Source organism: Lucilia sericata, unplaced genomic scaffold (genome assembly GCF_015586225.1).
Source record: "Lucilia sericata isolate MDLA Ls3-8-SP2 unplaced genomic scaffold, ASM1558622v1 Contig000070F_arrow, whole genome shotgun sequence".
Lineage (NCBI taxonomy): Eukaryota > Metazoa > Arthropoda > Insecta > Diptera > Calliphoridae > Lucilia > Lucilia sericata.
The window spans coordinates 441412-513500 of NW_023994104.1; the positions used below are offsets into that span (position 1 = coordinate 441412).

General features: G+C 31.7%; 4 protein-coding genes across 4 annotated transcripts; 2 read left to right on the top strand and 2 right to left on the bottom strand.

Moving 5' to 3' along the window:
- Positions 1-25455: 25455 nt before the first annotated feature.
- LOC119616395 (general odorant-binding protein 56h-like) lies at positions 25456-26054 on the bottom strand. The gene is made up of 2 exons (XM_037972753.1): positions 25957-26054; positions 25456-25896 (listed from the first exon to the last, which is right to left on the bottom strand). Exons 1-2 carry the CDS (start codon positions 26008-26010, stop codon positions 25549-25551), a joined length of 402 nt encoding a protein of 133 aa, XP_037828681.1. The 5' UTR covers positions 26011-26054; the 3' UTR covers positions 25456-25548.
- A 2088-nt stretch (positions 26055-28142) lies between these two features.
- LOC119616386 (general odorant-binding protein 56h-like) lies at positions 28143-28850 on the top strand. Its single transcript, XM_037972744.1, has 2 exons — positions 28143-28247; positions 28309-28850. The coding sequence occupies exons 1-2, from the start codon at positions 28194-28196 to the stop codon at positions 28654-28656; spliced, it is 402 nt and encodes a 133-aa protein (XP_037828672.1). The 5' UTR covers positions 28143-28193; the 3' UTR covers positions 28657-28850.
- Positions 28851-28973: 123 nt separating this feature from the next.
- Positions 28974-29507, top strand: LOC119616385 (general odorant-binding protein 56h-like). The gene is made up of 2 exons (XM_037972743.1): positions 28974-29053; positions 29120-29507. Exons 1-2 carry the CDS (start codon positions 29000-29002, stop codon positions 29465-29467), a joined length of 402 nt encoding a protein of 133 aa, XP_037828671.1. The 5' UTR covers positions 28974-28999; the 3' UTR covers positions 29468-29507.
- Positions 29508-32075: 2568 nt separating this feature from the next.
- LOC119616383 (general odorant-binding protein 56h-like) lies at positions 32076-32692 on the bottom strand. The gene is made up of 2 exons (XM_037972741.1): positions 32568-32692; positions 32076-32505 (listed from the first exon to the last, which is right to left on the bottom strand). The coding sequence occupies exons 1-2, from the start codon at positions 32619-32621 to the stop codon at positions 32155-32157; spliced, it is 405 nt and encodes a 134-aa protein (XP_037828669.1). The 5' UTR covers positions 32622-32692; the 3' UTR covers positions 32076-32154.
- Between the last annotated feature and the right edge of the window lie 39397 nt (positions 32693-72089).

Sequence of the window (72089 nt, forward strand, 5' to 3'; positions counted from 1 at the left end):
TTTCCTATAGAAAACTTATCTTGAACAAGACAACTTTTCCTATAGAAAACTTGTCTTGAACAAGACAACTTTTCCTATAGAGAACTTGCCTTGAACAAAACAACTTTTTCTATAGAAAACTTGTCTTGAACAAGACAACTTTTCCTATAGAAATCTTGTCTTGAACAAGACAAATTTTCCTATAGAAAACTTGTCTTGAACAAAACTACTTTTCCTATAGAAAACTTGTCTTGAACAAGCAACTTTTCCTACAGAAACTTGTCTTGAACAAAACAACTTTTCCTATAGAAAACTTGTCTTGAACAAGACAACTTTTTCTATAGGAAAACTTGTCTTGAACAAAACAACTTTTTCTTTATAAAACTTGTCTTGAACAAAACAACTTTTTCTTTATAAAACTTGTCTTGAACAAGACCACTTTTCCTATAAAAAACTTTGCTTGAAGAAGACAACTTTTCCTATAGAAAACTTGTCTTGAACAAGACAACTTTTCCTATAGAAAACTTGTCTTGAACAAGACAACTTTTCATATAGAAAACTTGTCTTGAACAAGACAACTTTTCCTATAGAAAACTTGTCTTGAACAAGACAACTTTTCCTATAGATAACTTGTCATGAACAAGACAACTTTTCCTATAGATAACTTGTCTTGAACAAGACAACTTTTCCTATAGAAAACTTGTCTTGAACAAGACAACTTTTCCTATAGAAAACTTGTCTTGAACAAGACAACTTTTCCTATAGAAAACTTGTCTTCAACAAGACAACTTTTCCTATAGAAAACTTGTCTTGAACATGACAACATTTTCTATAGAAAACTTGTCTTGAACAAGGCAACTTTTTCTATAGAAAACTTGTCTTGAACAAGGCAACTTTTTCTATAGAAAACTTGTCTTGAACAAGACAACTTTTTCTATAGAAAACTTGTCTTGAACAAGACAACTTTTCCTATAGAAAACTTGTAATGAACAAGACAACTTTTCCTATAGATAACTTGTCTTGAACAAGACAACTTTTCCTATAGAAAACTTGTCTTGAACAAGACAACTTTTCCTATAGAAAACTTGTCTTGAACAAGACAACTTTTCCTATAGAAAACTTGTCTTGAACATGACAACATTTTCTATAGAAAACTTGTCTTGAACAAGGCAACTTTTTCTATAGAAAACTTGTCTTGAACAAGACAACTTTTTCTATAGAAAACTTGTCTTGAACAAGACAACTTTTCCTATAGAAAACTTGTCTTGAACAAGACAACTTTTCCTATAGAAAACTTGTCTTGAACAAGACAACTTTTCCTATAGAAAACTTGTCTTGAACAAGACAACATTTTCTATGGAAAACATGTCTTGAACAAGACAACATTTTCTATGGAAAACATGTCTTGAACAAGACAACTTTTTCTATAGAAAACTTGTCTTGAACAAGACAACTTTTTCTATAGAAAAGTTGTCTTGAACAAGTCAACTTTTTCTATAGAAAAGTTGTCTTGAACAAGTTAACTGTTTCTATAGAAAAGTTGTCTTGAAGAAGTTAACTGTTTCTATAGAAAAGTTGTCTTGATCAAGTTAACTTTTTCTATAGAAAAGTTGTCTTGAACAAGTCAACTTTTTCTATAGAAAAGTTGTCTTGAACAAGTCAACTTTTTCTATAGAAAAGTTGTCTTGAACAAGTCAACTTTTTCTATAGAAAAGTTGTCTTGAACAAGTCAACTTTTTCTATAGAAAAGTTGTCTTGAACAAGTCAACTTTTTCTATAGAAAAGTTGTCTTGAACAAGTCAACTTTTTCTATAGAAAAGTTGTCTTGAACAAGTCAACTTTTTCTATAGAAAAGTTGTCTTGAACCAAACAACTTTTCCTATGGGGAACTTGTCTTGAACCAGACAACTTTTCCTTTAGAAAACTTGTCTTGAAGAAGACAACTATTCCTAGAGAAAACTTGTCTTGAACAAGTCAACTTTTTCTATAGAAAAATTGTCTTCGTCCTAACTCTACTTCCGAAATCATCATTAAGAATAAAAGAAAAAGTCACCAAGGAATTTATGGCCTCATCATCATGTCATAAGTATTTTGTTGTGGTATTTTGAAGAACTTATCATATGCGTTCTGCAAAACTAAGTTTTTAGTTTCATTTGTGGCTTGCGAATTTGTTTCTACATTTGCCACTCATCAACTACATTGCTGCAACATTATTATCTTCATGGTTGCTGTCATTATCATCATTATTATCATAATTATTAACTAAAGCTGTTTATCTGTTTTGTCTAAAGGTGATACTCGTTTTGCTCCAAATGTGTGGTTGTTGATGAGAAAAGTACTTGTTTATTATGAAAAAAAAAACTACTTAAAGTAGTAAACAAAGTGGTTTTGCAATTGTGGTTTAAAAGTTTATCCTCATCATTCGTGGCAGGAAAAAAAAGAGAAGATGATAAAATTGAATTATGACAGCAACAACTGACACAATTCAATTTTGAGTTTAGTTTTACTTTTAAGATAAATTTAAATAGATGATATAGTTTTAGTAGGAAAATGTTGAAAACTTTCAAATAGTTTTAGAATTAAGGATTCTTTTGTATTTATTATTTAGCTTTATGATCTGGTTTTTTATAATTATGGCTTATTTTAGAGAAATTTCCAGCAGGAATTTTAAATAATATTATATCAAGAGGTGTACAAATTACAGTTTTAACCGAGCCCTGTACTTTGATAACAATGTTGCAACCAAATTGTTAAAACATGATAAAGCAGTTTGTAGTATATGGTTTTTTGTCTGCTCCAACAATCTTTTCTACAGCCAAATAAATTTGAAACTCAATAACGTTGTTGTTTTTTATCCATTAATGTTATTGAGTGTGTTATAATATTGATGATACTTTCACACCATCTCTAGTTAAACACAACTCTTTACAGATACTCGAAACAGTATCTGTGTATCTTTGTAATAAGTATTATCCAAAAAAACAAAGAAAAACCTTCATATGAGAAACAAAAAGATAAATGAGGCAATCATGCCACATACTTAAATCATCATACTACAAACAACATTTTCTTACAACAACAAAAACGCACACACTTCAAGTGTTTGTTGCCGTGGCTGTTGTAATGACCGCTGGGTATCTATTACAAGCTGTAAGTACTATACATTTCATTTTCAAGCACAATATAGTATTTCAAGTCCAAAGAAAGAAAAAAAAAATACAATTTAATGGAAAAACAATAAAAGGGTTCATCATGTGCATCATTTTTTTTAACACATCATTACCTAGATAATGTTTAAAAAATTTCAATTTAAATCAAAAATATCCAAAAATTTTAAAAACCTTTCACAGAAAGAGGTTTATAACTGCCTGCAGTTATAAGGCGTAAAAACTTCAAACGATTTTTTTCTTTTATTTTCATTTTAGACAATGAAAAACCTTTAATTAATTGTTAAAAGTACCAAGTACTTTCAGCTACTGATGTGGAGTTTATTTCTTTTTTTTTTCCATACTTTCTATGTAAAATGACAAAAAGAAAAAGCAGTTTTAAATTATTTTCTTTGTTATAAATTTCCCCCCAAAACAAATTTTAGAGTTATCAATTATTTCTTCAACATCGTTAGTAATTTAAAACCTATAACCTTAAGTAATAGAAAACACATTAAGATTAAATTGAAGAAACAGTTTTTTTGGAGTTTATTTTCAATTAAAAATGAGAAATAGGTTCAAGGTTAGCAGTTGCCCAAAGAGAAAAAGTTATTTTGTAGAAAAACACGTCTCAAGCGACAAAACTTTTCTGTATAAAAAGCTGTCTAAAGGGAAACGAGTTTTCTATAGAAAAGGCGTCTAAAGAGAGACAATTTTTCTGTGGAAAAGGTAATCTAAAAAGAGACAACTCTTCTGTAGAAGAAGTAGCTTCAAAAGAGACAACTTTTCTATAGAAAAAGTAGCTTCAAAAGAGACAAATTTTCTATAGAAGAAGTGGCATAAATTTTCTATAAAAAAGCTAATCTATAGAGAGACAACTTTTCTATAGAAAAGGTAGTCTAAAGAGAGACAACTTTTCTATAGAAAAGGTAGTCTAAAGAGAGACAACTTTTCTGTAGAAAAGGTAGTTTAAAGAGAGACAACTTTTCTATAGAAAAGGTAGTCTAAAGAGAGACAACTCTTCTATAGAAAAGGTTGCCTAAAGAGAGACTACTTTTCTATAGAAAAGCTTGCCTAAAGAAAAACAACTTTTCTACAGGAAAGGTAGTCAAAAGAGGGACAAATTTTCTATAAAAAAGGTTGCCTAAAGAGAGACAACTTTTCTACAGGAAAGGTAGTCAAAAGAGACACAAATTTTCTATAATAAAGGTTGCCTAAAGAGAGACAACTTTTCTATAGAAAAGGTAGTCTAAAGAGAGACAAATTTTCTATGGAAAAGGTTGCCTAAAGAGAAACAACTTTTCTATAGAAAGGATAATCTAAAGAGAGACAACTTTTCTACAGAAAAGGTAGTCTAAAGAGAGAAAACTTTTCTATAGAAAAGGTAGTCTAAAGAGAGACAACTTTTCTATAGAAAAGGTAGAATAAAGCGAGACAATTTTTCTTTAGAATTTCTATAGAAAAAGGAGGCTAAAGAGAGTCAACATTTCCATAGAAAAAGTAGTCTAAAGAGAGACAAATTTTCTATAGAAAGGGTTGCCTAAAGAGAGACAACTTTTCTATAGAAAAGGTAGTCTAAAGAGAGAAAACTTTTCTATAGAAGAGGTAGTCTAACGAGAGACAACTTTTCTATAGAAAAGGTAGTGTAAAGAAATACAACTTTCCAATGAAAAAGGTAGTCTAAAGGCAGACAATTTTTCTATAGAAAAAGGAGGCAAAAGAGAGACAACTTTTCTACAGGATAAGAGATAACTTTTCTATGGGAAAAGATAGTGTAAAAAGAGATAACTTTCTATAGAAAAGGTGGTCTAAAGAGATGCAGCTTTTCTATAGAAAAGGTAGTCTAAGAAGAGTCAAGTTTTCTTTAGAAAAGGTAGTCTAAAGAGAGACAAATTTTCTATAGGAAAGGTTGCCTAAAGAGACAACTTTTCTATAGGATAAGGTGGTCTAAAGAGGGATAACTTTTCTATGGGAAAATATAGTGTAAAGGGAGAAAACTTTCTATCGAAAAGATGGTCTAAAGAGGGACACATTTTCTATAGCAATGTTTGTCTAAAGAGATACAACTTCTCTCGGAGACTTGCTTAGATAAAGATATGTAACTTTAAATACACGTTTTTTTCCACAAAAGTTGCCTTTTAAAAGTTATATTTTCTTTATGAAAATGATTATAAAAATTTAGGAAACTTTTTAATGGGAATCTGTTATACAATTTTACTTCCCATATCAAGTTATTGTTAGAATAATTCTATTATATTTTACTTGCATTTATTATACCATTATTATTTCCTACATATGTTCATCTTTTTCAAATATTTTATCAGATATAAAGTGAGAAACTTTAAACGCCTTCTTTTCATATTTGTCTTAATCTACCGCTGTCCTCATATTAAATGGTAGTAGTTAAAGTTAAAGATTAAAGAATTCTTATTATTAACTCAAGCTAAACAACATCTTCTTTTGTATATATAAAATACATATATATGTAAGATCTTTCCTTTTCAGTGTCTTTTAGTTTGTTCATTTTATTAGCCAACCGAAACCATTTGTTAACAACTCTTTTACAGAATATGAAATTATTGTGATAATACTTTGGACCTTAAAGCTGTAAAGCTTTAAAATGTTAAATAAGCTGAAAAAAATGTATATGATATTAACATGGATTTGAAGTTTTTGTGCTGAAATTATCAAAATTCCGTGCCATTTAAATCACACGTACGGAAAGGGATTCTTTTTTTTAAGATTAGGTCATCAAGAGGGGAACAGGAAAAGTAATAATAAAAGAAACAGGCGGCATTTACAAGCAGCCAGCCAACACACCAAACCATTCCAACCAGCAATTCAGTAAAATTTAAAAAAACTGTGGTTTAGTGCCGGCATTAGTTTGTAGCTTTAACACCATGTTCTAGTATTGTTGTTGCTGTTGTTGCCTGAGACATTTATACTTGATATTGCACTCGTATTTTAGCTGGCTTTTGCTGCATGGGCTTTCATAATCCTTATAGATGTAAAAAGATTTTAGCCCATAGTTGTGTTAAGTTAAAAGCATTGTAAAACTGCTATCAAAACACGAACATCTCTTTTTGGTGTGGAATGAAAAAATTCTCTTTTTGCTACATCATATATTTTGCAAAAGATCTAAAAATATTATTACGAGATATTGAGTAAGTGTAGACATGTTATGATATATAATGAAATAATGTGATTATTAGTTAATATGACTAATTTAAAGGACATATACATATGGAAAAAACTTAAATTTTTGAGATAACAATAAGATATAAAACGGTTATATTTTTAAAAATCCTGGTTATCCTGGAATCCTGATTATAAATTATATATTGGATTTAGTTATAATTTACCTTTCAACCACAAGATTTAAAAATTTTGACTAAAAATTTGATTTAAAAATTTTTCACAAATAAAACCATAATTTAATATTTAAATAATTGCTGTATATAAAAAATAACAACTAAATTTGTGTCTGTTGAATAAATTTCCTTTTTTATATAAATTTATATTCCAATTGATTGCATGTTTTTTTTCTGCTTTTGTTACCTTATTTCTGTTTGCCTTTTGTATCCTTTTAAAATCAATGTCAATTGCATATTGAACTAAAAAAAAGCAAACGAACAAAAAAATCAAAAACATAATTTTGTTATTTAATCGATATTTCTAGTGAATGACAAAAAATATGAAAAACATGCCAGAATGCTTGTTGGCCTTTAGGCCAGAAACAAAAAAACAAGAGAAAAACATTTCAAAAACATTTGTCTATTTTCACATACAAAACAACCAACAAAATACAAAATTGTTAAATAATATTATATGTATACAAAATTATACATAAATTTAATAACAATTTAAAGATAAAATACTTTATTAGAGAATTAAACAAAAAATGTCAACAAAAATTGCATTAAAATATCGATTAAAATATTTCTGTAAAAATGTGAATCTCTCAAGGCAACTTTTCTATATGAAGTTTTCATATAGAAAACTTGTATTGAATAAGACAACATTTCCTTTCGAAAACTAGTCTTGAACAAGACCACGTCTCCTACAGAAAACTAATAATGAACAAGACAACTTTTCCTCTAGAAAACTAGTATTGAACAAGATAACTCTTCCTATAAAAAACTTGTCTTGAACAAGACAACTTTTCCTATAGAAAACTTGTCCTGAACAAGACAACTTTTCCTATAGAAAACTTGTCTTGATCAAGACATCTTTTCCTATAGAAAACTTGCCTTGATCAAGACAACTTTTCCTATAGAAAACTTGTCTTGATCAAGACAACTTTTCCTATAGAAAACTTGTCTTGAACAAGACAATTTTTTCTGTAGAAAACTAATCTTGATCAAGACAACTTTTTCTGTAGAAAACTAGTCTTGATCAAGACAACTTCTTCTATAGAAAACTAGTCTTGATCAAGACAACTTTTTCTATAGAAAACTAGTCTTGATCAAGACAACTTTTTCTATAGAAAACTAGTCTTGATCAAGACAACTTTTTCTATAGAAAGCTAGTCTTGATCAAGACAACTTTTTCTATAGAAAATTAGTCTTGATCAAGACAACTTTTCCTGCGGAAAACTTGTCTTGAACAAGACAACTTTTTCTATAGAAAACTTGTCTTGAACAAGACAACTTTTTCTATAGAAAACTTGTCTTGAACAAGACAACTTTTTCTATAGAAAACTTGTCTTGAACAAGAGAACTTTTTCTATAGAAAACTTGTCTATAGAAAACTAGTCTTGATCAAGACAACTTTTTCTATAGAAAATTAGTCTTGATCAAGACAACTTTTCCTGCGAAAAACTTGTCTTGCACAAGACAACTTTTTCTATAGAAAACTTGTCTTGAACAAGACAACTTTTTCTATAGAAAACTTGTCTTGAACAAGACAACTTTTTCTATAGAAAACTTGTCTTGAACAAGACAACTTTTTCTATAGAAAACTTGTCTTGAACAAGACAACTTTTCCTACAGAAAACTTGTCTTGAACAAGACAACTTTTCCTACAGAAAACTTGTCTTGAACAAGACAACTTTTTCTATAGAAAACTAGTCTTGATTAAGACAACTTTTTCTATAGAAAACTAGTCTATAGAGAACTTGTCTTGAACAAGACAACTTTTTCTATAGAAAACTTGTCTTGAACAAGACAACTTTTCCTACAGAAAACTTGTCTTGAACAAGTTTTCTGTAGGAACAAGACAACTTTTCCTACAGAAAACTTGTCTTGAACAAGACAACTTTTCCTACAGAAAACTTGTCTTGAACAAGACAACTTTTTCTATAGAAAACTAGTCTTGATCAAGACAACTTTTTCTGTAGAAAACTAGTCTTGATCAAGGCAACTTTTTCTATAGAAAACTTGTCTTGATCAAGACAACTTTTTCTATAGAAAACTAGTCTTGATCAAGACAACTTTTTCTATAGAAAACTAGTCTTGATCAAGACAACTTTTTCTATAGAAAACTAGTCTTGATCAAGACAACTTTTTCTATAGAAAACTAGTCTTGATCAAGACAACTTTTTCTATAGAAAACTAGTCTTGATCAAGACAACTTTTTCTATAGAAAACTAGTCTTGATGAAGACAACTTTTTCTATAGAAAACTAGTCTTGATCAAGACAACTTTTTCTATAGAAAACTTGTCTTGAACAAGACAGCTTTGCATATAGAAAACTTTTCTAGTTCAAGACAACTTTTTCTATATAAAACTTGTCTTGTTCAGGACAACTTTTCCTATAGAAAACTTGTCTTGAACAAGACAACATTTTCTATAGTAAACTTGTTTTGTTCAAGACATTTTTTTCTACAGAAAACTTCTCTTGTTCAAGACAACTTTTTCTATAGAAAACTTGTCTTGCTCAAGAAAAGTTGGTCGTCAAGAACAAATCATGTTTAATTTCTCAGATTTTAGTGATTAAATGAAGTCTCGACAAAAATTGATGTTTAACCATTCCTTAGAAATGTTTGGACATTTGACAACTTTTTGTTCTTTAGATTTTTATCACTTAACAAAAGACAAAATTTAAATTCCCTGAAATTATATAATAATGTTTAGAATAACAATGACAACCTGTTTCCCTGGAATAATAAAACAATTAAAATTTGTCTATACAAAAAAAAATTGAACTTATAAATTGTTTACAAGAAAAGTTCTAGCTGCAAGTTAAAAAACATTTGTCTTGTTTTCTTTTCTATTTAATATTCTTAAACATATTTCTTTTATAATAATTTTCTTTATCAAGATAATTAAAAAGCGTTTAGTGTTTAAAACCAATCCTTTTTTTCTTCTACTATTTAGAATGATTTTACTTGGCTTTAAACAATCAAGTACTAAATATCTAGTAACTGAAAAGCAACAAATCTAACAAATTTGGGTAATAAATCATTTTACATAAGAAGAGTGACATGAATGAAATCGATAAGGTTTAAAACTAGGAAACACAACATCAGATAGCAAAACACTAACTGACATATAGTAGATAGAAAGATACAAAAACAAATTTGATAAATATAAAGGTTGTTACTTACATGTATGCAGCTCTATTACAAAACCATTATGGGTAAAGTTAGGGTTAAGACATGCTAATGCATTTCATATTTGAGACATCTATAAATCACTTAAAAAACAAATTCAACCAAAAAACTTAAAGTTCATTGGCCCTTAGACAGGTTGACAATTCTGAGGAGATTTTATTTGGTTTGTTGGGACATTATAACTTCTTATTTTCCCGATAACAAGCATCAAGATCAACATTTTTCTGTACTTTATCTTATTTATGTACAAGAAATTGAAACAAAAAAAGTTAAGCCCTTTTTTTGTATCATTATTTTAAACTTCATCATATTCATCAGCAACTGTTGTAGTAGAAGACAAATGCCCAAAAAAAATCTAAAGGAACGAAAATAAAAACTTTCAGCTACTTTGCATTGAAAGGTCATTGTGTATAATCTTGAAGTTGGTTTTCGGATTTTTATACAATGTATGTATTTTGAATACCAAATCATCAATGATGTATTGAAATCCGCCAAGATAACAATACAGCAAAAAAACACTTGATCTCACTCACTCCAGTGAACAACCAAAAAAGAAGTAAAACTTAACCAAAAAATCGAAGCAAAAAGTAAATTGTCATGAATCTTCTTTTCAGTTACACAAAATCATTTTAAATATTGTGATGTCTGTTCAATATGCAAAGTTACAGCCAACTTTAAATATACACAGTCAGAACTTACTGATGGACTGACTGCTAAAGAAAGTTACAAGGTTTCCAAGTCAACCAGCCCAACCACCAATATTCTTCGACACATCTAGCCAAAGATGTAGAGAAAATATCACATGAATGATGGAATGCAATCGTTTTGAAAAGTGTCACTTGAGTTATGGTTTCATTGTTTCCCTTTATACTACATGTGGAGATTCTATTCTCTCTTTTCTTCACTGGATTCACAGAAACTACTTGTGTATGAAAAAAGAAAATAACTGAAGATACAAACTACAAGTAAGAAATTATAGTCGGGCGTAGCCGACCATATAGTACCCTACACTTGTTACCAAAATAAAATGTGATTTAGTTTTCATAATAAAGACAGACAGACAGCCAGACAGATAAACAGACAGATGGACAGACATACTGACAGACAGACACACAGACATACAGACAGACATACAGACAGACATATAGACGGACAGATAGACAGACAGACAGACAGAGAGAGAGATATACAGACAGGCAGACAGACAGACAGATAAACAGACAGACGGACAGACATACTGACAGACAGACAGACAGACAGACATATATAGACAGACAGATAGACAGACAGACAGACAGACAGACAGATAAACAGACAGACGGACAGACATACTGACTGACAGACAGACAGACAGACAGACAGACAGACAGGCAGACAGACAGACAGACTGACAGACAGATATACAGACAGACATACGGACAGACATACGGACAGACAAACAGACAGACAGACAGACAGACAGACATACGGACAGACAAACAGACAGACAGGCGGTAGGACATAGCTAAATCGATTCAGAAAATGATTCTAAGGCGATTGGTACAATGTTATTGTGCGTTACAAACATCAGCAGAAACACAATATACCCTAAAGTGGTGTAGGGTATAAAGTGGTGTAGGGTATAAATATTGTTTTATTGTCTGTTCTTGTTCAAGTTTAATGGGAAATTTATAACAAATCAAAGTATTTGGTGACTTCTTGAAAAGGGCACGTTAACGATGACGAAGTAAGGTAGTTGCAGGTCATAAGAATTTGTACAGAAATTTAGTTTAACAAATGTTAGTTTTGAGCATCAGAGGAATATATCTTCTAAAATGAAACACTCTAGACTATTTTGTAGACTAAAAACAACTACAGCGTACGCTACACTGCCTATTGTACTTCCTACCTTTAAGACTAGTTTGATCTAAATTTTTTCTATTATAGGAAAGTCTTCTTAAAATCTTTATGATACTTATTCAGCTAATACATATCCACTACCAAAACTCCAGTTCATACCATTTCAACTAATACTTCTCATCTAGACACATTTTAAAATGCACACATGTTTGAAAGCAATAAATTACTCAAATTATTTTAAAATTTTTGGCAGCTGACCAATTTTGATTCTCTAAATTCTACAAAACCTTTATTATATTCTCGAATACAAAATCAAAAATCCTTTTGATGTCTTTAACAGGCAAATGCAAATCAAAACCCTTATTAAAATTTCAAATGAATACACATTTTTTGTTGTTGTTCTTACAAATAAAAGAAATTAGCGTAAAACTCATTGATTTTTATCTCATTTTAAAATTAAAGTAAAAATAAAGAAAAAAAAAAAACGAAACTCCCCTGCCATTAAATTTCGGCCACAACATCAAAAAGATTTGCATACAACATTGTTGTTAAAGCAAATGTGTAAATGACATACAAGTCAGACGATATACATGTGCTGGTCTTTAATTTATGTATAAGCAAGAGTATAAATGCATGTGTGTTATAAAAAGATTAAGTACTTGGGTGTTAAATTTCATCCTAAACCTGATAATGAATTCAAGTGCATTTCGCATATATTTCAAACAACAAATAAAAGATGATGACCATAAAAACAACAACAACAACTCCGAAAACATCACAAAACCTTTAGTAGTTTGAGCAAAAGCAAAATTAACAACAACAAATATCATTAAATACTACCATTATACCTTAAAAAGTTCCATACCCTCACTTAGTCTATCAAAGAATACGAACAAGGGGTATATAACACCAGGCACATGTTTCTTACGTGGTACTTGTGGTAGTGGAAACAGTAATAGCAAAAGATAAAACATTACTACAGAGAATTACTATAATTAAATTCAAAATTATTGCTTAGCAGCAATTGCAATTGTCCACCTCGTTGAATATTTAACCACCTCTACTTTATACACTTTGACTGTGACGACCACTAGGACGACGATGACGGTGATGGTGGCTGTTGATGATGATATAGACTACGACTACTTTAGATTTTAGACAATAGTTAAAATTTATACATTTTCATACATGGTAAAATAAATGGTAATCATAGGTTGAAAAAGGAATACGCTCAGAAAAATTATTTTAGTAAAAATTGCACTTGACTATAGAACTAAAGTAGAACTGAACTAGAACTGAACTAGAACTGAACTAGAACTGAACTAGAACTGAACTAGAACTGAACTAGAACTGAACTAGAACTGAACTAGAAACTGAACTAGAACTGAACTAGAACTGAACTAGAACTGAACTAGAACTGAACTAGAACTGAACTAGAACTGAACTAGAACTGCAACTAGAACTGAACTAGAACTGTACTAGAACTGAACTAGAACTGAACTAGAAACTGAACTAGAACTGAACTAAACGACTAGAACACTAGAACTGAACTAGAACTGAACTAGAACTGAACTAGAACTGAACTAGAACTGAACTAGAACTGAACTAGAACTGAACTAGAACTGAACTAGAACTGAACTAGAACTGTACTAGAACTGAACTAGAAAACTGAACCAGAACTGACTAAACTGACTAGAACTGAACTAGAACTGAACTAGAACTGAACTAGAACTGAACTAGAACTGAACTAGAACTGAACTAGAACTGAAACTAGAACTGAACTAGAACTAACTGAACTAGAACTGAACTAGAACTGAACTAGAACTGAACTAGAACTGAACTAGAACTGAACTAGAACTGAAACTAGAACTGAACTAGAACTGAACTAGAACTGAACTAGAACTGAACTAGAATGAACTAGAACTGAACTAGAACTGAACTAAAACTGAACTAAACTGAACTAGAACTGAACTAGAACTGAACTAGAACTGAACTAGAAACTGAACTGGAAACTGAACTAGAACTGAACTAGAACTGAACTAGAACAATGAACTAGAACTGAACTAGAACTGAACTAGAACTGAACTTGAACTGAACTAGAACTGAACTAGAACTGAACTAGAACTGAACTAGAACTGAACTAGAACTGAACTAGAACTGAATAGAACTGAACTAGAACTGAACTAGAACTGAACTAGAACTGAACTAGAACTGAACTAGAACTGAACTAGAACTGTACTAGAACTGAACTAGAACTGAACTAGAACTGAACTAGAAACTGAACTAGAACTGAACTAGAACTGAACTAGAACTGAACTAGAACTGAACTAGAAACTGAACTAGAACTGAACTAGAACTGAACTAGAACTGAACTAGAACTGAACTAGAACTGAACTAGAACTGAACTAGAACTGAACTAGAACTGAACTAGAACTGAACTAGAACTGAACTAGAACTGAACTAGAACTGAACTAGAACTGACCTAGAACTGAACTAGAACTGAACTAGAACTGAACTAGAACTGAACTAGAACTGAACTAGAAACTGAACCTAGAAACTGAACTGAACTGAACTAGAACTGAACTAGAACTGACTAGAACTGAACTAGAACTGAACTAGAACTGAACTAGAACTGAACTAGAAGAACTAGAACTGAACTAGAACTGAACTAGAACTGAACTAGAACTGAACTAGAACTGAACGAACTGAACTAGAACTGAACTAGAACTGAACTAGAAACTGAACTAGAACTGAACTAGAACTGAAACTAGAACTGAACTAGAACTGAACTAGAACTGAACTAGAAATGAACTAGAACTGAACTAGAACTGAACTAGAACTGAACTAGAACTGAACTGAACTAGAACTGAACTAGAACTGAACTAGAACTGAACTAGAACTGAACTAGAACTGAACTAGAACTGAACTAGAACTGAACTAGAACTGAACTAGAACTGAACTAGAACTGAACTAGAACTGAACTAGAACTGAACTAGAACTGAACTAGAACTGAACTAGAACTGAACTAGAACTGAACTAGAACTGAACTAGAACTGAACTAGAACTGAACTAGAACTGACTAGAACTGAACTAGAACTGAACTAGAACTGAACTAGAAACTGAACTAGAACTGAACTAGAACTGAACTAGAACTGAACTAGAACTGAACTAGAACTGAACTAGAACTGAACTAGAACTGAACTAGAACTGAACTAGAACTGAACTAGAACTGAACTAGAACTGAACTAGAACTGAACTAGAACTGAACTAGAACTGAACTAGAACTGAACTAGAACTGAACTAGAACTGAACTAGAACTGAACTAGAACTAACTAGAACTGAACTAGAACTGACTAGAACTGAGAACTGAACTAGAACTGAACTAGAACTGAACTAGAACTGAACTAGAACTGAACTAGAACTGAACTAGAACTGAACTAGAACTGAACTAGAACTGAACTAGAACTGAACTAGAACTGAACTAGAACTGAACTAGAACTGAACTAGAACTGAACTAGAACTGAACTAGAACTGAACTAGAACTGAACTAGAACTGAACTAGAACTGAACTAGAACTGAACTAGAACTGAACTAGAACTGAACTAGAACTGAACTAGAACTGAACTAGAACTGAACTAGAACTGAACTAGAACTGAACTAGAACTAACTAGAACTGAACTAGAACTGAACTAGAACTGAACTAGTACTGAACTAGAACTGAACTAAAACTGAACTAGAACTGAACTGGAACTGAACTAGAACTGAACTAGAACTGAACTAGAACTGAACTGAACTGAACTAGAACTGAACTAGAACTGAACTAGAACTGAACTAGAACTGAACTAGAACTGAACTAGAACTGAACTAGAACTGAACTAGAACTGAACTAGAACTGAACTAGAACTGAACTAGAACTGAACTAGAACTGAACTAGAAACTGAACTAGAAACTGAACTAGAACTGAACTAGAACTAGAACTGAACTAGAACTGAACTGAACTGAACTAGAACTGAACTAGAACTGAACTAGAACTGAACTAGAACTGAACTAGAACTGAACTAGAACTGAACTAGAACTGAACTAGAACTGAACTAGAATGAACTAGAACTGAACTAGAACTGAACTAGAAACTGAACTAGAACTGAACTAGAACTGAACTAGAACTGAACTAGAACTGAACTAGAACTGAACTAGAACTGAACTAGAACTGAACTAGAACTGAACTAGAACTGAACTAGAACTGAACTAGAACTGAAATAGAACTGAACTAGAACTGAACTAGAACTGAACTAGAACTGAACTAGAACTGAACTAGAACTGAACTAGAACTGAACTAGAACTGAACTAGAACTGAACTAGAACTGAAATAGAACTGAACTAGAACTGAACTAGAACTGAACTAAAACTGAACTAGAACTGAACTTGAACTAGAACTGAACTAGAACTGAACTAGAACTGTACTAGAACTGAACTAGAACTGAACTAGAACTGAACTTGAACTGAACTAGAACTGAACTAGAACTGAACTAGAACTGAACTAGAACTGAACTAGAACTGAACTAGAACTGAACTAGAAACTGAACTAGAACTGAACTAGAACTGAACTAGAACTGAACTAGAACTGAACTAGAACTGAACTAGAACTGAACTAGAACTGAACTAGAACTGAACTAGAACTGAACTAGAACTGAACTAGAACTGAACTAGAACTGAACTAGAACTGAACTAGAACTGAACTAGAACTGAACTAGAACTGAACTAGAACTGAACTAGAACTGAACTGGAACTGAACTAGAACGAACTAGAACTGAACTAGAACTGAACTAGAACTGAACTAGAACTGAACTAGAACTGAACTTGAACTGAACTAGAACTGAACTAGAACTGAACTAGAACTGAACTAGAACTGAACTAGAACTGAACTAGAACTGAACTAGAACTGAACTAGAACTGAACTAGAACTGAACTAGAACTGAACTAGAACTGAACTAGAACTGAACTAGAACTGAACTAGAACTGAACTAGAAAACTAGAACTGTACTAGAACTGAACTAGAACTGAACTAGAACTGAACTAGAACTGAACTAAAACTGAACTAGAACTGAACTAGAACTGAACTAGAACTGAACTAGAACTGAACTAGAACTGAACTAGAACTGAACTAGAACTGAACTAGAACTGAACTAGAACTGAACTAGAACTGAACTAGAACTGAACTAGAACTGAACTAGAACTGAACTAGAACTGAACTAGAACTGAACTAGAACTGAACTAGAACTGAACTAGAACTGAACTAGAACTGAACTAGAACTGAACTAGAACTAGAACTGAACTAGAACTGAACTTGAACTGAACTAGAACTGAACTAGAACTGAACTAGAACTGAACTAGAAACTGAACTAGAACTGAACTAGAACTGAACTAGAACTGAACTAGAACTGAACTAGAACTGAACTAGAACTGAACTAGAACTGAACTAGAACTGAACTAGAACTGAACTAGAACTGAACTAGAACTAACTAGAACTGAACTAGAACTGAACTAGAACTGAACTAGAACTGAACTAGAACTGAACTAGAACTGAACTAGAACTGAACTAGAACTGAACTAAACTGAACTAGAACTGAACTAGAACTGAACTAGAACTGAACTAGAACTGAACTAGAACTGAACTAGAAACTGAACTAGAACTGAACTAGAACTGAACTAGAACTGAAATAGAACTGAAATAGAACTGAACTAGAACTGAACTAGAACTGAACTAAAACTGAACTAGAACTGAACTTGAACTAGAACTGAACTAGAACTGAACTAGAACTGTACTAGAACTGAACTAGAACTGAACTAGAACTGAACTTGAACTGAACTAGAACTGAACTAGAACTGAACTAGAACTGAACTAGAACTGAACTAGAACTGAACTAGAACTGAACTAGAACTGAACTAGAACTGAACTAGGAACTGAACTAGAACTGAACTAGAACTGAACTAGAACGAATAGAACGAACTAGAAACTGAACTAGAACTGAACTAGAACTGAACTAGAATGAACTAGAACTGAACTAGAACTGAACTAGACTGAACTAGAACTGAACTAGAACTGAACTAGAACGAACTAGAACTGAACTAGAACTGAACTAGAACTGAACTAGACTGAACTAGAACGAACTAGAACTGAACTAGAACTGAACTAGTACTGAACTAGAACTGAACTAAAACTGAACTAGAACTGAATGAACTGAACTAGACAACTGAACTAGAACTGAACTAGAACTGAACTAGAACTGAACTAGAACTGAACTAGAACTGACTAGAACTGAACTAGAACTGAACTAGAACTGAACTAGAACTGAACTAGAAGAACTAGAACTGAACTAGAACTGAACTAGAACTGAACTAGAAACTGAACTAGAACTGAACTAGAACTAGAACTGAACTAGAACTGAACTAGGAAGAACTGAACTAGAACTGAACTAGAACTGAACTAGAACTGAACTAAAACTAAACTAGAACTGAACTAGAACTGAACTAGAACTGAACTAGAACTGAGCTAGAACTGAACTAGAACTAAACTAGAACTGAACTAGACTAGAACTGAACTAGAACTAAACTAGACCTGAACTAGACTAGAACTGAACTAGACTAGAACTGAACTAGAACTGAACTAGAACTGAACTAGAACTGAGTGTATTAATCCAATCTATAGTAACTTAGTGCTCCTTTAATATCATTATTTTTCTGTGAGTGCTTCCTGTTAATACCATTTAACAACATGCACACTGTTCGATTACACCCCAAAAATTTGTAAGACATTTTGTCTGACTTTTCAAGTCTGAAAGCATTTACAAATGAATATATAGTTGTAGTGACCACTACATAATCTAAAACAACAACAACGAACTACCTCAATTGTGGAATGTTACGTCCCTTACCTTGCAGAAAATCTATTTAATTTATATGTTTTTTTGTTTAATTTCTCCAAACATTATTTAACATCACAAAAAGGTGGTTAGTTTGTAAGTACAATTTTGCTGATTGCAAAATTCATGTTATTTGCCTTTAATTTACTATTTAAAGGTTAAAAATGTCAGATTTACATACACATTTTATCATATGTGTGTGTGTGTGTTTAAATAAGGGAATGAATGTAAGTTAAAATTTTGTAATTTGCCATGTGTGTGTGTGTGTTTTTATGCGTCTGGCTGCTTGTCCTTCCGTTTGTCTGTGTGTCTGATTTGTTCGCCTGTCTATTTATTTATACGAGGACTTTAATTGCATTGATACCATTGTTAATTTTACATACTGTAGTATGCATTTGCATTATTTGCATATTGTTACTACTATTATTACTATTTGGTTGTTGTATTTTTCAAGTCATTCTGTTTGTTGTTATGTCCGTCTGTGTGTCTAGCTTTTGTTGCACCATGTTATTTTGTCAATTTTCGGTTACATTATTATTAACGATATTAAGATTAATGGTGTGGTGAAATACAATTGACTTATCAAATTAATTTAGATTAATAATAAAAATAAATTTTATTAACAAATGTTTGCTTAAATTTTATAATTGAATTTAAGAGTATTTCTTTAAAGGACCATGGGAAATAAACTTCGTTTAGAATTTTTTAAATTATCTTTCAAAATTATTAATAACTTAAAGTTTTACAGGTGTTTTTTTTCAATTTAGTCCTTTAAAATCCTCTTAAAATATCGATTTTATTGAACAAAAAGACAAATGTTTAAAAAAAGAACATTTTTCAGTATTAATTATTTGTATAATCAATAAAAAGTGGAAAGAACAAATAGAAACTTTATTAAATAATATTTATTTTCTACACTCAATCATGTTGAACTATATTTTGTGTCATTGTTTGTTATTTCCTTATTAAATAAACTCTTTAGAACTACCAGAGACAAAGGAATGCCACCCACATGCCAATATGTTTCTTTATTGAAAATGTTGCTTCATCATGTCATTTCTGTTCATCTTCGTTTTTTTTTTCAAATTATTTTTTTATTATTGTTTGTTGTTTTTATCCTTTTCAAAATATTTATATAGAACGACAAAAAAAAACCCACAGCAGCCAAAAGACTTAAGACATAGAAAAGAAAATATAAAAGAAGGATAATTTATGCCTTTTGTTAAACAGTAAAAATTTCTTATTACTTTCAGCTAGACATAATAAAAATTTGTTGTGAAAAGATATTTGGTAAGGCAAAACGAACGACATTAACAGAAAGAGTGTGGTAAGGCTAAAGAAAACTGAAAATAAAAGAACAATAGTCTTAAAGTTATACAAGCTCCATACCCATACAAATAATGTGGACAAAAAAAATAAATAAATAAAACGACAGGAAGACAAAAAAAAAAAAAAAAAAATCATTATACAGAAGCTAGGAATACAATTGATAAAACCTACAAACCTACAGACGATGGCTGCTGATAATGAACCTACATACATACACTTAGCACTAACAACCAAATAGAAGTCTGTAGTTAGACATTCCAACGAAAGGAAGATTTTCGTTATGTGGCTGCCAGTGTGTTATTGTCATTAGTCTAGGAAAATTGGAAAATGAAAATAGCAAATTTATAATAGAATCATGCTAGAGGTGGTAAGAACAGACTGCTGCTGGTAACTTCGCCTAAATCTTCTATATTCAAGATTTTAGTAACTTCATAATTTTCGTAGAGAAAATTCAAAACTACCTGACATCGTTCACTTTCTAGTTGTTAGGACAGATTTAAGTCCATATTGTCTAGTCTATAGTCTAGTCTATATTCTAGTATAGTCTAGTCTATAGTCTAGTCTATAGTCTAGTCTATAGTCTAGTCTATAGTCTAGTCTATAGTCTAGTCTATAGTCCAGTCTATACTAGTCTAGTCTATAGTCTAGTCTATAGTCTAGTCTATAGTCTAGTCTAGTAGTCTATAGTCTAGTCTATAGTCTAGTCTATAGTCTAGTCTATAGTCTAGTCTATAGTCTAGTCTATAGTCTAGTCTATAGTCTAGTCTATAGTCTAGTCTATAGTCTAGTCTATAGTCTAGTCTATAGTCTAGTCTATAGTCTAGTCTATAGTCTAGTCTATAGTCTAGTCTATAGTCTAGTCTAGTCTATAGTCTAGTCTATAGTCTAGTCTATAGTCTAGTCTATAGTCTAGTCTATAGTCTAGTCTATAGTCTAGTCTATAGTCTAGTCTATAGTCTAGTCTATAGTCTAGTCTATAGTCTAGTCTATAGTCTAGTCTATAGTCTAGTCTATAGTCTAGTCTATAGTCTAGTCTATAGTCTAGTCTATAGTCTAGTCTAGTCTATAGTCTAGTCTATAGTCTAGTCTATAGTCTAGTCTATAGTCTAGTCTATAGTCTAGTCTATAGTCTAGTCTATAGTCTAGTCTATAGTCTAGTCTATAGTCTAGTCTATAGTCTAGTCTATAGTCTAGTCTATAGTCTAGTCTATAGTCTAGTCTATAGTCTAGTCTATAGTCTAGTCTATAGTCTAGTCTATAGTCTAGTCTATAGTCTAGTCTATAGTCTAGTCTATAGTCTAGTCTATAGTCTAGTCTATAGTCTAGTCTATAGTCTAGTCTATAGTCTAGTCTAGTCTAGTAGTCTAGTCTATAGTCTAGTCTAGTCTAGTCTATAGTCTAGTCTATAGTCTAGTCTATAGTCTAGTCTATAGTCTAGTCTATAGTCTAGTCTATAGTCTAGTCTATAGTCTAGTCTATAGTCTAGTCTATAGTCTAGTCTATAGTCTAGTCTATAGTCTAGTCTATAGTCTAGTCTATAGTCTAGTCTATAGTCTAGTCTAGTCTATAGTCTAGTCTATAGTCTAGTCTATAGTCTAGTCTATAGTCTAGTCTATAGTCTAGTCTATAGTCTAGTCTATAGTCTAGTCTATAGTCTAGTCTATAGTCTAGTCTATAGTCTAGTCTATAGTCTAGTCTATAGTCTAGTCTATAGTCTAGTCTATAGTCTAGTCTATAGTCTAGTCTAGAGTCTAGTCTATAGTCTAGTCTATAGTCTAGTTATAGTCTAGTCTATAGTCTAGTCTATAGTCTAGTCTATAGTCTAGTCTATAGTCTAGTCTATAGTCTAGTCTATAGTCTAGTCTATAGTCTAGTCTATAGTTAGTCTAGTCTAGTTAGTCTAGTCTATAGTCTAGTCTATAGTCTAGTCTATAGCTAGTCTATTAGTCTATAGTCTAGTCTATAGTCTAGTCTATAGTCTAGTCTATAGTCTAGTCTATTAGTCTAGTCTATAAGTTAGTCTATAGTCTAGTCTATAGTCTAGTCTATAGTCTAGTCTATAGTCTAGTCTATAGTCTAGTCTATAGTCTAGTCATTAGTCTAGTCTAGAGTCTAGTCTATAGTCTAGTCTATAGTCTAGTCTATAGTCTAGTCTATAGTCTAGTCTATAGTCTAGTCTATAGTCTAGTCTATAGTCTAGTCTATTAGTCTAGTCTATATAGTCTAGTCTATAGTCTAGTCTATAGTCTAGTCTATAGTCTAGTCTAGTCTATAGTCTAGTCTATAGTCTAGTCTATAGTCTAGTCTATAGTCTAGTCTATAGTCTAGTCTATAGTCTAGTCTATAGTCTAGTCTATAGTCTAGTCTATAGTCTAGTCTATAGTCTAGTCTATAGTCTAGTCTGTAGTCTAGTCTATAGTCTAGTATATAGTCTAGTTTATAGTCTAGTCTATAGTCTACTCTATAGTCTAGTCTATAGTCCAGTCTATAGTCCAGTCTATAGTCTAGTCTATAGTCTAGTCTATAGTCTAGTCTAAAGAATAGTCTATAGTCTAGTCTATAGTCTAGTCTATAGTCTAGTCTATAGTCTAGTCTATAGTCTAGTCTATAGTCTAGTCTATAGTTTAGTCTATAGTCTAGTCTATAGTCTAGTCTATATTCTAGTCTATAGTCTAGTCTCTAGTCTAATCTCTAGTCTATAGTCTAAACTATAGTCTAGTCTATAGTCTAGTATATAGTCTAGTCTATAGTCTAGTCGCTAGTGTTGTCTTCAGTGTTGTCTAGTTTATAGTTTGGTGTTTAGTATAGTCTATAGTCAAGTGTTTAAATTTGTCTATAGTCTATTCTACAGTCTTGTAGATTGTCTAGTCGATAGTCTATTCTAAAGTCTAGTCTATATTGCAACCTTTAGTCTTGTCTATAGTCTAAAGACAAAAGTTTTTAATAAATAGTCGAGGCTACAATCCATACAATAGGGTACTTTATTGCAAAACTCAAATCCTTCCATCAAAGGATAAGGCAGGACAATTCATAGCAACTTTATTGTACATTTTCAGTTTCGTCATCACAATCACCTCTGCAGGAGACACATCATACATTCACTGAACTCATTTATTCTTTTTACGCTACATTCTTCAAGGTTTTAAATGGCAATAAAGGTAAAATATACTCGACAGAAAAAAAAAAATACCCATCCAGGACAGGTTTGATACAGTACTCAGTATTTCCACTAACAGGATAGCTGACTGACTGACTGACTGGCTGGCCGGTTGTTGGGTTGCTTAACTGACATGCTTTTCACTGATGGTGCTGGTAAAAAGTGAAACAGGTTAAAACCTTTATAACAAATGATTTGCTGAATAACCAATAATGAAACAAAAACAACAACAGTAACATCTACAACAATAGGTTATATTTTCTATTGCTACTTTTTTTCCCTTGTAAATGGGCAAAAAGGCCCAGTTTGTATAATAGCAATTCACATTTTGCTCTAACAAAAACATTGAACTGTCTGTCTAGAGGATTTTTTTCTGTTGTAATTTCTTACATTTTTGTTATATATTTCCATTTAACTACTGAAAGGTATAATTCATTGTCAAATGCATTGTTTTGACCTGATTTACATGTTTATGAATGTGCTTTTGCCAGTTCTACACCGCCCTTCTTAAACCACTTTTAAAGCTACATAATCATAGTAGTACTTCATGAAGACTTTCAGGTGGACTCTCTAAGGTGTATAAGTTTATTTGATTTGAAAAGTTATTGCTTTTGTTGTCACTGGTTTAGTTTTTTTCTGTTGGTTGGTGGCAGCGACATCGGCAACGACTGTGACTTGTATATATGCCACTGACAATCAAGTACATTTTGTTAGAAAGGACATGGTTGTCGGAGAGATAGAGAGAACTCAAGCGAGTGAATGAACGACTGATAGAAAAACTAAAAGACAAAAGGCCAACGTTAATGAGGCAAGAGTATAAAAAATAAATCTAAAGGCTTTTGTCGTTTATGTATGTATGTATATAAATCTATGTGTTTTAATAACAACTACATACATATATATTTATTTCAACATTCATAAGGACTACTGGAAAATGTCCTTAACAGTGTTGCTGTGTTATGTGCCACTAGTGTGCTAGTAGTATTGATAAAAATGTATGTCACAATGTTATGTCATCATGAATTTGCAAAAGTATAAAGCCAATTTGCTTAAGTTGAAGTGTCTATAGAATAATGACAAAGTGGAGAAGAAGCAAAAAATAAATAACAATGAAAAAATAAAACAAATATGAAGCAAAGGTGAAGGAACTGTTACACATACATACATATTTTATATAGTTTTTATTGAATGGAAGTGAAATATTTAATTGAACTTTTAATTGGACAAGCAGCGGTTGCTTTAAATTCAAATTATGAAATTATTTTATTGATTTGAATCGTTTAGTTTAGACTACAGCCCATATTGTAGTCGATACTATATTCCAGACTATAGTCTATAATAAAGCCCACATAGACAACAGACTAGTCTATAGACTATACTATAAATTAGACTATGGAGTGGACTATAGACTAGACTATAGACTGGCCTATAGAATAGACTATAGACTAGCCTATAGACTAGACTATAGACTAGGCTATAGACTAGACTATAGACTAGACCATAGACTAGACTATAGTCTAGTATATAGACTAGACTATAGACTAGACTATAGACTAGACTATAGACTAGATTATAGACTAGACTATAGAATAGACTATAGACTAGACTATAGACTAGACTATAGACTAGACTATAGACTAGACTATAGACTAGACTATAGACTAGACTATAGACTAGACTATAGACTAGACTATAGACTAGACTATAGACTAGACTATAGACTAGACTATAGACTACACTATAGACTAGACTATAGACTAGACTATTGACTAGATTATAGACTAGACTATAGACTAGACTATAGACTAGACTATAGACTAGACTATAGACTAGACTATAGACTAGACTAGACTAGACTATAGACTAGACTATAGACTAGACTATAGACTAGACTATAGACTAGACTATAGACTAGACTATAGACTAGACTATAGACTAGACTATAGACTAGACTATAGACTAGACTATAGACTAGACTATAGACTAGACTATAGACTAGACTATAGACTAGACTATAGACTAGACTATAGACTAGACTATAGACTAGACTATAGACTAGACTATAGACTAGACTATAGACTAGACTATAGACTAGACTAGACTAGACTATAGACTAGACTATAGACTAGACTATAGACTAGACTATAGACTAGACTATAGACTAGACTATAGACTAGACTATAGACTAGACTATAGACTAGACTATAGACTAGACTATAGACTAGACTATAGACTAGACTATAGACTAGACTATAGACTAGACTATAGACTAGACTATAGACTAGACTATAGACTAGACTATAGACTAGACTATAGACTAGACTAGACTAGACTAGACTAGACTATAGACTAGACTATAGACTAGACTATAGACAGTATATAGATAAAAGTGTATACAGACTGCAGTCGATAATATATATAGTTCATGCTATATTATCGATATAGTCCTGAATATGTTCTATACTACAGTCCTAATTTAGTCAAGACATTAGTTTAGATTTTGCATATGCTATAGCCCAGATCATATTGGAGATTATGATTATTATACTATATTATATTGTTTAAAAATATATTCTTTCAAAATGATGAAACAACAATAACTAGCACTTAATTCTCAATAACACTTTACACTATAACAGCTTCATGTTCGGTCATACATACTATAATCAGATAGGCGGTATGACATTCTGAGGAACCCTTTTGGTGTTTGCAATCATCTATGATCTTGCTAACAGCATCCGGTCGATATCTTAAGGTGGGTATGCCTAGTAAATACTCTCTTGCACCATTTTCATCAAAGGCGCCATTCTTCCAGCTACCATGTTTTTCCACATAACACTTTAATAAACACATTATAGCTTCCTCAGGCTTTTGCTTATAATTTCCATAAAAAGTGTACAATTCGTTCTCGCTGACCGGGACTTCTTCACGGCAGGCCATGTCTATTTTGTCAAGCATCTCTTTCATATAGGCCTTAAGGGGAGGAGTTGTGCTTATACAAATATAATTTTATTTTTATAAAAATTGTAATACCTTTACTTGTACTAATGCTAAAATTACTGTTATGAATATAATGTAGAAATTCATAATAATTTTTGATCTAACAAAATATGTAGCTGAGTTGTGTTGTTTTAGAGTTATAGATCTATACTGATAATTTTAATTTATAATTCACACTTAAATTTATTAACAAATATTCATAGCAATTTGTTTAATTAAATCACAAATTATCGCCAAAATATTTTGACTGTTTTTGTGTTTGTAATAAACAACAATAAAAAAAACTCCATAGAAAATAATCTATGTATATCTGTATGTATTTAGAATGAGAAAAACGCTAGTTAGATTGTTACATTCAGCTGAGCCGAATTTTATATACGCTACATTTCATTGATCAAATATATGGACTATATTCTATAGTCCAGACTATAGTCTATATTTCATACTATAGTCTATAGTCCAGACTATAGTCTATAGTCCAGACTATAGTCTATAGTCCAGACTATAGTCTATAGTCCAGACTATAGTCTATAGTCCAGACGATAGTCTATAGTCCATACTATATTCTTTAGTCCAGACTCTAGTCTATAGTCCAGACAATAGTCTATAGGCCAGACTACAGTGTATAGACCAGATTATAGTCTATAGTCAAGACTACAGTCTATAGTCCAGACTATTAGTCTAAAATCCATACTATAGTCTATAGTCCCGACTATGGTCTATAGTCCCGACTATAGTCTATAGTCCAGACTATATTCTATAGTCTATAGTCCAGACTATATTCTCTAGTCCAGACTATATTATATATTTGAGACTAAAATCTATAGTCCAGACTATAGTCTATAGTTCAGACTATATTCTCTAGTCCAGACTATAGTCTATAGTCCAGACTATAGTCTATAGTCCAGACTATAGTCTATAGTCCAGACCATAGTCTATAGTCCATACTATATTCTTTAGTCCAGACTCTAGTCTATAGTCCAGACTATAGTAGTCCAGACTATAGTCTATAGTCCAGACAATAGTCTATAGGCCAGACTACAGTGTATAGACCAGATTATAGTCTATAGTCAAGACTACAGTCTATAGTCCAGACTATTAGTCTAAAATCCATACTATAGTCTATAGTCCCGACTATAGTCTATAGTCCAGACTATATTCTATAGTCTATAGTCCAGACTATATTCTCTAGTCCAGACTATATTATATATTTGAGACTAAAATCTATAGTCCAGACTATAGTCTATAGTTCAGACTATATTCTCTAGTCCAGACTATAGTCTCTAGTCCAGATATTAGTCTAAAATCCATGCTATAGTCTATAGTCCCGACTATAGTCTATAGTCCAGACTATATTCTATAGTCTATAGTCCAGACTATATTCTCTAGTCCAGACTATATTATATATTTCAGACTAAAATCTATAGTCCAGACTATAGTCTATAGTTCAGACTATATTCTCTAGTCCAGACTATAGTCTATAGTCCAGATTATAGTCTATGGTCCAGACTATGGTATATAGTCCAGACTACAGTCTATAGTTCCGAGTATAGTCAATAGTACAGACTATAGTATATAGTCCAGACTACAGTCTATAGTCCCGAGTATAGTCCATAGGCCAGACTATCGTATACAGTTCAGACTGCAGTCTATAATCCAGATTATGTTCTATAGTCCAGACTACAATCTATAGTCTAAGTCCAGACTACAGTCTATAATTCAGACTAAAGTCTTTAGTCCAGATCCTAGTCTAGTCCGAGTATAGTATAAACTATAGTTTGGACTATAGTGTATACAGCAGACTATATTTTATAGTAAAGACTGTAGTAAATAGTCTAGATTATGTTCTATAAAAATACATTTAACTAAAAATATACATATGTATTAATATATATAATATACTACATAATGTAAATAATATACTAAAACCTTCACACATACATTTAATTATATGACCGAAAATTAAATATTATTATATTAAATTAAATTTGTTTTTCAATGTCATGGATCCATAATTGGCCAAAGCTCCCATATGCTGGCCGCTTCCCATATTCATTTAAACGCAAATTACGCAAAAAAAATCCCTTAACCGTCTATTTATTTGTAATTAGTTTTAGGTATTTAGACATTTAATTTTTAAATTTGAATTGAATATTTTACTAAATTAAGCTTCCAATTTTCATATAAATTTGAGCAAATTTTCAAATAAAATTATTAGAATGGATTTATAATTCTAATATAAAACAAGCTAGAAAATTTGTTAACAAAACATGAAGTTCTACCTATTATTTATGGTAGTAATTTTGGCAGCAGGACAAGTCAAGGTATGTAAATTATTAGAAAAATAAAATTTCTTTATTATAAAATAGAAATCATTTTACTAAGTCCGACATGAAATTGGACCTAAGCAAAGTAGACATGGCTTGCCGTGAGGAAACCCAGGTCAGCGAGAATGAAATTAAGAGATTCTTTCAAAATGATATGAAAGAACCTAAGGAGGCAATAAAATGTCACTTAAAATGTTATATGGAGAAATATGGTCAATGGAAAAATGGCGCCTTTGATGAAGAAGCTGCCAAAAAGTTTTTACACAATATAGCCGCCACAGAAGACGAAAAGGATGTTATAAATAAGACTATAGATGATTGCAAAACTAAGAAAGGTTCCTCAGAATGTGATACCGCCTATCTGATTACCAAATGCATGACTGAATACAAAGCAGTTGTCATGTAAACTGTTATATTTGTCTGTGTACTACATTATGTCAGAAAATCTATTTCCAGAAATATTTGATCAATTAAAATGTAAATTTATATAACAATAACTATTAGGTGGAGCGTATATAAAATTCAGCTTAGCACAATAGCTTAATTAACTCTAGCTTATTTTCTCATTTAAATATATAAAATAATATATGCAGATGTAAATTGTTTTCTATTTATTTGTATTTGTTAATAACAAAACATCCAAAATATTTTATAGAACTTTGTGATTTAGTAAGATAAATATCAATATTTAAGTGAGAATTTTAAATTAAAATTATTAGTATGAATTTAAAATTCCAAAACAACACAATATGAAATTCAACATTCTATTCATCGGTGTAATTGTGGCAATAGTGCAAGTCAAGGTATTAAAATTTTTTATAAAACTAAAATTGCATTTGTATAAATAAAACATAACTCCTTCCCTTAAGGCCGATATGGAAGAGGAGTTTGATCAAGTGAACATGGCCTGCCGTGAGGAAACCCAGGTCAGCGAGGAGGACTTAAATAGTTTCTTTCAAAATTATAATATAAAGCCCCAGGAAGCTATAATGTGTTTCTTAAAATGTAATATGGAAAAACAGGGGTACTGGAAAAGCGGCGCCTTTGATGAAATTGCTGCGAAAGAGTTTCTACTAGACATGCCTGAATTAAAAGATCAAGAGGATGCTGTAAACAAGTACATAGATGATTGCAAAAATCAAAAGGGTTCAACGGAATGTGAGACTGCCTATTTGATTACCAAATGCATGACCGAACATGAAGCTCTTATAATGTGAAGTTCGCCAATTTGAAAGAACAAATTTCTAAATAAACATATTAACAAAAAAGTAAAAATTTCAGTTTACACTACAGAATGGGATACATCATAGAGTATATCTTTGACGAGTGGCCTATGATAGGTTAGTGTTCTAGTCTGGTACACCGGAAGTGATGTGTTAGATTCCCATCTGAGGCACTGGTAAAGCAAGCCCCGTTAGAGGCCTAGGTTTATTTCTAAGGATTTTAAGCTAACTAACTAATTAGCTAATCAGTCTGCTGAATAGTCTTGCCTTGTCCAGGCTACTCTATGGTCTTATCTACTAAGTAGTCTAGTCTCTAGTCTTATATATAGTCTCGCCTATAGTCTATACTATAGTCGTATCTATACTCCTCTCTATAATCTAGTCTACAGTCCAGTCTTGAATATATTCTATGTCTTAATTCTTGTCCCTATTATTTGCTTATTTAAACTACATTATCGTCTAAAGTTATTCGGCCTATTAAACTATTGCCTACATTTTTACAAACTAGACTTCATTACCTTTCCAATGATATATAATATGTAACATCTATACGTTTATTTTGTCGCAATATTAACTAAACAAAACACATGTCTTGATAAATAATCTACTTAAGATAAACAAAGCTTACTATGCACTTCTCATTATTTAGTGTACCCTTTGCATGTAGGCAGTACTTGTGTTGTTGTTGTTTTTGGAGTATAAACCGGTCTTAAGTAAACTTTTAGCAACGCCAAATACGGATTTTATATGTTAGCGGTGTTTTAATGCATTGCGTGTTTTGCCGTTGATAGAATGCATATATAAGCTAATTCCACCAAAAAAATGAAATTTTCACTAAAAATTGAAATTTTCACTAAAAATTGAAATTTTCACTAAAAATTGAAATTTTCACTAAAAATTGAAATTTTCACTAAAAATTGAAATTTTCACTAAAAATTGAAATTTTTATTAAAAATTGAAATTTTTATTAAAAATTGAAATTTTTATTAAAAATTGAAATTTTTATTAAAAATTGAAATTTTTATTAAAAATTGATATTTTCACTACAAATTTAAATTTTCACTAAAAATTGAAATTTTCACTAAAAATTGAAATTTTCACTAAAAATTTAAATTTTCACTGAAAATTGATATTTTCACTAAAAATTGAAATTTTCACTAAAAATTGAAATTTTCACTAAAAATTTAAATTTTCACTAAAAATTGAAATTGTCAATAAAAAGTTGAAAATTCAATTAAAATGGAATTTTTACTTGAATTGAAATTTTCATTATAGTCTGTACTACAGACTGTAGTCTGTACTGTAGACTACAGTTTGGACTATAGACTATTGTCTAGACTATAGTCTGGCCTATAGTCTACACTATCGACTATAATATGGGCTATAGACTGTAGTGTGGACTATAGACTATAGTCTGGACTATTGACTATAGTCTGGACTATTGACTATAGTCTGGACTATTGACTATAATCTGCACTATTCACTATAGTGTGGACTATTGACTATAGTTTGGACTATTGACTATAGTCTGGACTATTGACTATAGTGTGGACTATTAACTATAGTCTGGCCTATTGACTATAGTCTAGACTATCGACTATAATATGAGCTATAAACTATGGTCTGGACTATTGTCTGGACTATTGACTATAGTCGGGACTATTCACTATAGTCTGGACTATGGACTATACTCTGAACTATTGACCATAGTCTGGACTATTAAATATAGTCTGGACTATTGACTATATTCTGGAATATTGACTATAGTCTGGACTATAGACTGGACTATTAAATATAGTCTGGACTATTGACTATATTCTGGACTATAGACTATAGTCTGGACTATAGACTATAGTCTGGACTATTGACTATATTCTGGACTATAGTCTGGACTGTAGACTATAGTCTGGGCTGTAGACTATAGTCTGGACTGTAGACTATAGTCTGGGCTGTAGACTATAGTCTGGAGTGTAGACTATAATCTGGACTGTAGACTATAGTCTGGACTGTAGACAATAGTCTGGACTGTAGACTATAGTCTGGACTGTAGACTATAGTCTGGACTGTAGACTATAGTCTGGACTGTAGACTATAATCTGGACTGTAGACTATAGTCTGGACTGTAGACTATAGTCTGGACTATAGACTATAGTCTGGACTGTAGACTACAGTCTGGACTATAGACTATAGTCTGGACTGTAGACTATAATCTGAACTGTAGACTATAGTCTGGACTGTAGACTATAGTCTGGACTGTATAATACAGTTTGGACGATAGACTATAGTCTGGACGATAGACTGTAGTCTGGACTATAGGCTATAGTCTAGACGATAGACTATAGTCTGGACTATAGGCTATAGTCTGGACTAAAGAATACAATCTGGACTATAGTCTGGATTATAGTCTATAAAATACAGCCTGGGCTACAGTCTGGACTATAGACAATAATCTGGAATATAGAATACCATCTGGAATATAGAATATAGTCTGGACTATAGGCTATAGTCTGGTACAGTCTACTATACGCTACATTATATTTTAAGATACATTTTATATTGTTCCTTTTTTTGACGTTATAAGCAAAAATCTAAACTTCTTTTTAATATTAGCCCATGTTTTTATTTAGAACTCTGTTCTTTCAAATTTGCGAAATAACAATAGTTTAATTCACAATAACACTTTACATGAGATTAGCTTTGTGTTCTGTCATGCATTTAGTGATCAGATAGGCGGTATCACATTCTGAAGAACCCTTTTGGTTTTTACAATCATCTATAGCCTTGTTTACAGCATCCTGTTGATCTTTTAAGGAGGGTATGCCTTGTAAAAACTTTTTGACAGCATTTTCATCAAAGGCACCATTTTTCCAATGGCCTTGCTTTTCCATAAAACATTTTAAGTGACACTTAATAGCATCCGTTGGTTCATCCTTCATGTTATTACTAAAGAAAGATTTTAATGCATCCGCGCTGACATGGGATTCCTCACGGCAGGCCATGTCTAGTTTGCGCATTTCCTCTTTCATATCGGCCTTAGCGGAAAAAGGAATGTTTTATATAAAGGAAGTTTTATTTTTTGAAACAAATTTAATACCTGGACTTGTGCCACTGCCAAAACTGCTGCCATCAACATTATATAGAATTTCATGTTTTTTTTATCAGTTATCTATGAAGTGTTGTGTTAGAATTATAAATCCAAACTAATAATTTCATTTGTAAATTTGCTCTAATTTATATGAAAATTTTTAACTTTATTATTTTCATTTAAATTTATTAACAAAAATATTCATATTTATCCAATTAAACCATAAATTTTCTACAAAACCTTTTGGCTGTTTTGTTTGTGATAAACAAAAAAATAACTAAATAGAAAATAATTTACATTACTATATGAATGTGAGAAAAAAAAAAACTTATTAATAAATGCAATTATTGTGTTCAAAGCCAATGAAATTGATTTGAATTTGTATTTAATTTGAAAATATTTGTTAATAATATTTCAGCACAAACAAATCGTACAAAACAATTCGTTTGTGGTTATTTTGTTTATGTGGCTTTTAAAAATATTTGTTTTTTGTTTTGTAAATTTTGCGCATTTTGTGTGAATTAAAGCATTTTGTTGTATTTAGATATTCATTAAGTGCAATTAAATTATTATTATAAACAAAACAATACAATTTGTTAATTTAAAAAATTTTGCAAATAAAACTTAACAACATATAATTTGCAGGTTTTTATAAATGTTTTTAACTTTTATTGACATTTATTAAACTAAATTAACAGTCTGCTAGAAAACAGGGCGTTAATTATTATTAATAATTTTTTAAATTTTTTTTGTTTAAATTGAAAATTACTTTCCTTGCTGAAACAGCTGTTAATTTTACTTAATTATTACTTTTCTTAAACTTCACATAATTTTTTACAAAATTACCAAATCTGTTCTTACTTTTAAACCAATAACAAGACAAGAATCCCTCGAACCATTAAATGTGCAACCTAAAAATGTGTTAAAACTCCAGCTGTGTGTTTTGGTAAAACATTTGTCAGTTAAGGCGTCAACTCTGCGCTGTTTGAGCCCACATCCTTTTTTTCTATTTTCTCTAAAGAAAAGAACAACCATTACCTTAAACTGCATTTCATAGTCCTTTTTTTTCTCAACAGTTGTAGTTCTTTAATTTTATGGTTTTAATTTTAACCTCAAAATAATATTTTTAAAAGAAAATTTTCTTAATTGTTAAAAGTAAACAAAACCCAATAAACAATTGTTTTTTTTTTTCTCGAGTGACAGTTTTCTGGTTTAATATGAAATTTTAAAATGCTAGCTTAAACAATGGATTATAATTTTTGTGGCCAAAGGTCAAGCATCCTGAGGGAATAGTTACATAAATCTTTGAGTTAAATAAGAAAAATTTAAGAAAATTTTGCAACAACAGTAGGGGTTCTTATGAGAAAAACTAAGAAATGAATAATGACCGGAAATTTTAGGCATATTGTGTACTGTATGCTATGTTTAAAGGAGTGATCAGTTCTGGCAATTACTACTGATTTAGTAGTTTGTTTGTCTTTCAAAATTAAACTATTGTCTCACCTAAATGGAAATGAAATGAACTATAGTCAGGTTATAGGATTATAGTATAAACTAAAGCCCACAGTCTTAGTTGAGTTCTAGTTCAGTACTAGTTCAGTTCTAGTTCAGTTCTAGTTCAGTTCTAGTTCAATTCTAGTTCAGTTCTAGTTCAGTTCTAGTTCAGTTCTAGTTCAGTTCTAGTTCAGTTCTAGTTCAGTTCTAGTTCAGTTCTAGTTCAGTTCTAGTTCAGTTCTAGTTCAGTTCTAGTTCAGTTCTAGTTCAGTTCTAGTTCAGTTCTAGTTCAGTTCTAGTTCAGTTCTAGTTCAGTTCTAGTTCAGTTCTAGTTCAGTTCTAGTTCAGTTCTAGTTCAGTTCTAGTTCAGTTCTAGTTCAGTTCTAGTTCAGTTCTAGTTCAGTTCTAGTTCAGTTCTAGTTCAGTTCTAGTTCAGTTCTAGTTCAGTTCTAGTTCAGTTCTAGTTCAGTTCTAGTTCAGTTCTAGTTCAGTTCTAGTTCTAGTTCAGTTCTAGTTCAGTTCTAGTTCAGTTCTAGTTCAGTTCTAGTTCAGTTCTAGTTTCAGTTCTAGTTCAGTTCTAGTTCAGTTCTAGTTCAGTTCTAGTTCAGTTCTAGTTCAGTTCTAGTTCAGTCTAGTTCAGTTCTAGTTCAGTTCTAGTTCAGTTCTAGTTCAGTTCTAGTTCAGTTCTAGTTCAGTTCTAGTTCAGTTCTAGTTCAGTTCTAGTTCAGTTCTAGTTCAGTTCTAGTTCAGTTCTAGTCAGTTCTAGTTCAGTTCTAGTTCAGTTCTAGTTCAGTTCTAGTTCAGTTCTAGTTCAGTTCTAGTTCAGTTCTAGTTCAGTTCTAGTTCAGTTCTAGTTCAGTTCTAGTTCAGTTCTAGTTCAGTTCTAGTTCAGTTCTAGTTCAGTTCTAGTTCAGTTCTAGTTCAGTTCTAGTTCAGTTCGAGTTCAGTTCTAGTTCAGTTCTAGTTCAGTTCTAGTTCTAGTTCTAGTTCAGTTCTAGTTCAGTTCTAGTTCATGTTCTAGTTCAGTTCTAGTTCAGCTCTAGTTCAGTTCTAGTTCAGTTCTAGTTCAGTTCTAGTTCAGTTCTAGTTCTGTTCTAGTTCAGTTCTAGTTCAGTTCTAGTTCAGTTCTAGTCCAGTTCTAGTTCAGTTCTAGTTCAGTTCTAATTCAGTTCTAGTTCAGTTCTAGTTCAGTTCTAGTTCAATTCTAGTTCAGTTCTAGTTCAGTTCTAGTTCAGTTCTAGTTCAGTTCTAGTTCAGTTCTAGTTCAGTTCTAGTTCAGTTCTAGTTCAGTTCTAGTTCAGTTCTAGTTCAGTTCTAGTTCAGTTCTAGTTCAGTTCTAGTTCAGTTCTAGTTCAGTTCTAGTTCAGTTCTAGTTCAGTTCTAGTTCAGTTCTAGTTCAGTTCTAGTTCAGTTCTAGTTCAGTTCTAGTTCAGTTCTAGTTCAGTTCTAGTTCAGTTCTAGTTCAGTTCTAGTTCAGTTCAGTTCTAGTTCAGTTCTAGTTCAGTTCTAGTTCAGTTCTAGTTCAGTTCTAGTTCAGTTCTAGTTCAGTTCTAGTTCAGTTCTAGTTCAGTTCTAGTTCAGTTCTAGTTCAGTTCTAGTTCAGTTCTAGTTCAGTTCTAGTTCAGTTCTAGTTCAGTTCTAGTTCAGTTCTAGTTCAGTTCTAGTTCAGTTCTAGTTCAGTTCTAGTTCAGTTCTAGTTCAGTTCTAGTTCAGTTCTAGTTCAGTTCTAGTTCAGTTCTAGTTCAGTTCTAGTTCAGTTCTAGTTCAGTTCTAGTTCAGTTCTAGTTCAGTTCTAGTTCAGTTCTAGTTCAGTTCTAGTTCAGTACTAGTTAAGTACTAGTTCAGTTCTAGTTCAGTTCTAGTTCAGTTCTAGTTCAGTTCTAGTTCAGTTCTAGTTCAGTTCTAGTTCAGTTCTGGTTTACTTCTAGTTCGTTCTTGTTTAGTTGTAGTTTTCTTCTAGAAAATTTGTAGTATTTGATTAGTAGACTGTCCCTTCAGTCTGGTGAATATATAAAAGATTTCATTCCCTTTACAATTGTGAGCTTTATTAATATTTATCTAAAATAAAACAGAATATCTAAAAAAATATCAAAGCCCAAATAGAAACTGAAACATATTCAAAACTCATAAATTTATGAATGTTATAGAAGATTGCAAAAATGCAAACAATATACATACAAAATTGATTTTCCAACAACAACAAAACATTGTGCATAGATAAATTTATTTAAAAAATACATAAATATTTATAAATGCATGCTATAAGTTTTTGCTAAACTATTGTTGTAGCAGTTTTTTATGCAATTGAGTTCGGAAATTTAGCTTAGGATACACACTGGGTGTTTTTAAACAGAAGCAAAATATTAAGAACGATTATATTATAGATTTTTTAAACATATCCTAACAAAACACCCTATATATTCACCAACTTTTTTTGCGTATGATTTTATTAGAACAAAAGCCAGCTGATAGTGATTTTGTTCTTTTTTACACAAAAAAATTGCTATTTGTATATTTTATAAATTCATTTACAGGCACAATTTGTTTCGCCTGCCTACCGTTTGTCAATGCATTTGTTACACTTTTCAAAACACCGTTTCTTTCATTTCTCTACATTTTCTAATTTCCATTTGTACGGCTCGTGCATTAGAAAATGTTTTCTAATGCTGCACATTGTTTGGTAATTGTATATTTTATTTTTTGTAAAGATGAGTCTTGCTTTTAAATTTGCGTAATTTTAAGCGTAAATAATTTTGTAAATTGATTTTTCCTTTTTTTTGTGTAATGTAATGAGTTTTCTGTATCATGTTCCTTTTTTTTGTAATTTTTTTGCCTTTTGGTACAATTTTTGATTGCATTATTTTAAATATTCATTTGTTTACAGCTCATTATTTGTAACAGATGCTGTCAAATGGATTTGTGACAAGATACGATTATAATTGGATTAAAATAAATGTGCAGTTAGTTTATTTTTCTTAAGGAAATGTCGTTAGGAACTGCTACTGGCCAAGCTATATTTAAAGGACTGGTCTTTTGTTGTTAATCCTTATGTTGTACAAGGAAAATTGCTGCAATGTTGTAATTGGCTTCTGACCAGGTGACAAAAATTTGCAACAAAAATTAAAAAGCCTATTTCCTTTTTAAACAATAGTTCAGACAATCGAGGATGATCAAAACCCGTTTGGACTATAGTAGTCTATAGTCCAGAATATAATCTATAATCCATAATAAAGTATATAATCCACATTATAGTGCATAGTCCAGACAATAGTCTATAGTCTAGATTATATTCTATAGTACAGACTCTAGGCTATAGTCTAGACTATAGTCTATAGTCCAGACTATAGTCTATAGTCCTGACTACAGTCTGTAGTCCAGACTATAGTCTATAGTCCTGACTACAGTCTATAGTCCAGACTATAGTCTATAGTCCTGACTGCAGTTATAGTCCAGACTATAGTCTGTAGCCCAGACTATAGTCTATTGTCCTGACTATAGTCTATAGTCCAGAGTATAGTCTATAGTCCAGACTATAGTCTATAGTCCAGACTATAGCCTATAGTCCAGACTATAGTCTATAGTCCAAACTATAGTCTATAGTCCAGACTATAGTCTATAGTCCAGACTATAGTCTATAGTCCAGACTATAGTCTATAGTCCAGACTATAGTCTATAGTCCAGACTATAGTCTATAGTCCAGACTATAGTCTATAGTCCAGACTATAGTCTATAGTCCAGACTATAGTCTATAGTCCAGACTATAGTCTATAGTCCAGACTATAGTCTATAGTCCAGACTATAGTCTATAGTCCAGACTCTATAGTATATAGTCTACAGTCCGGACTATAGTCTATGGTCCAGACTATAGTGTATTGTAATCTATAATCCAGACTATAGTCTATAGTCCAGGCTATTGACTAAAGACCAGACTATAGTCTCTAGTCCAGGCTATAGGCTATAGACCAGACAATAGTCTATAGTTCAGACTACAGTCTATAGTCCAGACTATAGTCTATAGTCGAGACTATAGTCTATAGTCCAGCCTATAGTCTATAGCCGAGACTATAGTCTATAGTCCTGACTATAGACTATAGTCCAGACTATAGTCTATAGTCCAGACTATAGTCTATAGTCCAGACTATAGTCTATAGTCCAGACTATAGTCTATAGTCCAGACTATAGTCTATAGTCCAGACTATAGTCTATAGTCCAGACTATAGTCTATAGTCCAGATTATAATCTATAGTCTATAGTCTACAGTCCAGACTATAGTCTATAGTCCAGACTATAGTGTATTGTAATCTATAATCCAGACTATAGTCTATAGTCCAGGCTATTGTCTAAAGACCAGACTATAGTCTCTAGTCCAGGCTATAGGCTATAGTCTATAGTTCAGACTACAGTCTATATTCCAGACTATAGTCTATAGTCGAGACTATAGTCTATAGTCCAGCCTATAGTCTATAGCCGAGACTATAGTCTATAGTCCTGACTATAGACTATAGTCCAGACTATAGTCTATAGTCCAGACTATAGTCTATAGTCCAGACTATAGTCTATAGTCCAGACTATAGTCTATAGTCCAGACTATAGTCTATAGTCCAGACTATAGTCTATAGTCCAGACTATAGTCTATAGTCCAGACTATAATCTAGTCTATAGTCTACAGTCCAGACTATAGTCTATAGTCCAGACTATAGTGTATTGTAATCTATAATCCAGACAATAGTCTATAGTTCAGACTATAGTCCGGACTATAGTCTCTAGTTTAGACTACAGTCTATAGTCCAGATTATAGTCTATAGTCCAGACTATAGTCTATAGTCCAGACTATAGTCTACAGTCCAGACTATAGTCTATAGTCCAGACTATAGTCTATAGTCCAGACTATAGTCTATAGTCCAGACTATAGTCTATAGTCCAGACTATAGTCTATAGTCCAGGCTATCATCTATAGTCCAGACTATAGTCTATAGTCCAGACTATCATCTATAGTCCAGACTATAGTCTATAGTCCAGACTATAGTCTATAGTCCAGACTATAGTCTATAGTCCAGACTATAGTCTATAGTCCAGACTATAGTCTATAGTCCATACTATAGTCTATAGTCCAGACTATAGTCTATAGTCCAGACTATAGTCTATAGTCCAGACTATAGTCTATAGTCCAGACTATAGTCTATAGTCCAGACTATTATCTATAGTCCAGACTATAGTCTATAGTCAGACTATAGTCTATAGTCCAGACTATAGTCTATAGTCCAGACTATAGTCTATAGTCCAGACTATAGTCTATAGTCCAGACTATAGTCTATAGTCCAGACTATAGTCTATAGTCCAGACTATAGTCTATAGTCCAGACTATAGTCTATAGTCCAGACTATCATCTATAGTCCAGACTATAGTCTATAGTCCAGACTATAGTCTATAGTCCAGACTATAGTCTATAGTCCAGACTATAGTCTATAGTCCACACTATAGTCTATAGTCCAGACTATAGTCTATAGTCCAGACTATAGTCTATAGTTCATGCTATAGTCTATAGTCCAGACTATAGTCTATAGTTCATGCTATAGTCTATAGTCCAGACTATAGTCTATAGTCCATACTATAGTCTATAGTCCAGACTATAGTCTATAGTCCAGATTATAATCTATAATCCATAATAATGTATGTAATCCAGATTATATTTTATGGTTCAGACAATAGTCTATAGTCCAGATTATAGTCTATAGACCAGACTATAGTCTATAGTCCAGACTATAGTCTATAGTCCAGACTATAGTCTATTGTCCAGTCTATAGTCTTCCAATATTTTGACGTTTTTAAGTAGTTTTTTTCACTAAAACAAATTATGTTTAAATAAAACCGTGGTCATTTAAAGGGACAGCTGGTTTTCTTTAGTTCCTTTTCCGTTTTGTGTTTTTCTAACCAAAAAAATATTGAAATTTTTCTTTGTTTTAGTTTAAAATACATACAAAATACCAAAATTATTTATGTAACCCATAATTGTTACAGGTTACAGATGTTTTGTTTAACAGTATTTAACCCTTTTTCTGTGGTTTTCATGCAAACAAAAATTTACATTTTTTATGTGGTAATTTGTTGTTTTCCTGTTTATCTGACATGTACATATACATGTATAAAAAGAATTGACCGAAAAATGATGACTGCCATAAAAATTTATTTAGAAAACAACATTTAACAAGCGGAAAAATAATTAAACATGTGATATGTTAAAGAAAACAAATTAGAAGGTGGATTAATTTAAAGTCATAAGAAAAAGGATGTGTTTAGAAAATATATAAAACTCAGCTCAATTCTTGTTCTTAACATTTTTTCAAAATTAATTAAACAAATTATTTTATTTGCTACAATAACATTTTTCTTTTGCAAATCAGCAATCTCGGCTTCTTTGTTTTAACCTCTAGCACTTAATACTAACATTATTCAGATCTTTTGCATACATTTTCGTTATACGTTTCTCTTTATCCCAAAACGAAATAAATTTAATTGAATTATTTTCTTTTATTTCAATTTAAAATTTGCAATTTTCTTCTACTTTTGCATGCAATTTTTTTCAAATATATTTTCTTTTTTTCTTCTTTGCCTTTAGTTCCTGAACGCCAATCAGTCATGTACGATTTTTCTTTCGTTCATTCCTTAGTTATTTTTTTCGGAGATTTTTATTTTGACTAATTTTGCTTTATAAAATTATCCACTTATACGTATTCAGTCGTGCGTTTATATGAGTTTCTTTTTGTGATATTTTTAATATATTTTGTATTTTTTGCTAGAAAAAAAAAAAAAAAAATCCGGAATAATACAAAATCTTAAAGCTAATGATGATTGTAGTTGAATAAAGTTTATTTGTATGTATACAAATCAAATTTAATAAAATGGGGAACAGTGGGGTCACACCGTGCAATCTATAATGTATTTTTTTAAAAAAAGTAAAGAGTTAGATTGTAGTTTCTACTGTAGAAAAGTCCATTGACAAGCCTAAGGGATAGGCTATAGAGTGACTCGACTATAGAACAGACAATAGTCTGGACTATGTAATAGTATATAGTCTTGTGTATAGAATAGTCTATAGTCTGGACCATAGAATAGTCCATAGTCTGGACTGTAGACTGTAGGCTAGACTATAGAATAGTCTATTGTCTGGACTATAGAATAGTCTATAGTCTGGACTATAGAATAGTCTATAATCTGCACTGTAGAATAGTCTACAGTCTGGAATATAGAATAGTCTATAGGCTGTACTATAGAGTAGTCTATAGGCTGGATTATAGAATAGTCTATAGGCTAGACTATAGAATAGTCTATAGTCTGGATTATAGAATAGTCTGAACTATAGAATAGTCTATAGTCTGGACTATAGAATAGTCTATTGTCTGGACTATAGAATAGTCTATTGTATGGGCTATAGAATAGTCTATAGTCTGGACTATAGAATAGTCTATAGTCTGGACTATAGAATAGTCTATAGTCTGGACTATAGAATAGTCTATAGTCTGGGCTATAGTGGGCTATAGAATAGTCTATAGTCTGGACTATAGAATAGTCTATAGTCTGGACTATAGAATAGTCTATAGTCTGGGCTATAGTGGGCTATAGAATAGTCTATAGTCTGGACTATAGAATAGTCTATAGTCTGGACTATAGAATAGTCTATAGTCTGGACTATAGAATAGTCTATAGTCTGGACAATAGAATAGTCTATAGTCTGGACTATAGAATAGTCTATAGTCTGGACTATAGAATAGTCTACAGTCTGGACTATAGAATAGTCTACAGTCTGGACTATAGAATAGTCTATAGTCTGGACTATAGAATAGTCTATAGTCTGGACTACAGAATAGTCTATAGTCTGGACTATGGAATAGTCCATAGTCTGCACTATAGAATAGTCTATAGTCTGGACTATAGAATTGTCTATAGTCTGGACTATAGAATAGTCTATAGTCTGGACTATAGAATAGTCTATAGTCTGGACTGTAGAATAGTCTATAGTCTGGACTATAGAATAGTCTATAGTCTGGACTATAGAATAGTCTATAGTCTGGACTATAGAATAGTCTATAGTCTGGACTATAGAATAGTCTATAGTCTGGACTATAGAATAGTCTATAGTCTGGACTATAGAATAGTCTATAGTCTGGACTATAGAATAGTCTATAGTCTGGACTATAGAATAGTCTATAGTCTGGACTATAGAATAGTCTACGGTATGGACTATAGAATGGTCTATTGTATGGACTATAGAACAGTCTATAGTCTGGACTATAAAATAGTCTACAGTGTGGACTATAGAATAGTCTATAGTCTAGACTATAGAATAGTCTATAGTGTGGACTATAGAATAGTTTATAGTCTGGAGTATGGAATAGTCAATAGTCTGGACTGTAGAATAGTCTATAGTCTGGACTGTAGAATAGTCTATAGTCTGGACTATATAATAGTCTGTAGTCTGGACTATAGAATAGTCTATAGTCTGGACTATAGAACAGTCTATAGTCTGGACTATAGAACAGTCTATAGTCTGGACTATAGAACAGTCTATAGTCTGGACTATAGAACAGTCTATAGTCTGGACTATAGAATAGTCTATAGTCTGAAAAATCTTCAAACTGAAATGTAGAAGAGGCTTTGGAATATGCCAGATTTAATACAGAAAAAGTTACCAACTTAGTTGCATTTTTGATCCACTGTGCTTTATATTTCTCTAATGTCGAAAAAATGCATAACGAATTTTGTTGTTTTTCGCCAAACTGTATTATTTATTTATTTATGTTTTTTACTCTGCAAAATTTCAAGTTTGTTACTAACAAATAAGCAAAACTCTTAAACAATGAACACAGTATGGCGAAAGAAAAAATCTAAACTAATTTTTTCATTTTTACAAAGTTTAAGTGTATAAACAGAGCATTTCCTAAGTTCTTAAGGCAACATGGAAAGCGCGTATGTTGCCTAAATGGCAAATTGTATTGATGGTTGCTGATGTCGTTGACAACGAGGACGATGAAAAATGATTGCTAAACGAGATAACATGGTAAATATAATCAGACTATAGCAAAAAATCTATGAAAAAACAACAAAAAACGGGAAAACAATGCTGAAAAATAAACTAATATGGAGTATGTAATGCAAACAAGCTAGTAGTAGAGAAGTGCGTATGCATTTGTCAAAAAAATTGTCAAACGTAGTGGCAGAAAAGCAAAAAAATGGCATAAAAAAATTCGCTTAACAAGACTGAGTGTATTTGACAAGCATCGATGCCAGCCAGGCAGTCAAGTCATTTTCAAAAAGCAACCATCAAAATCATGCATCGCAGCCAGTCAGCTAACCAACCTACATATGAATGCTACGTTGTCGTAACATCATGCACAATGTGTCATCCGCCAGGACAAGAGGCAGAGGATGAGTGAGCGTGTTTATCTAAGATGAAATATCAAGAATACAACATTTTGTTTTCGTTGTTGCTCTTTGAAAAATTCAGTTCAAAAAGATTATTTCTTTTTGTAATGTTTTTTGTTGTATTGGTTTCGTATTTGGTAAGTGCTGCAAAGAAAAGAGGGTGCAATCTGTTTTAAAATGTTTTTTTTTTGTTCTCCATACACTTTAATATTTAGTTTTGTTGTTTTTGTCTTTTACTTTTATAAGGATCTGTTGTTTAGTTTTTGTTTGTAGCTATGACAAAAAAAATCTGATTTTCAGCTGCATGTGTTTTAACAAATATTTGATGAGTACATTTTTATTTATTTTTTTTTCAATTTTTTTATTGTTGTAGCCCGCATATCGATTTCTTCTGTTGAAGTTTTAAATAAAAATATCCTTAGGCTTTTTCAAATTTGTCTGCATTTTTAACTACATCTGAAAAAAAATGAAATCATCAAAGAATAAAATTGTCCTTATGTCAATTGAAATGTATCAGGGTTTGTTTAATATGTTTTCTAAGTTGCAAATGAAGGTCCTGTAGTAAATAAAGGATAACTAACACTATAGACTACAGTCAAGGCTATATCATAGAGTATGGTCCAGAATATTCGCGAGAATATAGACTAGTCTAGTCTATAGTCTAGTCTATAGTCTAGTCTATAGTCTAGTCTATAGTCTAGTCTATAGTCTAGTCTATAGTCTAGTCTATAGTCTAGTCTATAGTCTAGTCTATAGTCTAGTCTATAGTCTAGTCTATAGTCTAGTCTATAGTCTAGTCTATAGTCTAGTCTATAGTCTAGTCTATAGTCTAGTCTATAGTCTAGTCTATAGTCTAGTCTATAGTCTAGTCTATAGTCTAGTCTATAGTCTAGTCTATAGTCTAGTCTATAGTCTAGTCTATAGTCTAGTCTATAGTCTAGTCTATAGTCTAGTCTATAGTCTAGTCCTATAGTCTAGTCTATAGTCTAGTCTATAGTCTAGTCTATAGTCTAGTCTATAGTCTAGTCTATAGTCTAGTCTATAGTCTAGTCTATAGTCTAGTCTATAGTCTAGTCTATAGTCTAGTCTATAGTCTAGTCTATAGTCTAGTCTATAGTCTAGTCTATAGTCTAGTCTATAGTCTAGTCTATAGTCTAGTCTATAGTCTAGTCTATAGTCTAGTCTATAGTCTAGTCTATAGTCTAGTCTATAGTCTAGTCTATAGTCTAGTCTATAGTCTAGTCTATAGTCTAGTCTAGTCTAGTCTATAGTCTAGTCTATAGTCTAGTCTATAGTCTAGTCTATAGTCTAGTCTATAGTCTAGTCTATAGTCTAGTCTATAGTCTAGTCTATAGTCTAGTCTATAGTCTAGTCTATAGTCTAATCTATAGTCTAGTCTATAGTCTAGTCTATAGTCTAGTCTATAGTCTAGTCTATAGTCTAGTCTATAGTCTAATCTATAGTCTAGTCTATAGTCTAGTCTATAGTCTAGTCTATAGTCTAGTCTATAGTCTAGTCTATAGTCTAGTCTATAGTCTAGTCTATAGTCTAGTCTATAGTCTAGTCTATAGTCTAGTCTATAGTCTAGTCTATAGTCTAGTCTATAGTCTAGTCTAGTCTAGTTTATAGTCTAGTCTATAGTCTAGTCTATAGTCTAGTCTATAGTCTAGTCTATAGTCTAGTCTATAGTCTAGTCTATAGTCTAGTATATAGTCTAGTCTATAGTCTAGTCTATAGTCTAGTCTATAGTCTAGTCTATAGTCTAGTCTATAGTCTAATCTATAGGCTAGTCTATAGTCTAGTCTATAGTCTAGTCTATATTTTTTTTTGGGTCTAGTCTATAGTCTAGTCTATAGTCTAGTCTATAGTCTCGTCTTATAGTCTAGTATAGCAGTCTATAGTTAGTCTATCGTCTAGTCTATATCTAGTCTTATAGTCAGTCTATAGTCTAGTTATAGTCTAGTCTATAGTCAGTCTATAGTATCGTCATAGTATAGTCTATATCTAGTCTATAGTTAGTCTATAGTCTAGTATAATAGTCTAGCTATAGTATAGTCTATATCTAGTCTATAGTCTAGTCTATGTCTAGTTCTATAGTCTATCTATAGTCTAGTCTATAGTCTAGTCTATAGTCTATTCTATAGTCTAGTCTATAGTTAGTTATAGTCTAGTTATAGTCTAGGTTATAGTCTAGTCTATAGTCTGTCATAGTATAGTCTATAGTCTTGTCTATGTCTAGTCTATAGTCTAGTATATAGTCTAGGGTCTATAGTCTAGCTATAGTCTAGTCTATAGTCTAGTCTATAGTCTAGCTATAGGTTCTAGTCTATAGTCTAGCTATAGTAGTCTATAGTCTAAGTTTAGTGCTAGTCTATGTCTAGTCTATGTCTAGTTTATAGTCTAGTCTATAGTCTAGTCTATAGTCTAGTCTATAGGTCTAGTCTATAGTCTAGTCTATAGTCTAGTCTATAGTCTAGTCTAGTCTAGTCTATAGTCTAGTCTATAGTCTAGTCTATATGTCTAGTCTATAGTCTAGTCTATAGTCTAGTCTATAGTCTAGTCTATAGTCTAGTCTATAGTCTAGTCTATAGTCTAGTCTATAGTCTAGTCTATAGTCTAGTCTATAGTCTAGTCTATAGTCTAGTCTATAGTCTAGTCTATAGTCTAGTCTATAGTCTAGTCTATAGTCTAGTCTATAGTCTAGTCTATAGTCTAGTCTATAGTCTAGTCTATAGTCTAGTCTATAGTCTAGTCTATAGTCTAGTCTATAGTCTAGTCTATAGTCTAGTCTATAGTCTAGTCTATAGTCTAGTCTATAGTCTAGTCTATAGTCTAGTCTATAGTCTAGTCTATAGTCTAGTCTATAGTCTAGTCTATAGTCTAGTCTATAGTCTAGTCTATAGTCTAGTCTATAGTCTCATCTATAGTCTAGTATATAGTCTAGTCTATAGTCTAGTCTAGTGTATGTCTAGTCTATAGTCTAGTCTATAGTTAGTCTATAGTCTAGTCTATAGTCTAGTCTATAGTCTAGTCTATAGTCCAGTCTATAGTCTAGTCTATAATCTAGTCTATAGTCTAGTCTATAGTCTAGTCTATAGTCTAGTCTATAGTCTAGTCTATAGTCTAGTCTATAATCTAGTCTATAGTCTAGTCTATAGTCTAGTCTATAGTCTAGTCTATAGTCTAGTCTATAGTCTAGTCTATAGTCTAGTCTATAGTCTAGTCTATAGTCTAGTATATAGTCTAGTCTATAGTCTAGTCTATAGTCTAGTCTATAGTCTAGTCTATAATCTAGTCTATAGTCTAGTCTATAGTCTAGTCTATATTCTAGTCTATAGTCTAGTCTATAGTCTAGTCTATAGTCTAGTCTATAGTCTAGTCTATAATCTAGTCTATAGTCTAGTCTATAGTCTAGTCTATAGTCTAGTCTATAGTCTAGTCTATAATCTAGTCTATAGTCTAGTCTATAGTCTAGACTATAGTGTAGTCTATAGTCTAGTCTATAGTCTAGTCTATAGTCTAGTCTATAGTCTAGTCTATAGTCTAGTCTATAGTCTAGTCTATAATCTAGTCTATAGTCTAGTCTATAGTCTAGTCTATAGTCTAGTCTATAGTCTAGTCTATAGTCTAGTCTATAGTCTAGTCTATAGTCTAGTATATAGTCTAGTCTATAGTCTAGTCTATAGTCTAGTCTATAGTCTAGTCTATAATCTAGTCTATAGTCTAGTCTATAGTCTAGTCTATAGTCTAGTCTATAGTCTAGTCTATAGTCTAGTCTATAGTCTAGTCTATAGTCTAGTCTATAGTCTAGTCTATAATCTAGTCTATAGTCTAGTCTATAGTCTAGTCTATAGTCTAGTCTATAGTCTAGTCTATAATCTAGTCTATAGTCTAGTCTATAGTCTAGACTATAGTGTAGTCTATAGTCTAGTCTATAGTCTAGTCTACAGTCTAGTCTATAGTCTAGTCTATAGTCTAGTCTATAGTCTAGTCTATAGTCTAGTCTATAATCTAGTCTATAGTCTAGTCTATAGTCTAGTCTATAGTCTAGTCTATAGTCTAGTCTATAGTCTAGTCTATAGTCTAGTCTATAGTCTGGTCTATAGTCTAGTCTGGTCTATAGTCTGGTCTATAGTCTAGTCTAGTCTATAGTCTAGTCTATAGTCTAGTCTATAGTCTAGTCTATAGTCTAGTCTATAGTCTAGTCTATAGTCTAGTCTATAGTCTAGTCTATAGTCTAGTCTGTAGTCTAGTTTATAGTCTAGTCTATAGTCTAGTGTATTGTCTAGTCTATAGTCCATTCTATAGTCTATTCTATAGTCTATTCTATAGTCTAGTCCATATTCTGGTCTATAGTTTAGTGCATATTATAGTCTATAGTTCAGTATATAGTCTAGTGTATGGTCTACAGTCTAGTCTATAGTCTATATGATACTATAGTGGGATATGGGTCGGGAACACTTCATTTTCACACAACTTACAGCACATCTCTCCATCCTTCTAACGATAAAATATATCTTTTAATTTCCTCATCCTAGTATCTTTAAATATACAGATGGCAGTTGCATACATGTCTGGATGATGATGGTTTTCTCTGTTTTTTTTTAATTTTTGTTGTTTTTGCGTGATTTAATTTTATAGGGTTTACAAAACACAACAACTACAGAATAGGAAAAATAGAGAAAATCAACATACAGACAATAAAATCAATGACATTTAAGTAGAAAATGATACTCTCCCACCACAATTGCTCTAAGGCCTCTAAAATAGGAAAAAAATCTTTACAGACTAAAACAAATACTCAACTAAATAAATACACATACACTTGCACCAAATTCTTTCAAGTATAGTATAAACGTAGATACTAGGGATTTGATTTTATATAGAGATTTAGTTAGAAACACAACTAAAATAGACAGAAAGAAAAAAGTACTAAAGGATTATAAGGATTTTTATTAAAATGTAGTAGAAGGATTTTTTACTATAAAAATAAAAAAAAATATGTTCAGTTTCTTTTTTCAAATTGTCTTTTAACAAGACACAACAAAGTTAGTGGACAGTGAAAATGTTTTGTTGCGTTTTTATATTCTTTTGTGTGGAATCTAAAGGTAACGGTTAGCCTCAAGTGACTGAGGGGTTAATTACTAATGAAATGAGGTAAAAAGATTTATTTTTATAAATAAAAAATTGTTATAAATATCTGTGATAGGTAGGATGGTTGTTGATAATGTCTGAGTATGGAATTAAGTTTGAGTACAATGTCTCTTAATCATGGCAATAGACAAGCAAGTGTTAGAAATTTATTAAAGATAAATACTAGGATTTTTTTGTTATGAATTAAACTAAAGGTTTCCTTCAAAATTGCCAGCACTGCGGAAGATTATAGACTTGACTAGACTATGACTAGACTATAACAAGACTATGACTAGACTATGACTAGACTATGACTAGACTATGACTATACTATGACTAGACTATGACTAGACTATGACTAGACTATGACTAGACTATGACTAGACTATGACTAGACTATGACTAGACTATGACTAGACTATGACTAGACTATGACTAGACTATGACTAGACTATGACTAGACTATGACTAGACTATGACTAGACCATGACTATACTATGACTAGACTATGACTAGACTATGACTAGACTATGACTAGACTATGACTAGACTATGACTAGACTATGACTAGACTATGACTAGACTATGACTAAGACTATGACTAGACTATGACTAGACTATGACTAGACTATGACTAGACTATGACTAGACTATGACTAGACTATGACTAGACTATGACTAGACTATGACTAGACTATGACTAGACTATGACTAGACTATGACTAGACTATGACTAGACTATGACTAGACTATGACTAGACTATGACTAGACTATGACTAGACTATGACTAGACTATGACTAGACCATGACTATACTATGACTAGACTATGACTAGACTATGACTAGACTATGACTAGACTATGACTAGACTATGACTAGACTATGACTAGACTATACTAGACTATGACTAGACTATGACTAGACTATGACTAGACTATGACTAGACTATGACTAGACTATGACTAGACTATGACTAGACTATGACTAGACTATGACTAGACTATGACTAGACTAAACTAGAACTATGACTAGACTATGACTAGACTATGACTAGACTATGACTAGACTATGACTAGACTATGACTAGACTATGACTAGACTATGACTAGACTATGACTAGACTATGACTAGACTATGACTAGACTATGACTAGACTACTGACTAGACTATTTTCACCTGTACATAAAGCACAATAATTCTCTTTACTTTACCAACAGATGCAAGTAAATCAATAAAATTTATGAAGCATAATTGACGCCATAAAGCTCTATAAAACAGCCATTAAATGAAACTGATCAAACATTATTGTTTAAATATCACTTAATAATGTACTCTTTAACAAGCAATAATTTATTTTATTTATTGTATTTCTATAGTTTTTTTACCCTAAAAGTTCCCTAATATTACATTTTCCTGGCATAAACACCCTTTTAGTTTAGAAACATTTTAACGTATGTGTACTTTTTTCATTTTAATTCCCTTTTGTTTAATTTAAAAAAATGTGATAAAAACAAACATAAAAATTGCCTAAATGGCCTATTAATAGACCACGGTTTTTGTCACCCAAAAATTCACATTTTATTTCCTTTTCCTCTAAAATTAACAAAACTTACCCTTCTTTAAAAATTTTTGTTTTTTTTACAGTATAAAAACGACCACCAACAAAAGTCTACAAAAAAGAAACAAAAACAATAATAAATTCTTCCTCGCTCACACACAGTAAAAAGCAATTATCATACACATTTTTGGTTTAAGTAGCGCCAAAAAAACAACAATATCCAGAACAGAACTGGGCAAAAGGGTCGTCATTAACATTTCACAAATTTAAACATGTGTGCGTCAAAAACACACACACACACACTTGCATAAGTGCTTACAAGTAAGCACTTAAAAGCGTATTGTTTTTAATGGACACATTTCTAAGCCACCTTAGTTGGACTACTAAAACAACCAAAATAGTCGACCAAACGATGAAAAAAGTTAAAGACCCACGGTTGAGTGCATTTTTTCTTGATGAAAACAATGAAATATTGTTAAATAAATTCTTTATTCAAACACAAAAAAAAACAGTTTCCTCCAAAATGCCTATTACTTTTAAATTTGTGTACGAATGAATTTTTTTCTGTTTAGGTCATTATGAAATGATTTTTTGGCGTGTGTGTCTAGTTGCTTTTTTTATCAAAAATAATGTGTTTTTTTCTCTTTTGTTTTAAGGGACCGTTTTTTTGCACACACACAACAAAAGGTGTTAAAGATTAGAATTGATAAAAATCTGGGTGTGTATAACTAATTTAGAATTATTATGCCTCATAAAAATACCTACATAAATTATTTAACTAAAATGATAGTGAAAGTAATGACGAGGATTATGATGCGAATTGACAAATGAAAAATGTAATTAAAGTACATTTGTCATACAAGGAGGTACTTAGGACGGAATGACATAGTTTTACAAGTACCTAAATAAAATATACTTAATTACACAGAATTTTTATAAAAATATTATAAAATTAACCGAACTAGAACTGAACTAGAACTAGAACTGAACTAGAATTAAACTAGAACTGAACTAGAACTGAACTAGAACTGAACTAGAACTGAACTAGAGCTGAACTAGAACTAAACTAGAACTGAACTAGAACTGAACTAGAATTGAACTAGAACTTAACTAGAACTGAACTAGAACTGAACTAGAACTGAACTAGAACTGAACTAGAACTGAACTAGAACTGAACTAGAACTGAACTAGAACTGAACTAGAACTGAACTAGAACTGAACTAGAACTGAACTAGAACTGAACTAGAACTGAACTAGAACTGAACTAGAACTGAACTAGAACTGAACTAGAACTGAACTAGAACTGAACTAGAACTGAACTAGAACTGAACTAGAACTGAACTAGAACTGAACTAGAACTGAACTAGAACTGAACTAGAACTGAACTAGAACTGAACTAGAACTGAACTAGAACTGAACTAGAACTGAACTAGAACTGAACTAGAACTGAACTAGAACTGAACTAGAACTGAACTAGAACTGAACTAGAACTGAACTAGAACTGAACTAGAACTGAACTAGAACTGAACTAGAACTGAACTAGAACTGAACTAGAACTGAACTAGAACTGAACTAGAACTGAACTAGAACTGAACTAGAACTGAACTAGAACTGAACTAGAACTGAACTAGAACTGAACTAGAACTGAACTAGAACTGAACTAGAACTGAACTAGAACTGAACTAGAAATAGAACTGAACTAGAACTGAACTAGAACTGAACTAGAACTGAACTAGAACTGAACTAGAACTGAACTAGAACTGAACTAGAACAGAACGAGAACTGAACTAGAACTGAACTAGAACTGAACTAGAACTGAACTCGAACAGAACTAGAACTGAACTAGAACTGAACTGGAACTGAACTGGAACTGAACTAGAACTGAACTAGAACTGAACTAGAACTGAACTAGAACTAGAACTGAACTAGAACTGAACTAGAACTGAACTAGAACTGAACTAGAACTGAACTAGAACTGAACTAGAACTGAACTAGAACTGAACTAGAACTGAACTAGAACTGAACTAGAACTGAACTAGAACTGAACTAGAACTGAACTAGAACAGAACTAGAACTGAACTAGAACTGAACTAGAACTGAACTAGAACTGAGCTAGAACTAGAACTGAACTAGAACTGAACTAGAACTGAACTAGAACTGAACTAGAACTGAACTAGAACTGAACTAGAACTGAACTAGAACTGAACTAGAACTGAACTAGAACTGAACTAGAACTGAACTAGAACTGAACTAGAACTGAACTAGAACTGAACTAGAACTGAACTAGAACTGAACTAGAACTGAACTAGAACTGAACTAGAACTGAACTAGAACTGAACTAGAACCGAACTAAAACTGAACTAGTACCATAACTTAAATAGAATGTAAATTTCAACTAAACTAAAACTGAAAATTTCTAAATTTTATCAATGAAATTTTGAAATTAAAAAGAGACACGTACAACTATTTTCAATTCAAAATATCAATGAAATTAAATAATTCAAATAGCAACTGACCAGCATTATTAAAAAAGGGTCACATGATTAAAAGTCCCTCACCTCAACCAAACCATAACGAAAAAACCAGCAACAATATAACAACTAGAACAACATGTATCTTTTCCGTTAAACATAAACTATGTTTAAAAATACTCCAGCTAAACAAAAAATTTACAATTATACAATTTTAATTGAGAAAAACTTTAAAAACATGACTTTTAGACATGACGTGTTGCATAATAATTGTTTCTAACTATTACCATCAGTATTTATTTGTTTGGTTTAGAAAATGAAAAACTACACAACAAAAGCATAAACTAGAGTAAAACGCGACTAGGTTTTAATCATGTTTGAAAAACCCACAAAAAATAAGCGGGATTATTCTTTTTGTTTTTGTTAACAAAATTACTCGAATAAAAATTACGTTAACTGCATAACAATGCAGTTTACATGAAAATAACATGAACTACCAAATACACAAGAAAAACATAGATAAAATGAAACACACACATACAACAAATGCATCAAATCAACGCACGATTGCGTATAAACACAAAAAACCCCACGAATAGATAAATTGATGAACTTAGAAACTAAAATGTATCGATAAGATGCAGCTAGAAACCTAATTTTTCTATGATTTTTTAAAAACTAAATTCTACTTAAAATTGTTTGTTTATGATTTTTTGGAATAATAAATATTTTGTTTAAAATTTCATGCACCAAATAAATCAAGGATTTATTTTAAAGGTAAAAGAATCTAAAACATATAATATATGACGGGTTTCCTATTAAAGGATAAAAAAGAACAAATTTATCTTTATGTATATGTGACATAAAATTCTAGATATTTTTACTATCACTTTTGTCGATCTTTTATATGTCACAGCACAAAAGCAGACCAACCATGGTTAGACAGGTCAAGTCACCTTTATGGCCAATACTAACACATTCATATTGTCCGTATTGTTTTATTCTATAAAAGTCGTATAATTACATACTTAAACAAATACTGTGCAGCGCGCAAGTAAAAATAAATACAAAATGTAATGAAAATAATAATAATAAAACGGGGTCAAAAAACTCTTTATCAGTTAGAGTTTATATGGTCAAAATGCACACATACATATGTATGAAAAATAACGATGAGGTACAAATACATTTAAAAGTTAACAATAAGTGCTATAATCATAAAGTAATAAAAAATAAATATTTTAAAAGCACTGAAAGAAATAACTGCAATTAACTAGAAGTAGTTATGTTCTAGATCCGTTCTTGTTCAGTTCTATTTCGATTCTAGTTCAGTTCAAATTCAATCCTAACTCAGTTCTAGTTCAGTTCTAGTTCAGTTCTAGTTCAGTTCTAGTTCAGTTCTAGTTCAGTTCTAGTTCAGTTCTAGTTCAGTTCTAGTTCAGTTCTAGTTCAGTTCTAGTTCAGTTCTAGTTCAGTTCTAGTTCAGTTCTAGTTCAGTTCTAGTTCAGTTCTAGTTCAGTTCTAGTTCAGTTCTAGTTCAGTTCTAGTTCAGTTCTAGTTCAGTTCTAGTTCAGTTCTAGTTCAGTTCTAGTTCAGTTCTAGTTCAGTTCTAGTTCAGTTCTAGTTCAGTTCTAGTTCAGTTCTAGTTCAGTTCTAGTTCAGTTCTAGTTCAGTTCTAGTTCAGTTCTAGTTCAGTTCTAGTTCAGTTCTAGTTCAGTTCTAGTTCAGTTCTAGTTCAGTTCTAGTTCAGTTCTAGTTCTAGTTCAGTTCTAGCTCAGTTCTAGTTCAGTTCTAGTTCAGTTCTAGTTCAGTTCTAGTTCAGTTTCTAGTTCAGTTCTAGTTCAGTTCTAGTTCAGTTCTAGTTCAGTTCTAGTTCAGTTCTAGTTCAGTTCTAGTTCAGTTCTAGTTCAGTTCTAGTTCAGTTCTAGTTCAGTTCTAGTTCAGTTCTAGTCAGTTCTAGTTCAGTTCTAGTTCAGTTCTAGTTCAGTTCTAGTTCAGTTCTAGTTCAGTTCTAGTTCAGTTCTAGTTCAGTTCTAGTTCAGTTCTAGTTCAGTTCTAGTTCAGTTCTAGTTCAGTTCTAGTTCAGTTCTAGTTCAGTTCTAGTTCAGTTCTAGTTCTAGTTCTAGTAGTCTAGTTCATAGTCTAGTCATAGTCTAGTCATAGTCTAGTCATAGTCTTAGTCATAGTCTAGTCATAGTCTAGTCATAGTCTAGTCATAGTCTAGTCTAGTCTAGTCATAGTCTTAGTCATAGTCTAGTCATAGTCTAGTCATAGTCTAGTCATAGTCTAGTCATAGTCTAGTCATAGTCTAGTCATAGTCTAGTCATAGTCTAGTCATAGTCTAGTCATAGTCTAGTCTAGTCATAGTCAGTCATAGTCTAGTCATAGTCTAGTCATAGTCTAGTCATAGTCTAGTCATAGTCTAGTCATAGTCTAGTCTAGTCATAGTCTAGTCATAGTCTAGTCATAGTCTAGTCATAGTCTAGTCATAGTCTAGTCATAGTCTAGTCATAGTCTAGTCATAGTCTAGTCATAGTCTAGTCATAGTCTAGTCATAGTCTAGTCATAGTCTAGTCATAGTCTAGTCATAGTCTAGTCATAGTCTAGTCATAGTCTAGTCATAGTCTAGTCATAGTCTAGTCATAGTCTAGTCATAGTCTAGTCATAGTCTAGTCATAGTCTAGTCATAGTCTAGTCATAGTCTAGTCATAGTCTAGTCATAGTCTAGTCATAGTCTAGTCATAGTCTAGTCATAGTCTAGTCATAGTCTAGTCATAGTCTAGTCATAGTCTAGTCATAGTCTAGTCATAGTCTAGTCATAGTCTAGTCATAGTCTAGTCATAGTCTAGTCATAGTCTAGTCATAGTCGTCATAGTCGAATCATAGTCTAGTCATAGTCTAGTCATAGTCTAGTCATAGTCTAGTCATAGTCTAGTCATAGTCTAGTCATAGTCTAGTCATAGTCATAGTCTAGTCATAGTCTAGTCATAGTCTAGTCATAGTCTAGTCATAGTCTAGTCATAGTCTAGTCATAGTCTAGTCATAGTCAAGTCATAGTCTAGTCATAGTCTAGTCATAGTCTAGTCATAGTCTAGTCATAGTCTAGTCATAGTCTAGTCATAGTCTAGTCATAGTCTAGTCATAGTCTAGTCATAGTCTAGTCATAGTCTAGTCATAGTCTAGTCATAGTCTAGTCATAGTCTAGTCATAGTCTAGTCATAGTCTAGTCATAGTCTAGTCATAGTCTAGTCATAGTCTAGTCATAGTCTAGTCATAGTCTAGTCATAGTCTAGTCATAGTCTAGTCATAATCTAGTCATAGTCTAGTCATAGTCTAGTCATAGTCTAGTCATAGTCTAGTCATAGTCTAGTCATAGTCTAGTCATAGTCTCTTCAACTCACAATTTCTCTAAGTGTATATTTCTGTTAAGTATTTTTCATATTTGTACTAAAACTCTTTCACTTTATAATAGAACTCATCGTATCTATGATAGATATTACATGACCATGTTAAAGTAGTAATAATTTGTATATAAAAATTGTATAATAAAACACAAAAAAAAAAAAAATACAAATGAAAAGCTATCATTTCGAACATCAATGTCATACAATTCATATCAATGTTACCCAGTCAGTTTTAGCAATGAAAAGAACAAAACCTAGTGAAAACAGCATAGAACATTTTGTTCCAGTAATGCTGAAGTAAAAAACGTTTAGTTCATTAAAAAACACAAAAAAAGGCAAAAAATATGAAGTAATATGCTATGTAGCAAATGAGTGAGTTTGTTGTGCAAAAAACAAAGCCAAAGGGTTGAAAGCTTAAAACCATAGTGAAATTATATTAATAAAATGCTATAAAAACTGTAATACAAAAGAATTGTAATTAATTTAATTATAGAACAATAATATGTTTGTTTTTAAAATTACTGAGATATAAATGAAATAAAAATGTGAAAAATAAATATTAAAGTACATTTGTAAAAATAATTATAATGAAATGTAATGAATAATTATGTTGGATAAAAAATAATACTAATAAATAGCAGGTTAAGTAATGTTTTTACTTCAAAAAAGCTTTTTAAGCTTTTCTTAATATTACATCAATGATTATGTTAAATCAATCATACGCTGTGTGGTCCAAAAAAAAAGATGAGTATTTAACTATTTTGACATGCAGACCGACGGACATTATATGATTTGTAGAAAATATTTAATTTGATTAATTTTTCGACCTGCATTTTTTAAAGTAATATCATATTTAAATGAAATTTAATTCTTTTTTATATCATTTAAAATATTATTTAATTTAAACATTCTTTAACCTCAGCTCAATAACAAACCTACCATTTCCTTTCCTAACACTCTCACTATAAAATTTGCGATATTCTTCTCCACCAAATATATTCTTACAAAACAATTTGTTAGCAACAAGGATATACAAATACAAAACAATCTAACAAATATTGCAGCAAGTGTGTAACGTCATCAATATTGTAAATTTACTATCTTCACATGACAACACTTTTTGCTGTTGCAGCAATAGCAAATAGCAGTCAAACTGGCAAAAGTATTAAATATTGCGTGCACATATGTATCTATAAGTACAAGGGTCTATATCTAACGCACCCATCCACCTTCTACTTTGGCAAATGTCAGTGAATATAAGTCAACTATACATAGAACAGCCTAGCTAACTGTGTGTGGCTGTCTGCCAGCAAGCCTGCTGCTTCGGTTGCTTCGTTTTATATTTCTTCTTGTGTAAGTTTTTGTATTTGTTTTTGCCATCTAGTATGAGTATGACAATCAATGGGCTTTTGTTGTCAATTTCAGGTGTTTACCTTCCCCACAACCAAATGCTAAAGAAGAGCAAGTCGAAATGTTTGATTGTCGATGAGAGTGTTGTGTAAGAGGAGACAGTAAAGGGTCTTTACAAAACGTGTTACTTTTTACAAAAAAAAAAAAAAAAAAAAACAGTTTTTTTACAAAAATACAAAATATTTTACAAAAACTTAATTTTTACTAAAAATAAAAATTTTCTTAAAAAAGTCTTGTGTTTTACAAGAACTCTGGTTAAAACCAGAACTTGATCAAATAAGCACAATAGGCCCAAAAACTCCTTTTTGCTAAACCCTGTTCAAATGAACCTTAACTTTGTTTCATTCATATGACTCTTTTCTGTCTATATATATCTCTAGCGATAAGTTTATTCAAAAGCCATGTTGACTAAATTCAAACATACATTCATGCTTTCATATGAACATGATGGGTTTTGCTGTTGTTTTTATATTGGTATGAAAAATATTGTCTGTCTGTTGGACTGTCTGTCGTGTTGTATGTAGTACGAATACGTAAACAACACTAAAACGTACAGAGTAGAAGAGGTTTGTTTATTTGTTAAACAAGCTGAATTAGGGAGATGTACGCAAATTTAGAATCCTGCTTTTCAAGACTAGACTAAGGGCTAGACTAACGAATTTACTACAAAACATACTATGGACTGGCATAACACACTGCTCTCTAGACTATGGACTGGACATAAAATAAACTATGTCATTGACAATGGACTAGACTATGGACTTGGACTTCGACTAGGCTACGAACTACTCTATTAACCAAAATATGGACTAGGCGATGGCCTAGACAGTGAACAAGACTAGGGACTAGACAATGGACTAGATTGTGGACTAGTCTATATACTACACTATGGACTAGACTATAAAAGAGACTACAAACTAGACTATGGACTAAATTGTGGACTAGACTATGGACTAAACTGTGGACTAGACTATGGACTAGACTATGGCTAGAGAGTGGACTAGACTATGGACTAGACTATGAACTAGACTGTGGACTAGACTATGGACTTGACTATGAACTAGACTATGGACTAGACTATGGACTGGACTATGGACTTGATTATGGACTAAACTATGAATTTTTAGACTATGGACCAGACTATTGGCTAGACTATTGATTAGAATATTAACTAAACTATAGACTAGAATATGGACTAGACAATTGACTAAACTATAGACTAGATTATGGACCAGGCTATGGACTGGACTATGGACTAGACCATGGACTAGGCCATGGATTAGACTATGGACTAGACTATGAACTACCCTATGGACTATAATATAAACTAGACTATAGACTAGACTAGGGACTATAATATAGTCTAGACAATTGACTAGACTATGGAATATACCATGGACTGGATTATGTACTAGACTATGGGCTAGACTATGGACTAGACTATGGACTAGATTATGGACTGGAATATGAACTACCCTATGGACTACGCTATGGATTAGACTAGACTTGACTATAGACTTGACTGTGTTCCAGACTATGGACTAGACTATGGACCTGACTATGGACTAGACTTTGTGCTAGACTATAAACTAAACTATGGACTAGAATATTGACTAGACTATGGACCAGACTATGGGCTGGACTATGGACCATACTTGGACTGGACTAGGGACTGGACTATAGACTGGACTATAGACTGGACTATAGACCAGACTATGGGTTAGACTATGGACTGGATTATAGATTTGACTATGGAGTAGGCTATAGATTTGACTATGGTCTAGATTATGAACCGGACTATGGACTAGAGTATGGTCTAGACCATGTTGAATTTAATTTCGATCTATATTATGAAGTTAAGAGCTGCCCTAATCTTTTTATTCTGAACCACTTGGTGTCTATATTTTGTTGTTTTTCTGTTGCCTTTCTTTTTGCATGTCTTTTGCAGTGTTGTTTTTTCAAGAGTGTATTTGAACTACTACATTTATAAATTCTATAGAGAATAAACACTGCTGCTGCTCTTTTTTTGGTTTTGGGTAAGAACAACAAAAAACAACATCATTCAAAAAATCTTGTTCATTATTGTTATGAATTGTTCAATAGTTTTGTGCAGGGGAGACAAGTACTCTTATAGATTTACCAATACCAGCATTAGTTTACTTTTTTTAGAGCATTTTCTTTAAAATCATTTTAAATTAAATTAATACTATTAAAAAATTTCTCTTAAATTAAATTTTGTTTAACATCAGCAAGTTTTCGATGAAAATTCATAATTTTTTTTCAATTTTTACATACATAGCTGTTGGTTCGTTCAACAATTTTAAGGAGTGTTATAAATTGCACACCTGAACAAGCACAATAATCATATGCAATTATGTTTAACACAATCATACAACAAAGGCAGTAACAACAAGATTTAGAACTAGAGTTGGGAGTAGTAGATCCAATACACAGCAACAAACAACAACAACGGGTTTTACCAACTAACATTATTACACACAATGAACCTACAAGAGCTTTACCTTGCTGTACAACATTGTACTACATCATTTTACTAGTTGAGATGCTGTTGCTATAACTACTACTGCTGTTGCTACTGCTGGATATTAAATTTACTAAGATGCTGTCTGCACTTGTTGTGAATGCACAAAGATATGGCAAAATTTCATTATCAAGTTGTTGTATTTGATGATCATTTACTATTTTATTTCTCTAGTCCTGTTAATGATGATCTTGTTGTCATGTTTAATGATCATCATTTGTTCTTAACAACACTTGCATACTACTGAAAATATGGCAGCATAAACATTGCTGCTGCTACATTTGCAAAATTGTAGCACTTGTTTGTTGTTCAGTCAACTAACAAACCATTGCGTTTAATAGCCCTGTCTCTTCGTTATATTAACTACAGGTTACTATTAAAATGATGATTTTTTTCTTTCGTTTGTTACTTGTTAATGTCGGCTTTTGTTTGCGTTGCTGCTGTTGTTGTTTATTTTGTTGTTGAAAACAATTTTTGCTGCTTCAAATTAACAACTCAGGTGAAAATCTTTCCTTAAGGTTGTAAAATAATTTTTCCGCAATTAAATTAGTTTACTTTGTTTTACTAACGCTGTAATGTAAACTGAAAGTTATGGATTTCTAATTGATCGGTTTGAAAGTGATCAGAGTGGAAACCAAATTGTACAAAAGTTTTAAATTAATTTTAACTTTATTTCTAATTACATTTTTATTTCTGTTCAAATATTTCTTCATCTCCAAAAACTATTTTTAATTTCTTAAACATAAAACCTTAACTTTGCAACAACTCCTCAACCTAATGAAATCATGTTCCCATATTATCTTACTGACCCAATTCTAAGCTTTTAATTTTTATGTAATAAGAAACAAAACAAAAAAATCTGTTACAAAAAAGTTCTTTCTATATGTTTTTATTACTTTTTGATAACTTTAACACTTACACTTGCTTATTCATTCACTTGCTTACTCACGCTATAAAATTTTCGAAAAGTACTAAATCTTAAAAATAAAAGCAAAACTTTTAAGTCTTATCACAAAGAAATAAATCCAAAGCAATGCACTGCAGTACAATGCCATTGTTGTGGATGCATCAGCAGCAGCAAAAAAGAACCTTTGATCCGAACTTTATATTTCTTCCAACGATTTGTCGTAGCAAGATGCAGTATGTGAGGAATGTTTCTAAAAACTGAGAGGGAAAGTACACAAATATGAAAAAAAAAAACAATATAGTTGGAATAAAGATTATTGCTTCACAATAATATGAAATTATTTACTTATAAACAATTTTTCTCGATTTTTAATAAAAAACACCCTATTGAACAAAATATCGATTATGTACTACACTATAGATTAGACTATATTACAGTTTAATTTTGATTCTAGTTCAGTTCTAGTTCAGTTCTATTTCAGTTCTAGTTCAGTTCTAGTTCAGTTCTAGTTCAGTTCTAGTTCAGTTCTAGTTCAGTTCTAGTTCAGTTCTAGTTCAGTTCTAGTTCAGTTCTAGTTCAGTTCTAGTTCAGTTCTAGTTCAGTTCTAGTTCAGTTCAGTTCTAGTTCAGTTCTAGTTCAGTTCTAGTTCAGTTCTAGTTCAGTTCTAGTTCAGTTCTAGTTCAGTTCTAGTTCAGTTCTAGTTCAGTTCAGTTCTAGTTCAGTTCTAGTTCAGTTCTAGTTCAGTTTTAGTTCAGTTCTAGTTCAGTTCTAGTTCAGTTCTAGTTCAGTTCTAGTTCAGTTCTAGTTCAGTTCTAGTTCAGTTCTAGTTCAGTTCTAGTTCAGTTCTAGTCAGTTCTAGGTCAGTTCTAGTTCAGTTCTAGTTCAGTTCTAGTTCAGTTCTAGTTCAGTTCTAGTTCAGTTCTAGTTCAGTTCTAGTTCAGTTCTAGTTCAGTTCTAGTTCAGTTCTAGTTCAGTTCTAGTTCAGTTCTAGTTCAGTTCTAGTTCAGTTCTAGTTCAGTTCTAGTTCAGTTCTAGTTCAGTTCTAGTTCAGTTCTAGTTCAGTTCTAGTTCAGTTCTTGTTCAGTTCTTCTAGTTCAGTTCTAGTTCAGTTCTAGTTCAGTTCTAGTTCAGTTCTAGTTCAGTTCTAGTTCAGTTCTAGTTCAGTTCTAGTTCAGTTCTAGTTCAGTTCTAGTTCAGTTCTAGTTCAGTTCTAGTCAGTTCTAGTTCAGTTCTAGTTCAGTTCTAGTTCAGTTCTAGTTCAGTTCTAGTTCAGTTCTAGTTCAGTTCTAGTTCAGTTCTAGTTCAGTTCTAGTTCAGTTCTAGTTCAGTTCTAGTTCAGTTCTAGTTCAGTTCTAGTTCAGTTCTAGTTCAGTTCTAGTTCAGTTCTAGTTCAGTTCTAGTTCAGTTCTAGTTCAGTTCTAGTTCAGTTCTAGTTCAGTTCTAGTTCAGTTCTAGTTCAGTTCTAGTTCAGTTCTAGTTCAGTTCTAGTTCAGTTCTAGTTCAGTTCTAGTTCAGTTCTAGTTCAGTTCTAGTTCAGTTCTAGTTCAGTTCTAGTTCAGTTCTAGTTCAGTTCTAGTTCAGTTCTAGTTCAGTTCTAGTTCAGTTCTAGTTCAGTTCTAGTTCAGTTCTAGTTCAGTTCTAGTTCAGTTCTAGTTCAGTTCTAGTTCAGTTCTAGTTCAGTTCTAGTTCAGTTTAGTTCAGTTCTAGTTCAGTTCTAGTTCAGTTCTAGTTCAGTTCTAGTTCAGTTCTAGTTCAGTTCTAGTTCAGTTCTAGTTCAGTTCTAGTTCAGTTCTAGTTCAGTTCTAGTTCAGTTATAGTTCAGTTCTAGTTCAGTTCTAGTTCAGTTCTAGTTCAGTTCTAGTTCAGTTCTAGTTCAGTTCTAGTTCAGTTCTAGTTCAGTTCTAGTTCAGTTCTAGTTCAGTTCTAGTTCAGTTCTAGTTCAGTTCTAGTTCAGTTCTAGTTCAGTTCTAGTTCAGTTCTAGTTCAGTTCTAGTTCAGTTCTAGTTCAGTTCTAGTTCAGTTCTAGTTCAGTTCTAGTTCAGTTCTAGTTCAGTTCTAGTTCAGTTCTAGTTCAGTTCTAGTTCAGTTCTAGTTCAGTTCTAGTTCAGTTCTAGTTCAGTTCTAGTTCAGTTCTAGTTCAGTTCTAGTTCAGTTCTAGTTCAGTTCTAGTTCAGTTCTAGTTCAGTTCTAGTTCAGTTCTAGTTCAGTTCTAGTTCAGTTCTAGTTCAGTTCTAGTTCAGTTCTAGTTCAGTTCTAGTTCAGTTCTAGTTCAGTTCTAGGTCAGTTCTAGTTCAGTTCTAGTTCAGTTCTAGTTCAGTTCTAGATCAGTTCTAGTTCAGTTCTAGTTCAGTTTTAATTCAAAATAGACTACATTATATACTAGGCAACATTTTAGACTAGGACTAGACTATAGATTGTAAAGTAGAGTGGGCTTTAAACTAGTCTATTATTTAGTATATATGTTAGGCTGTAGACTAGACTTTAGACTACACCAATTACTAGACTATAGAAAAAACTATAAATATAAGATAGACTATAGACTTGATAATGAACATACTATATACTAGACGATAAACTATACTAAGTATATGATAAACTAGTCTGTATACTGAACAATGGACTGGACTATAGGTTTATCTTTTTTGTTATAATCACAAACTATAGTGTGCTTTATATTCACTTTAGACTTCCCCTTTTATACTTAAACAAATTCTTTGTTGTAATTTTAAAGTGCAATAATCAAACTCATATAACTGTCAACATATAGAAAAGATTTCTTTACAGAAAAACAAATAAAAAATGTTTTGTTATTTACTTTAAAAACAAGATAATCATGCACATTTCTACAAAACGACTTGTTAGTTACTCCAACAAAATACAAAATAATATTAGAAGATCATTAAATAGCTGATAACCTTCGTGACATGATGATCATATTTATCTCTGACAAACGAAACATTATTGGGAGTGATTTTTATTAGAGAAATAATGAAAGTTTTGAGAAACATTAAAAAAACAAAAGATTTATTAAAACTAATTTTCTGGAAAAAATTTATTAAAGGCATTAAATCTTTTAAATGAAAAGATGAATTATTTCCTTAAAATTCGGAATACAAACAAAAACAACTGTTTTATTTTGTATTTTATTATTGTTTGCTTTTGTTCTGACCATTTTAGTGGCAGCCACTGAAATTAAAGTTCAGCATTAGAACTTGGTAGTTAATAATGGAGAAAAAATAAAAATATTATGTCATTTTTAATGTAATTAAACAAATGTTTTAATGTTTTTAATGTATGTAAATGGAAAAACAATAAAACCACCAAAAGAAAGAATCATCATAAAAAATAATAATAATATTTCAAGTCATAAAACATTAAAACCTTAAAAAAATGCCTGGTTTTATTTTTGTTTCAAAAAGAACACCCAAACACAGGCCATGAACTTCTATTTGTAATTCACCAGTAATAAATGCAAGTAAAAGAAGAAAAAAAAACAGAAAACCTCTTAAATTTTTGGTAATAAAAAGTAAAATTTTTTATTACCTTAACTAGCTAGAGAAGAAGTTAAAATAAAAACAAAATTTTATTTATGGTTTTGTATTTTGTTTGGCGTTTTAGAAGTTTTGAATCTAATAAGTGATAATATAAACATTTATTAATTTATTCATTATTAAACATTTGCTATGGCTAAAATGTAATAAAAAAGAAAAGTATTAAAGTAATAAAAAGTGAAATTAAGGAAATATTTTAGAATACTTTCGTTAGCTGATACGGGTTTCTAGTAAAAGGGGTAATTGCAGTCATTTACCCCTTTTAAGCAATCACTAGTTCAGTTCTAGTTCAGTTCTAGTTCAGTTCTAGTTCAGTTCTAGTTCAGTTCTAGTTCAATTCTAGTTCAGTTCTAGTTCAGTTCTAGTTCAGTTCTAGTTCAGTTCTAGTTCAGTTCTAGCTCAGTTCTAGTTCAGTTCTAGTTCAGTTCTAGTTCAGTTCTAGTTCAGTTCTAGTTCAGTTCTAGTTCAGTTCTAGTTCAGTTCTAGTTCAGTTCTAGTTCAGTTCTAGTTCAGTTCTAGTTCAGTTCTAGTTCAGTTCTAGTTCAGTTCTAGTTCAGTTCTAGTTCAGTTCTAGTTCAGTTCTATTCTAGTTCAGTTCTAGTTCAGTTCAGTTCAGTTCTAGTTCAGTTCAGTTCAGTTCAGTTCTAGTTCAGTTCTAGTTCAGTTCTAGTTCAGTTCTAGTTCAGTTCTAGTTCAGTTCTAATTCAGTTCTAGTTCAGTTCTAGTTTAGTTCTAGTTCAGTTCTAGTTCAGTTCTAGTTCAGTTCTAGTTCAGTTCTAGTTCAGTTCTAGTTCAGTTCTAGTTCAGTTCTAGTTCAGTTCTAGTTCAGTTCTAGTTCAGTTCTAGTTCAGTTCTAGTTCTAGTTCAGTTCTAGTTCAGTTCTAGTTCAGTTCTAGTTCAGTTCTAGTTCAGTTCTAGTTCAGTTCTAGTTCAGTTCTAGTTCAGTTCTAGTTCAGTTCTAGTTCAGTTCTAGTTCAGTTCTAGTTCAGTTCTAGTTCAGTTCTAGTTCAGTTCTAGTTCAGTTCTAGTTCAGTTCTAGTTCAGTTCTAGTTCAGTTCTAGTTCAGTTCTAGTTCAATTCGATTTCAGTTCTTGTTTAGTTCTAGATAAGTTTTAGTATATATTTAGGTCAACTCTACGAAAAATGCAAGATTTTATATTTTTCATGTTAGAGGTCATACGATTTGCCAGCCTGTAACTTCTTCCGTTGCATCACGAGTTGTTTGCAATATACATTTTCTAAATGCTTGAGACTTCCTCTATATTTCATGTGCACATTGTTCTGCAGTCGAACAAATAGTTTCCAAGTTACACTCATATTTATATATTTTCTTGAATTACCTTATGAGCATATGACTACTATGCACTTCTGATTTATTTAAAGGACCTGTTTTTTCGCCTGTGTGTAGTATTTTAAGTAGTTAGTCATCATATCCGTAATGAGATCAATATTTTCGTTATTGTTGACATTAAAAGTTTAGAAATTTGTTTAATATGTTAAAATATTAAAAAAATCGTTGCTCAGTGTAATATTTCAGCAATAACGCTCATTTTCTCGAAACTAATTACATTATTCTCCGGTTTTTTAGTACTAAACACTAAAAGAGCAAGTGTTTTAATTTTTTTTCTTTATATGTATGTTGTTATTGTATTGTCTTGTTTTTATTTTCTCAATAAAACAAATTGAGTGTATTATAGTATCTACTTCTTTACCTGTACTCATTCATGTACTCCCGTGTAGTTTAGCGTTTATTTGGTGGGTTTTTATACATTCATATGTCTGTATCTGTGTTTTGTTTGGTTGACTTTGTATTGTGTTTTGTTTAGTATTTTTGTTTGGTAATATAAACAGGTTTTTGCAATGTTTGTTTACATTTTGCTAAACTTTTTGTGAATTGAAAGTAGCAACAATAACAAATAAGTATAAACATAAACTCTAAAATCATATAAACAACGGATGGATACACTTATACAGATACATACAAGTGTTTATATGTAGAGCAGTAAATATTGGTAATTCATACCGACCATATTTACCTGTAAAATTGTTTTTGCATTTGTGTTTGAAAATGGCTAATAAGAAATTACAAGAATTTGATTTAAAACGTGTGTATGTAGAAACACACTTTTATAGATTTTGTTATAGCTTTGTAGAATTTTACATATTTTTATGTTTCAAACTAAATTATACTTGTTTAGTTGGTAATTTTGTGTGTGTTTATATTTGTGTTTAATTTATAGCTGTTTTTTGTGGGATCTTTGTAAAGAAATCAATCAAATAAACGTGTCTTTATAATTGTTGCCAGTTATAGCCTAATAGAGCAAAATCTGTATGATGTTGAGGTTGTTTAAACGGTGAAATGTATGAAGCTTATTTCCAAACTTTTTATACCCTACACCACTTTAGTGGGGAGGGTATATTGGATTTGTGCTGATGTTTGTAACGCACAATAATATTGGTCCTATACCCACCTTAAAGTATACCAATCGGCTTAGAATCATTTTCTGAGTCGATTTAGCTATGTCCGTCCGTCTGTCCGTCCGTCCGTCCGTCCGTCCGTCCGTCCGTCTGTCCGTCCATGTAAACCTTGTAATCAAACTACAGGTCGCAATTTTGAAGATAATTCAATGAAATTTGGCACATGATCTTCTATTGGCCCAGGGACGAAGCCTATTGAAAATGGTTAATATTGGTCCATTATTTCACCTAGCCCCCATACAACTGAGCCCCCGAATAGGGCTTGTAAACCTTGTAATCAAACTACAGGTCTCAATTTTGAAGATAATTCAATGAAATTTGGCACATGATCTTCTATTGTCCCAGAGACGAAGCCTATTGAAAATGGTTAACATCGGTCCATTATTTCACCTAGACCCCATACAACTGAAAACGACGAATAGGGATTTTAAGTTTATAATTATGTTTAATATACTCGTATCTCGACAAAAAGCTGCAAAACCAAGTTCTATACTAGCCTTGATGACTCGCATGAATTTTGTAATTATAGGGTCTCATTTGACCATAGCCCCTATACAAATCCCCCTTCAAAATTTGACTTAAATGTCCACAACTTTATTCAACAATAAATGGCTTAAGTATATGTATCTGACACAAGTCAACTTAAATGCTTTATTATGAAAACTAAATCACATTTTATTTTTGTAACAGGTGTAGGGTATTATATGGTCGGCCTCGCCCGACTATAATTTCTTACTTGTTTTAATATTGAAAGTCTTGTAGACAAGCTGCCTTAAAGCAATATGATTAAGCTATCAGCAGGATTAAAAATTGTAAACGCTTGCGATCTTTATTCATAAATTAATTATAACCTTTGGTATTTTATAAATGTTTAGTTAAACTATACTACAATAATTCAGTTCTAGTTCAGTTCTAGTTCAGTTCTAGTTTAGTTCTAGTTCAGTTCTAGTTCAGTTCTAGTTCAGTTCTAGTTCAGTTTTAGTTCAGTTCTAGTTCAGTTCTAGTTCAGTTCTAGTTCAGTTCTAATTCAGTTCTAGTAGAGTTCTAGTTCTAGTTCAGTTCTAGTTCAGTTCTAGTTCAGTTCTAGTTCAGTTCTAGTTCAGTTCTAGTTCAGTTCTAGTTCAGTTCTAGTTCAGTTCTAGTTCAGTTCTAGTTCAGTTCTAGTTCAGTTCTAGTTCAGTTCTAGTTCAGTTCTAGTTCAGTTCTAAGTTCAGTTCTAGTTCAGTTTCTAGTTCAGTTCTAGTTCAGTTCTAGTTCAGTTCTAGTTCAGTTTCTAGTTCAGTTCAGTCATTCTAGTTCAGTTCTAGTTCAGTTCTAGTTCAGTTCTAGTTCAGTTCTAGTTCAGTTCTAGTTCAGTTCTAGTTCAGTTCTAGTTCAGTTCTAGTTCAGTTCTAGTTCAGTTCTAGTTCAGTTCTAGTTCAGTTCTAGTTCAGTTCTAGTTCAGTTCTAGTTCAGTTCTAGTTCAGTTCTAGTTCAGTTCTAGTTCAGTTCTAGTTCAGTTCTAGTTCAGTTCTAGTTCAGTTCTAGTTCAGTTCTAGTTCAGTTCTAGTTCAGTTCTAGTTCAGTTCTAGTTCAGTTCTAGTTCAGTTCTAGTTCAGTTCTAGTTCAGTTCTAGTTCAGTTCTAGTTCAGTTCTAGTTCAGTTCTAGTTCAGTTCTAGTTCAGTTCTAGTTCAGTTCTAGTTCAGTTCTAGTTCAGTTCTAGTTCAGTTCTAGTTCAGTTCTAGTTCAGTTCTAGTTCAGTTCTAGTTCAGTTCTAGTTCAGTTCTAGTTCAGTTCTAGTTCAGTTCTAGTTCAGTTCTAGTTCAGTTCTAGTTCAGTTCTAGTTCAGTTCTAGTTCAGTTCTAGTTCAGTTCTAGTTCAGTTCTAGTTCAGTTCTAGTTCAGTTCTAGTTCAGTTCTAGTTCAGTTCTAGTTCAGTTCTTGTCCAGTTCTACTTCAGTTCTAGTTCAGTTCTAGTTCAGTTCTAGTTCTAGTTCAGTTCTAGTTCAGTTCTAGTTCAGTTCTAGTTCAGTTCTAGTTCAGTTCTAGTTCAGTTCTAGTTTACTTCTAGTTCACTTCTAGTTCACTTCTAGTTCAGTTCTAGTTCACTTATAGTTCACCTCTAGTTCAGTTCCAGTTCAGTACTAGTTCAGTTCTAGTTCAGTTCTTTTTAAGTGACACACTGTTTGTCATAGACTCCTGTCGTTAAAGGAACTTAACGAATTAGTGAAACATATTATGAATCTTTCAGGTGACGGATATAAAAGTTAATTTCAAGTTGTAATGAATATGAAATATTGTGACCATTTTCTCTAAATTTTTAATTTACTGGAGCACAAACTGACCAAAACACTTTATTTAGATATAAATTTCAGTAAAAGAAAAAATTATAAATTCTAAAAATCTGAAATTTTTTAATAGTTTTGAAAAAATTTCGTTGTTATAACTTTTTTTTAAATTTTTATCTTTTTTTAGGAATTTTTTAATTTTTTCCAACTATTGCAAAATTTGTGATAAAAAATTGTTGCTTTTGTTGTTTTTCGAATTATTTTCTTATGTGTAGAAAATAAATCGTTCGTTATCTTTTCGAACAATGTTACTTTTTGCACCCATTAATAAGACAACACCAATGGTGTTGGATTTTTTTTTTTTTAAGTTAGTTGTTGTGTGTAGATGCGGGAACTTATTATTAATTTGAACAAGTTGAACCAGTTCTAAAACCTATTATTAAATAATACATTACAAGCAGTGAAGGCAACAAGATATTGAAAATAAAGAGTAAAATAGCGCAAATAGAAAAACACTCAAGAGTAATAAGAGACAAAGAAAAGAGTACTTGAAATAAAGAAAAAGAGTGGAAAAAGTATTTTTTTATGGGAAATAAAATTGTCAGAAAAGAGGGAGAGTTTTTGCTTGAAATTGAGCAATAGAGAATGTTTATGTTTTAGTGTTAAATTTTTAGTACTAATGTATGAATAAAACAATGAATGAAAACTACAACATTTCAAACTAATTGATTGCTTTACAAAATCAAATCAACAATAATTTACAGGGAAATTTAAAACTTTTTTTGTGTGTAAAACTTTATTAGCCATTTATTTACAAGCTGCAACAAAATAGTCTTCGTTTTTTATGACTTTTCTTTGTTAGAGTTCAAAAAAATCAATTTTTTTATAGGATTTTCATTTCTTTTTTTTTCTAGATTTTTATAATACAAGCTAATTTTTATAAGTATTTAACCCTAATATATGTTTTTATGTCTTCGCTATGCTGAAGACTTAACAACTCATTAGAATGTCTTTTTGTGTTACAAAAAATTTAGTTTGATTTTTTTCAATGAACTTCTTAAAGTTTCTTCTTATTTTGTCTTTTTAATCACCCACAGAAACATAACGCGTGCCTTAAACCAGCCAAAGGGAATTTCTACAAAAATCATAAGAGGAAATTATGTGTTTTTATAACAAAATATACCCCATTCCCCTTAAATTGTTTCAAGTGGTTAAGACAAAATTTTCTTATAGTAATTGTTGTTGTTGTTGTAGCTACCTTATAAACAATCAAGTTTATTTAAACAAACTAAAAATACATTTTTTTGTTTAACAAAAAAACAACAACAAAATATCTTTTCCAAAAACGACACATTTGTTGAAATCTTTTAAAGAACTCTTTAAATTTCTAGTTCTTTTTACTTCGGTTAGGATGAAGTGTAAGCAGATTATGTTGTAGGTCTTAAAATAAGAATTATTGTTTTCAAAAAAGATTTGTTATTTTCTTGTTTAAATTTTTTTATTTTTGATTAATCGAAGGCAATGTGTGGAAAATCTTTCAATACCCAAGGCAGGAAATAGATATAGCTATGGAGGTAAATATCAAAATCAGAGGGAGTGAGAGATAGAGAAAGAAATCTGATTAGTAGTGACATAGAATGAATTAATTTATTAGTTAATTTTTTGATTCCTATAAAAATTATATGACTAATTTTAGCAATTCACCTTAATGACAATAAAGTTTTTAAAATATTTAAATGAAAAGTTAACTTTCATAGAATATAAACCAAACTTTTTAAACATTTTTATTGAATGTTCTAGTTCAGATATACATATGTAACTAGTTCTCTTCTAGTTCTGTTCTAGTTCTGTTCTAGTTCTGTTCTAGTTCTGTTCTAGTTCTGTTCTAGTTCTGTTCTAGTTCTGTTCTAGTTCTGTTCTAGTTCTGTTCTAGTTCTGTTCTAGTTCTGTTCTAGTTCTGTTCTAGTTCTGTTCTAGTTCTGTTCTAGTTCTGTTCTAGTTCTGTTCTAGTTCTGTTCTAGTTCTGTTCTAGTTCTGTTCTAGTTCTGTTCTAGTTCTGTTCTAGTTCTGTTCTAGTTCTGTTCTAGTTCTGTTCTAGTTCTGTTCTAGTTCTGTTCTAGTTCTGTTCTAGTTCTGTTCTAGTTCTGTTCTAGTTCTGTTCTAGTTCTGTCTAGTTCTGTTCTAGTTCTGTTCTAGTTTGTTCTAGTTCTGTTCTAGTTCTGTTCTAGTTCTGTTCTAGTTCTGTTCTAGTTCTGTTCTAGTTCTGTTCTAGTTCTGTTCTAGTTCTGTTCTAGTTCTGTTCTAGTTCTGTTCTATTCTGTTCTAGTTTCTGTTCTAGTTCTGTTCTAGTTCTGTTCTAGTTCTGTTCTAGTTCTGTTCTAGTCTGTTCTAGTTCTGTTCTAGTTCTGGTTCTAGTTCTGTTCTAGTTTCTGTTCTAGTTCTGTTTCTAGTTCTGTTCTAGTTCTGTTCTAGTTCTGTTCTAGTTTCTGTTCTAGTTTCTGTTCTAGTTCTGTTCTAGTTCTGTTCTAGTTCTGTTCTAGTTCTGTTCTAGTTCTGTTCTAGTTCTGTTCTAGTTCTGTTCTAGTTCTGTTCTAGTTCTGTTCTAGTTCTGTTCTAGTTCTGTTCTAAGTTCTGTTCTAGTTCTGTTCTAGTTCTGTTCTAGTTTCTGTTCTAGTTCTGTTCTAGTTCTGTTCTAGTTCTGTTCTAGTTCTGTTCTAGTTCTGTTCTAGTTCTGTTCTAGTTCTTTCTAGTTCTGTTCTAGTTCTGTTCTAGTTCTGTTCTAGTCTGTTCTAGTCGGTGCTAGTTCTGTTCTAGTTCTGTTCTAGTTCTGTTCTAGTTCTGTTCTAGTTCGTTGTCTAGTTCTGTTCTAGTTCTGTTCTAGTTCTGTTCTAGTTC

Coding starts and splice junctions, on each gene's coding strand:
- LOC119616395 (XM_037972753.1), bottom strand. CDS start 26,010: ATGAATTTCTACATTATATTCATAACAGTAATTTTAGCATTAGTACAA. Junction 25,897..25,956: donor TAGCATTAGTACAAGTAAAG/GTATTACAATTT, acceptor CCTCCCCTTAAG/GCCTATATGAAAGAGATGCT.
- LOC119616386 (XM_037972744.1), top strand. CDS start 28,194: ATGAAGTTCTACCTATTATTTATGGTAGTAATTTTGGCAGCAGGACAA. Junction 28,248..28,308: donor TGGCAGCAGGACAAGTCAAG/GTATGTAAATTA, acceptor CATTTTACTAAG/TCCGACATGAAATTGGACCT.
- LOC119616385 (XM_037972743.1), top strand. CDS start 29,000: ATGAAATTCAACATTCTATTCATCGGTGTAATTGTGGCAATAGTGCAA. Junction 29,054..29,119: donor TGGCAATAGTGCAAGTCAAG/GTATTAAAATTT, acceptor CCTTCCCTTAAG/GCCGATATGGAAGAGGAGTT.
- LOC119616383 (XM_037972741.1), bottom strand. CDS start 32,621: ATGAAATTCTATATAATGTTGATGGCAGCAGTTTTGGCAGTGGCACAA. Junction 32,506..32,567: donor TGGCAGTGGCACAAGTCCAG/GTATTAAATTTG, acceptor TTTTCCGCTAAG/GCCGATATGAAAGAGGAAAT.